The sequence below is a fragment of the Manis javanica genome, chromosome 11 (genome assembly GCF_040802235.1).
Source record: "Manis javanica isolate MJ-LG chromosome 11, MJ_LKY, whole genome shotgun sequence".
In the NCBI taxonomy this organism is placed as follows: Eukaryota; Metazoa; Chordata; class Mammalia; order Pholidota; family Manidae; genus Manis; species Manis javanica.
Window position 1 is genome coordinate 3,549,062 of NC_133166.1, and position 68,529 is coordinate 3,617,590.

At 39.3% G+C, this 68,529-nt stretch overlaps 6 protein-coding genes across 6 annotated transcripts; 5 read left to right on the forward strand and 1 right to left on the reverse strand.

Annotated features, from left to right (window-relative positions):
* Positions 1-6,461: 6,461 nt before the first annotated feature.
* On the forward strand, positions 6,462-7,409 carry LOC108385362 (olfactory receptor-like protein OLF2). Its single transcript, XM_037011067.2, has one exon. It carries the CDS (start codon positions 6,474-6,476, stop codon positions 7,407-7,409), a length of 936 nt encoding a protein of 311 aa, XP_036866962.2. The 5' UTR covers positions 6,462-6,473.
* Positions 7,410-19,688: 12,279 nt separating this feature from the next.
* Positions 19,689-20,639, forward strand: LOC108407780 (olfactory receptor 5W2-like). The gene has a single exon (XM_017677354.3). It carries the CDS (start codon positions 19,707-19,709, stop codon positions 20,637-20,639), a length of 933 nt encoding a protein of 310 aa, XP_017532843.3. The 5' UTR covers positions 19,689-19,706.
* Positions 20,640-27,750: 7,111 nt separating this feature from the next.
* LOC108407779 (olfactory receptor 5AP2-like) lies at positions 27,751-28,689 on the forward strand. Its single transcript, XM_017677353.3, has one exon. It carries the CDS (start codon positions 27,751-27,753, stop codon positions 28,687-28,689), a length of 939 nt encoding a protein of 312 aa, XP_017532842.3.
* An 8,867-nt stretch (positions 28,690-37,556) lies between these two features.
* Positions 37,557-42,708, forward strand: LOC108389190 (olfactory receptor-like protein OLF2). The gene is made up of 2 exons (XM_037011746.2): positions 37,557-37,576; positions 41,769-42,708. The coding sequence occupies exons 1-2, from the start codon at positions 37,557-37,559 to the stop codon at positions 42,706-42,708; spliced, it is 960 nt and encodes a 319-aa protein (XP_036867641.2).
* Positions 42,709-51,310: 8,602 nt separating this feature from the next.
* LOC118971157 (olfactory receptor-like protein OLF2) lies at positions 51,311-57,240 on the forward strand. Its single transcript, XM_073215649.1, has 2 exons — positions 51,311-52,226; positions 57,071-57,240. Exons 1-2 carry the CDS (start codon positions 51,311-51,313, stop codon positions 57,130-57,132), a joined length of 978 nt encoding a protein of 325 aa, XP_073071750.1. The 3' UTR covers positions 57,133-57,240.
* A 585-nt stretch (positions 57,241-57,825) lies between these two features.
* LOC108386028 (olfactory receptor 5L1-like) lies at positions 57,826-58,776 on the reverse strand. The gene has a single exon (XM_037011069.2). The coding sequence runs from the start codon at positions 58,774-58,776 to the stop codon at positions 57,826-57,828; it is 951 nt and encodes a 316-aa protein (XP_036866964.2).
* Between the last annotated feature and the right edge of the window lie 9,753 nt (positions 58,777-68,529).

Genomic DNA, 68,529 nt, shown 5'->3' on the forward strand with positions numbered 1-68,529 from the left:
TAATGCAGTAGGTGCTGGCAGCAGGATGTTGCTCTGTTGGCCATATCCTGGCTTCAATAACTCCTCTCTGGTTTGGATGTATAGGTGTATAGGAGAGGCAGCAATGTGTGTTAGCATGTCCACAGGGCTCAAGGCTCCTTAACGTGGCTTCTCATTCAAATGCTGCAGCACTGTCCATAGGCGAACTGACCAACCCCATAGACTATTGGTGTCTGACTTCAAGTCAGATTTCAACAAACCGTTGTACCTCTCAATCATGCCTGTCCCGGTAGGATTATGTGGTACATAAAATTTCCAATTTATTTCTAACTGCTGCAACCATTCTTATAATGCATGTCCAGTAATGTGGGTGCCTTGATTGTTCTCAATCACCTGCGGTCAGCAACAGGCTGCAGTGAGATGCTTTAGGCCCCTCTTGGTGGTTTGCTGATCTGCACAGTGTGCAGGAAAAGCAACCAATAGTCCAGTAGCTGTGTCCACACAAGTCATGGCATACCAGTATCTTTCTGATAGGGGCAGAGGCAGAGGCCCAATATAGTCTATTTGCCACCTGACAAGGGGTATCAGCCCCCTTACTATTGTCCCATGTTGCTGTGGGACTCTGTGCAAGTCCCTTTTAGAGCACACAAGACAATCCTTCCAGGCTCTGCTGTCTTCTTCAAAGGAAAATGGCAAACCCCACCAATGGGCTACAGCCCACGTTGTCTTTTGCCCAGTGTACAACAAACGCTGGTGTAGCCATTGATATACAGTAACAGTCTTAGTCTGACCAGAGGCCCATAGGTCTTGCCACAACTCTTGCCCCCAAAGGGGCCAGTGACCAACCATTCAGTTGGCATGGTACCATGTCAGTAGCCACAGGGTCAAGCTCCAATAGACAGCCCAGCTGTCAGTGCAGACAACTATAGGGGAGGGCTCCTGGGTGATCATGAGCTATACTACCCACAACTCAGCCCATGGACTGCTCTTCCCCTCCCCATCCTCCATCCATATTGTCTCAGTCTTAAGATGGGAAGCCACAGCCCTCCACTTTGGGTACTTCCCACAATTGGAGCCATCTGTGTACTAAGCATCTTCAGGTATAAGGGCTTTTCCCTCCTGATAAGGACTCTTAGTTTCCAATGACTCAAAAGCAAGTTCTTCCTGCTTTCCACTGGTATAGGTCACTGGCCCCAATAAGCATTGGAGTTCTCCACTTAAGGGGCTAGTAGAAAGGTGCTGCGCTGCTGTAAATATGTGCCCCATTTGACCAGTATAGGTGTCTGTGCCATGCCACTCCACGGCTTTTGGGCCCAGTCTTGCACCCACCCCATGACAGGATAAGTGATTATTACCTTGGTCAGAGCTGTTTCAGTGATGGGCTCCATAGCCAGCAAGGCATGGTACCCAGCATCCAGTTGTTTTTCTTTCAAGGTGTGCCAGACCTCTCTTCCTTTCCATAGTTCTGACCAGAATCCAAGAGGTTGGCATGTCCATTCAAGACAATGCCAAAGACGCCTCCATAACCATCTTTGGTTTCATGAACACCTAGTTCACAGGGCCTTGATGAGTCCATTATATTCAAGGCCTGCACAGCCTTGACTGCCCTCTTGACAGCAGTAAAAGCAGCTGCATATGTCTCATCCCAGTCCCACTTGATGCCCTTTCATACCAGCTGGTTTAAAGACTTCAGAATTTGTACCAAGTGTGGGATAAACACTCTCCAGTAGCCCAAAACACCCAAAAACTCTTGTAATACTTCCACAGTGGTAGGGGTGGGGAAAGTCTGGACCTTGTCTATGACTACTTCAGGAACATCTTTAGTTTTACTCTACCAGAGAACCCCAAGAATTTTCCATACAAACCAGGTCCCTGAACCTTGGTGCTGTTCACAGCCCATCCTTTTTCCTGTAGATGTTGCAGCAGTCTAGGAACTGCCCCTTCTAAATCTGCAAGAGAATCAGGTGTGAGCATATCATCAATGTAGTGATACAACTGCACCGTTTGCAGTTTCTTCCACGTGGCCAAGTCTTGGGTTACAAGTCCATGACAAACGGTGGAACTGTGGAGGTATCCCTGTGGAAGGACAGTGAATGTCCGCTGCTGGCCTTCCCACATGAAGGCAAACTGTTCCTGGCTTTCTTGTGCTATGCCAATAGAGAAGAAAGCATTAGCATTAGACACCTTGTCTACTACTTGTTTACTACATAATGATACGTTTCCAGCTCATGGCTGAGGGTGTCCAGAATGTCTGCTATAGAGGGGACAGCAGTATGCAAAGAAGGTGTGACTTTATGCAATTCGCTGTAGTCCACAGTCATACACCAGGAGCCATCTGGTTTTCTCAGTGGCCACACTGGGGAAATAAAAGGACTATGAGTGGGCTTTATGATGCCTACTTTTTCCAACTCCTGTAGAGTTTCTCCTTTTCCTTGTGCCCCCACAGGCAATTTAAACTGCTTAGTATTTGTCACCCGCTGAGGTACAGGCAGAGCTACAGGTGGGTGCTTATTGTGTCCTCTCAGAACTGCCTTTACTGCACGTGCCCTCAGTCTGAACTCACCTGCAGTGGTCTGTAACCACAGGCCCTGCAGGATATCTACCCTCAAAATATATTCAGGGATGGGAGAAATGTACATAGTATACTCCTTTGTATACGCCCTAGCCCCAGTGAGATTTTGGCTTTCTCCATTCTAACTGTCTTATCCCCACAGCCATCTATCACAGCAGGGGTCCCTGGAAAATGCTCAGGGTTGCCATGAATCAGAGAACACTCAGCTCCTGTGTCCACCAGCACCAGGACACATTGGACATTCACAGGGGACCAATGAATTACTAATTCTACATGTGGCCTCTGGTCCCACCATGTCCCCCAAGGTGGGGACTTTGACCCCCCCTCAGTTGAACCACAATACCCAATCACCCTCCTGTGGGGGTGAGGGCTCAGGCAAATCCTGAGTACTGTCACTCATAAAGTTTTGCAGGGACACAGGCTGGGCATGAGGCCTTGACTCTGGTTTCTGTGTCCCGGACCTCAGCGGCTGCAACTGCTGCTCTGGCTTAAATTGGTGCCACAGTTCTAACAATATTCTATTGAGCTGCCCATCGAGTTTTTCTTTCACTAACCCAGCCTTTATGAAATCAACCCACATCTGGGTCCTTGAGACCATCACAGGGCCTTTTGCACCTTTCCTTTCAGTTGTAGCCTGTACTTTCTTCTGCGTCCTTATTATTTCAACTTCCCCCAGATCTGCTAAAGTATGAGTAGCCCCACTTATGGGTTGCCCTAAGTGGGGGGCAAGAGTATTCACTAAGGACCCAAAGAGAGATGGGGAAGTTGTATGAGGCACCAGATTTCTCATTTCTACAGTGAACACCTCCTCATCAGGGCCCTGGAGGTCCATACTATAGATGATATTTTTCATACCCAATTCCCACACTACCTGTTGGAGCTCTGCATATGTTTTCCAACTGCTGGATAAATATGGTAAATCACCCTGATTAGGCCAGACTACCCTGACGGCAGCTGTCAGCCATTCCAGGGTCTGATTCCCTGAGGCGTGATGGGCATTTTGCCACTGCTGCTGGAGTGAAGGGAGAGTCATCAAGGAAGCCATTCTACACATCTCAGTACCCGACATAACAATGTTTTCCACCCTCATATCCCAGAGATGTAAAAGCCATATAAGCAGAGATTCCGATGGCCTCTGCCTATACCTGATGCCCATGCCCACCAGCTCATCCTGGGTATACGGGCAGAGCATGGCGTGCTCCACAACCTGGGGAGGGGGTGGCTCCTCCCCCTGGGGAGCCCACAGTTGTTTCATTTTTGTTTTCTTAATTACAGCTGGGTAGGCCTTTAAAACAGGAGAAGATGGTACCTCTGGCCATGTCCTGGGTAGCAGATCGGCCCATGGCCCCGCCTCCTCCCCTTCTGCCTCCTGATCCTCCACCAATGGCTCCTCCATCATCCTGGGACTGAAGGCACCACTCTTTCCTCCTCCGCCTCCACAGCCTCTGGCAATGTGGCTTTTCCTGCCGCCTCCCCAGTCGTGGCTGCTAAGGAATGGTCTAGGAGCATGACCTGCCTTTTCAGTAACTGTCTCTCTTCTTTAACAGCATCCCATAGGTTATCACCCCGCTCCTCCAAGTGATGCTCAAGGGTGTCTCTCTCCCGCCCAAGTCCCTAGATAATCTTCTCTTTCTCCTGTTTAACATTTTCCACTATCTCAATGAAAAGAGACCCTACAACGCCAGCCGCTACCCAGCCCCCTAAGGTCTCCAAGCAGTCTTCCAACTCACGGAGGGCTAATTCTGCAGCTTCCAGTGTTTCCACCCTTCCCCAGTGGGGAAGGCCCCACCCCTCTAAGAGGTATTTCACCCTAAACAAATTCCCCACTAGGTGCTCCCAAATTGGAAGCCCCAGAGCTGGGGGGATAATAACAACAGGTGAAGCTGCATCCCCTGCTGCTGCATCCACTGGGGCCTCCCCACCATCCACAGGGGGCCTTTCGGCATCTCCCCATCATTTCTAGGGGCAGCCATCCCAAAGGTTGCACCATTTATGACAAATTTCGAGTTCAGAGGAATCCTGTCGACTACCGCCAGATCTAAGTCTGGGGAGAGGAAATCCCAGGGCAAAATACCCCTAAAACCAAAATCATCAAAGGGAAAAATAAAGTTTGATACCCATTTATTGCTTACAAACTGCAGTCCTGAGCCATCTCTCTCTCCTGCTCCAGCAAAAAGCAAGCAAGCAAGGACCCCCCACCCCCACCCCTGCCCCAACCTCTCAGGTTCAGATAAGCCCTCTGTTGCCCAGGTAATTATCCACTGATATGAAGATGAACTTGGCTCCACCCCTGAGGATTTGCAAATGCACTAAAGCCAGGAGAAACAGTCTGAAAATATTATAATTTTACCCACACATTAGATCTCTGATTTGACAGGAGGAAGATGGTATAGACTCAGGGTAGCAATGAATCATACTATAAAAATCATTTTACCTTCCTGGCAATAATCAATTGGCGCAAGTATGAGAATTTAAAGTTCAGCCTTTCCTGAAACTGATGCAACACTCATGGGGAAAAAAAAACAGTACTAGATATCTGATTAATCACATGCTTGCACAATACAGAAGTGTGAGGGCAGAGGCTTTAGAGGCTTAAGTCCCAAATGACACTAAGTCTCTATTGTCAGCTACCAGAGGCAAGCACTTGCTCATCACAGGTAGGTTTCTGAGTCTCTAAATTTAAAGAATGAAGAAAAAAACCTTATGTTTGGAAAAAGGAAGAATCGAATATTTAGAAAACTGTAAATGATCATATTTTCACTCATTTCCTTTGGTTAAGAGTCTGCGATTGAATGGCAGGTAAAGTGATATTTCTTATTAAAGCTGGGTGAGTCAGATTCACCTTGATTAGCTAATGAACAGTTTTATTTGCTTATATCTTAATCACAATTAAGAAAAACACTGTTTTTTTAAATCACTGTGAAAGGGTATGTGCAAATTTAGGAGTTTTTTTCCATTTCATTTACCAGTAATTGAATTATCATAGTACACATAGTAGTCTGTGTAAATCAACCCCATATGAAGCACACACTGTATTTCCTCAAGCTTTTGAAAAAGCAGGCCAGCAATCATGTTCCAACTCTCATAATTAACAGAAAGATATAGGTGTATGCATAACCCACCAAGAAGCTTACATATCTAATATATATTTATTATCCTTCCCATCTCTATTTTTAGTGAACAGGTCCGGTTTCAAATCCACCAAGATCAAAATGTATGTGTTAAATTCTATTTTTTCACTGTTTTTAGCATTTTATTTTGCCGATAAAGAGACACACCCTTTGACACCAGACCACACGTTCATGTAAGTAATAATAATGTGGCAAAGCAGTAAAATGTTTTTACAGAAAAGTTTATTCAAATATGTCTAGTATCTCAATAAATACTAAAAACAATAGAAACCAAGAACAGTAACATCATACTGTTTATTATTTTAAAAATCAGAGATATATTCATTGTGTCTGAATTTAATGCACAGTCTTAAAAGAACCATGATTTTTTAACTCAGCAAATCTAATCAATTTAATGTTCAACTGGATATTTATTTTTCAAACATAATGCTGTATATTCCAGCTGCTCTTATTTACATGTTACTTTCATAGTATATTTGATATAATGAGATTTTGGTTTATGATTGATAGCTGAGATGAAGCAGTGAAGGTGCACACAGTCATATACGTGATAGGTGGTATCTAAATTGAGAATAAAACTTTCTCTAAATCCTATCCCACACCCTTTAAATTTTATCAACAATGTAACAATAAAAGTTATCTGAGCTATTTACTGTGGATAAAGAATATAATGTACTGAAATAAATCCTTTCTGACATACAGATTGTATTTTTCTGAGTGTCATGAAAAGTTAAAATTTTGGTCTACTGTTTCTTGATCATTTCTGCAGCATTTTAGAAGAATAAAAAAGAATGGAGGGGGGAAATTGTTCCTCCTTGAATGAATTCCTTCTCTTGGGAATTAGCAATAACCCTGGAATCCAAGTGACCCTGTTTACCACGTTTCTAATTGTTTACCTCATTATCCTTGCGGCAAACCTTGGGATGATCATCTTAATTAGAATGGATTCCCAGCTGCACACGCCAATGTATTTTTTCCTGAGTCATCTTTCCTTCAGTGACCTCTGCTATTCTACTGCAGTTGGACCCAGGATGCTAGTAGGGTTCATTGTCAAGAACAAGTCAATTCCCTTCTATGGCTGTGCTCTGCAATTCTTAATTGTCTGTATGTTTGTGGACTGTGAGTATCTGCTGCTGGCGGTGATGGCCTTTGATCGGTACAAGGCCATTAGCAACCCCTTGCTCTATACAGTCAACATGTCCAGCACAGTGTGCTCCCTGCTCGTGGCTGGGGTTTACACGGTGGGGATGGCCGATGCTCTCATCCACATGACACTAACATTCCACTTATGTTTCTGTGGGTCAAATGAGATTAACCATTTCTTCTGCGATGCCCCACCTCTCTTATTGCTCTCTTGCTCAGATACAAAGGTTAATGAGCTACTGATATTCATCATTTTTGGTTTCATTGAACTGATTACTCTTTCTGAACTTTTTGTGTCTTATTGTTACATCATCCTAGCAGTGATAAAGATCCACTCTGCTGAGGGGAGGCTCAAAGCTTTCTCCACCTGCACCTCCCACTTAACTGCTGTCGCAATTTTCCAGGGAACCCTGCTCTTCATGTATTTCCGGCCGAGTTCTTCCTACTCCCTAGATCAAGACAAAATGATCTCATTGTTTTACACGCTTGTGATTCCCATGCTTAACCCGCTGATTTACAGCCTGCGGAACGAGGATGTGAAAGAAGCTCTGAAAAAACTTAAAAACAAAAAGTTGGCCGATTGAAAAATTATATGTAAATATTTTCTTCCTGATCTTACACTGGAATTCATGAGAATCAAAATTGTTTTGAGTGATGTGGTGTGATCCAGTAAGTATTCACACGATGTCCCAGCTATACCAAAATATGTCCTTCTCTGAATGCTCCGTGCTTCATTTATATCTTGAGTTACTGTTTGGTACTCCCTACTTGTGGAAATTTGGGGAAGTTTTAGACTCTTAGTTTACCAAATTCATCTGAGTATTAATTTAGTTTCCTAAGCATTATTGATTGTTTTCTAACTACCTGGTTCATTTCAATGTGATTTTCATTTCATGGTAAATCCAGCAGTTTTTAATAGCAATGCGTCTTATCATTTAATGAAACCATTTTAATTCAATAATATCCAAACTATTTGTAATAAACTATGATATATTTATACACTTTGCTATTTCATTCAGTTTTCTAGTCTTCAGTGCAGGCCTTTTCCCTGTGCTGTTGTGTTTCAGACAGGTGAGGAAGTGGCTGCAGAAACCCTTGAGTAGGAGCAGCCAGCTTGCACATTCCCCTTGCCTGGGAGACCTGGAGGGGGCTGCGGCTGTATTATAACATCCTTGAGCAGCCTACCCCAATGTCACTGACTCCATCCGGTGCCCCTCAGCTCCCGCAGTCCTGGGGTGGTAGGGACATTGTTCCCAAGATGTGCAGATCCAACTGGACACTGGATGCCAGGGAACCCTAGCTTTGAAGATGGCAAGGGATTTGCCCTATGCTGAGCAGTAGTTCAATGAACTTCCCTTTTCTGCCTCTGTTCTTCCTTGCTCTCCACCTGCATGGCTGCACAAACAAAAGAGCCGCTCTTCCTGGCACTATGCATTATGGACCCTCAGTATTACTTTCACTTTAATGAATTATTTTCGTGCCTGCACTTATTCGACCTGTTTGTAACAACAGGGAGGGGGAATCCTGGGGCAAAATACCTTTGAAACCTCAATCATTTAAAAGGAGAAATAAAGTTTAAAACCTGTGTATTGCTTACAAGCAGTCTTCCAGTCTCTCACTCTTCCTGCTGCAGCAGAAGCCAGCGAATCCTGCCCCCAGCCTCTCAGGTCCAGATGAGCTTTCACTAGCCCATGTAATCACCCATTGATATGGAGATGGCCTACTTCTCTCCACCCCTTGGAAAGACCTGTTGATATGGAGATGCGCTAAAGCCAGAAGAGAGATTCTGGAAATATTGCAATTTTACCCACACTGCTCCAGCATTCTTTCTCAGTCAGAGTCAAGAGCCCTCTCTCCCCAGTCCAGGTTGAGGTTTCACTTAGCGTGCAGGGAAGGACACCCCCTTACCAAACAGGACTGCACAAAAATGAAATTGTGTGTTAGAGTAAAACTGTTTTGATGTAAGAATGAAGGACCTTATGTTGGGGTGTCATCCTGTCATCTGTTCTTACTGAAAAGGGCTCAGTAGCTCAGCTTCTGAGGGACATCACTGGCGCCTTGTGGGTAACATTACAATATTTCCAGAATCTCTCTCCTGGCTTTAGTGCATCTCCACACAGTGGATGTTTCCAGGGAGTGGAGGGAAGTAGTCCATCTCCATATCAATAGGTAATTACAAGGGTGAGCAAGGGCTTATCTGGACCCTAGAGGTTGAATGGGGGGCTCTTCTTCTACAGCCTGGTCACGAGAAATATGGGGGAGCAGAAGTGGGTGACTACTTGTAAGAAATAAACTTTATTTCTCCTTTTGACTGATTTTGGTTTCAAAGGTATTTTGCTCCAGAATTTTCCCCTGGAGTTACACACCTTATCAATAAAAACACAGGAATAAGCAACTATGCAAGGGACCTTTGATTATAAATACTGAGAATTTGAGATCTGGAATTGTTTGGTCTGGGCAAGAATACACTTTGCTGATCTGAACTAACTCTGCATGGTAAAAGTGATTCTCTTATTGGAGCAGCTGCAAAAGCCACACAAAGCCCACAAAGATCATTTTGTCTGTGAACACTGATGCCTAGCAAGGGGTTCTAGTAACAGGGGACTTTTTCTTTTGCTCTGACACCTAGGTTGGGTGAGTCATCTCTCCCAAGTGCCAACCCATACAAAAGTATACTTCAACTAAATGTGGATTTTATTCCTTGCCCAGAAAAATAATGTGATTAAATCAGTCATAGATTGGGCTATGTTATTTCTTTATTGGTTAATAAGAGTCATTTTTCTGTAAGCTACTGGTTTGTGAAATTCCCACAGTGAACCTGTGTTAAATAAATAGCCAGCAAAAATAAACTCTTCCTCTGGGCATTAATTTGCCTCCCAAAAGAAAACAGAAGTTAAAAAGTGCTTCCTGAAGATGGAAACAATCTAGTATCACAAAATAGTTAAGAATTAACTTAGAGATGCAAGTGGGTAGAGAAAGCATTCTATGCAGATGAATCAGCAATCAGAGAGGCCCCCAGGTGGATAGGACCCTGCATTACCATCCAGTTTAAAGAAAACGAGTGTGGCTATGACACAGTGCCACAGTTCACACTGTCATTTCCTCCAGGGGCCTTTTCTCCCCTCGGGTGCTCTCTAAACCTGGTTCACACACGCCCAACCTCAGAACACTGCTGAATCTGTGATGGTATCCTAAATCATGACCTTCAATGTAGGGTAGCTAACTGCAATGAGCTTAAGGACTATGTAGTCGTACACTCTTTGCCCAAGTGCAGGATAGCATCTTGGTAAAGAAAGAAGGATATTCCCCCAAAAGTAATTTTTATTTAGTGTTTATTCATGGGAAACAACATATATAGGGGGTCTAGTATGTGCCTTAAATGTAGTTTTTGATATCTTCTGTAAGTATACATAAAGTGGCTATGGATGCTAAAGATAATAGAAACTTAAAGACATACAAATAAATTATTTGGAAAATAATTTAATCAAAGAGCTTTAATCTGGGTGTTTAGAAGATATTTAACATATTGGTTCTGCTCTAGTTTACCGATGATCAAATCAGTGAAGTGGCTTGTTTAGCAAATAGGTACAAGGACATGTATTTGAAGGACAACACAAAATTCAGTCCTTAAATGTTTGCTACAATAACACCAGCTAAAAGTCACTCAATATCTAAGGCTATCTAGGTGCCACTGTAAAATGCGTTTGAGTGAAAACATTTCAGATTGACAGCAGAGCCCAAGTAGGACAACAAGACTCCTCTGCTGTCAAGGGAGATATTCTCTGTGGAATTCTGAGAAGTGATGGGGGGAAGCGTAGAGGTGGGGAAAAAAAGCAACAGGGGATGCTTCCTTTAGTCATAATATCTCCTCAATTAACCCATGCTTTTTTGGGAATTTTACAAATGAATTAGCCACTATCTTGAACACCAGTGTGGCAGGATTGGGACTGAATCAGACTAAAGTCCAAGCGAAATGAATGCCAGTCTCAGAGGTATAAAATATACCATGTAGCTGGCACATTGCTCTCTCATGAGACGACTGTAACGCATGGAAAATCACACTGATCTGCAGCCCAGCTGCGATGGCAAATCAAATTCTAAAGTGGGAGCTAAAGAGAAGGAAATGTTAAGTCTATGACATGAAGTATTTTTAAACTCAGTGAAAGGATGTCCGAAAAATGCAATCAACTGATTTATAAAATTTGTGAGATTCCATTGCCTAAATTTGTGAAAATGAAGGAGGAATTAATGGGAACACTGGGGAATTTATGATCAGCTAGGGGCTTGGGCCAATGACATGCAAGGTATTACTGTCCATAGCAAGTCAGGGACAGCTAATATCAAAATATGTTACCCTTTGTAACTCAATCCTAATCATTTCCTTCACTCTTTATATCCATGACTCACATGTGTCTCATCGTATACCCACCACCAATAGGTGGCAAACATTACTGCCCAAGTAAGACATTCTCAGTGTCTGTGTGATGAGTCAATGTGATGGGTCAGCTCATTCATCTCAGTTCCTTATTTCTTCCCAGGCACTGGCATCCCGAAACATAAGTTAGCCAATGACACCATATGCATAATGACACAAGCAATTAACTCCAAACTGCTGGAACAAACAGTACTGATTTTCACTGCTTCCATGTGTGTGTGGCTCTTTCTTAAGGGGCAGCAAATTAAACCTAACTGGATAATCCTCTCTAGAAACGTGCCATGAATTGGAAAAGCAACAACAAAATTGGGTCTGAATCTACTTCCAACTCACTGTAACTCTCACCTTCTATAAGTCACTTTTCCTCTTAGGGTCTATTTCCACTGTGTCAAAAGAGGGGTTTGAACTGGGAAATCTCTATTGCACATTCCAGCTACCGCATTCTGTATCCATTTTGATTTAATTCAAAGAATCATGCACAAACCTCTTTCTATCTATACAGAGATTTCAAAAGAATAACAGGTAGGCAGAGATGTATATATTCATATCAAAGGACTACATGATAACACTGAGCCAATCTGACCCAAAGTGGGGGTGGTAATGGTGACAGGTAAATGACAGATAGCATGGAATGCAGGAGCCCCAACACCATTACACTGGATCCACTTAGCTTTCCTTCTGCTCTGCATATAGGTGCATATCTAGTTTAGTTATCAAGGAAATCACATACTCTAAATAATGACTAAAATTAAAGTGACACTTAACATTAAGTATTGGTAAGGAAGTGAAACAGCCGGAACACCCACACACTGAAAATATCATGGTAGCAGTGTGGCTCGACAAAATTCTTGGAAAACTGCGTGATGATATTTACTAAATCTACATTTTATATACACCTGCATGCCCACACATTTTCAATGCCTGGTTTTATATGCAAGATAAATGATTTATGTCTCTACCAAAAGATGTACAAGAATATTCACACTAACATTACTGGTAATAGAAAAAGGGAAAATTCAACTGCCTATCAAGATTAAAATACATAAATAATGATATGCCTTTACGCAGAGTATTCAGCAATAAGAATGTACTGAAACTGTGCGAAAGCATGGATGGGCTGTGCACATATGTCACTGAATAAGGCACTATTTCCTCTAGGCTTCCACTTGTGTATGGTTCAAAACGAAAGCTAAACCAAGCTAATCTATCATGATAAAAGTCAAGACAGTATTTACCCTTTGGGGATAAGAGATGAGTGATTTAAGATTTATACAATAAAATCCAGTATGTTTTTGTATGATAAGTGGTGTAACTTGTATATAATATTTCAGTGAATAATTATCAGTAAATACTTCCAGTGAATAATAATTGTTTGTAAAGTAAAGATGTCTTTTCCATGCAATGAACACTCTTATTATTGTTTCCAGCAGCCAGGAGACCTGGTGAACCTGCTGTTCCTTGACACCATTATCATGTACTGAACTTACTCAGAATGGCCCATGTTCAGGGTCATACAACTTTCCAGAAGAAGGAGTTTATCAGTAGACAGTTGCCTAGATAGTACTATGTATAGAATCATAGTGTCACCAGAGAAATCATGTAGACAGATTTTTTTTCTCACATACTTGTCTCTGATGTCTTAAATTCCTCTTAAGTCATTTTCTTCCATGATGTAAGAAAGCCAAGTTCAATTAAATAGAAATCCCTTAAGGAGGTTAATTATCCAATTTTTAATAATAACTTGGCCACTAAGGTTCAGGTTTCAAGGGAGAGTGTTGGAGAAAAGTTATACTAAATGCTCTGCAGAGGCAATCCTGCTTAGAAAGCCCACCCCGAAGAGCTTTGTCACCCCTGAAGACAGAGAAGCGCCTGGCAGGAAAATCAGATTGGAAAGGAATCAGAACGAAGTGACTGAGGACAAATCCCATTCCTTCAAATATGTACCGGAGAAGTAAAGAATGGGAGTAAAGCCTGGGTAACACAAATACCTCAGCATCTTCTGTTTGATCGGTGGTAAATTAGTACAATTACTTAGAATTTGACCTCAACATAGCAAAACATTAAGTATTTGTATTGACATCATCACATAAATAATTGCAATAAAAAGGGGAAGCCATTGAAATGCATCACCAAGGTGCCCTTTACCCCAAGTCAAATACTTTATTTTAATGGCGTTAGCCTAAGGTGTGGTCTAGTTTTACAGGACCCTGAAAGAAGGCTCTGTCTTTGCCTCATTCCCACTTAGACTTCAGAAAAAATAAATTACCTGGAGCACACCTATACATGCACTGGCTGATGCTTATCATCACATAAATTATTTTGTGTACACACAAATTTTGCATTTAATGCTTTTATGATAAAGAAATGAGTTGACTGCAATAAGGTAGAAAGTACAGCAGGAATACATTTTTGTGTGCTACGATCAGGAGTAGAATTTAATGAACATATAGAAATGCTTGCTCGTCAGTGTCCTGAAATGATTCACATGTGAAAAATCTCCAAATACATCCAACACAGAGAGTATCTCTCAGGGCTGCCACATTGCTCATCTTCAGGGGCACCATTTTACTTATTCTCTGTGCTCCCTGGCACTGTGTGACTCAGTATTTGTGTGGTATATATATATCTACTGGAATATGACTACCACCGTATCACCTTCATCACATCACATAATTATTATTCCTTTTTTGTGGTGAGAACATTTAAGATCTAGTCACTTGGCAACTTTAAAATGTATAATACACTATTTAATTATAATTGCAACATTGTGCATTAAATCTCCAGAACTTACCTTATAATTGCACGTTTGTGCCCTTTGGCCAACCCCTCCCCAGTTGCCCCACCCTCTAGCCCCTGCTAACCACCGTTCTACCCTCTGTTGCTCTGAGTTTGGCCCTTTTAGGTTAGACACGTGAGCCACATCACACAGTATTTGTCTTTCTCTGTTTGACTTTTCTCACTTCGCATAATGCTCTGAAGTTCATTACACTGTAGTCAGGAAACTATTAAAAAAAAGCTCTCTGAGTCATGCAAAACTGAATGCACATGAAACTCCAGAAGTTTACTGATTATTTCTGGATCTCAAGTGCAGTATCTGTACAATATGGGTGTTAAAAACCCAAAGTAATATTTGTAATACATGACAATATGTATGGACATAGTTGAATGACGTAAGAAACATACCAGCTGTTTGGCAAGGGCTCCACAATGGCCAATATTTAATTCCATACTTCGGCATCACAATTCTAGTGCTGAGTGAAGAGGTGTTTAAACAACGTATTTGTAGAAGGGGGCGTAGAGATGTTTTATGAGGCAGAATAATGGGGACAGGTTTTAGCTTTCTGCCCCAATGAAGATGCCCAGTGAAGTCACAGACCAATGTTATTGAGCAAGATACAAGAGGGAGGTTATTGGAGGAGAGACACAATTCACACTTCCACTACCTCCCAATTGTCAAAGTACTACCAAAAACAATAGCACACAAAACTTATTTTGGAAATAAACAGAATTTGCCTTTTTTTAAAAATCATTATCCCAACACATTTTTAAAAACAAGGTTGCCCTTGTAAATGTGAAATACATTAGTAGAAACAAATAAACCTTGTTTATTTCTACTCTTTGTTGAACACCCACCAGTCTAACAACAGGAACATAACATATTTACTGAGTCATTATTCATACAAATCCTATGTTAAGGATTGCAGGAATGTAGAAAGACACATATATAAATAGATAAAATACCTAATTTGATAAAGAGAGTACAAGGTGAAGTGGACATTGAAAGAGGGCAGAATATACCATCCCAAAATGTGCCACTTTGGCATAATGAGTATTTTGAATTAAAGTTACTTAAGAAACAGAAGGACAGAAGGACAGCCTGACCCTCCCTGACCCCACTTTGTCTAACTGAACATAGGAAATAAATCTCCCATGTGAAAGGTGCCCTCCCTGCACCAGGAGCGTATAAGGCACACTCATCACCAGAAACAGGGAATCGAGGGCCCAGATGGCTGTATGAAATGTCGAAGAAAAGAAAATCCTAGAGTATAACTCCAGAGAAGAGTTATTAGGGTTTTATTTGAGCTCCAGGTTTAGGACAGCCGTCCAGGAAACACAGTCCTGTGGAAGAAGGAAGTCCTCAGGAGAAGAGAGCTTTCTTACAAGGTTATGTATGCTTCCTAACAAAGGATACAAGTCAGGATGTGAATCATTACATAGTACAGATTAATACATTCAGAAATTGACATACTGAGTATTTTTTGGATCATTATTAAGGCACAAGGTAATTTTGAGAAACGATTCAGATGCAGAGCAAATGCACAATGCTTGCCCTACAGACTACAAACTATGTCTTGCTTTAGATAACCCAAGCTTTAAGTCCAGGAATGAGTATTCTTAGCATTTTAGGTTCTTTTCTCTGACAAAGTAAACCTTGTTACTTTACAAGTTTACTACCCCAAGTCCAAATCCCTTTGCCTTTTCAATTTGTCCTAAATGAATTGTTCCCTTGTCTAAAAGGTTTAAAAGCTGCCTGCTTCATTCACTTGTTTGAGTCTCATGTTTTTTATGGTGCTTCCATGTGTACACTATTACATTTGTTTTTCTCCTGTTACTCTGTCATATGAATTTAATCATTAGGCCAAGCAAAGAATTTAGAAGGGAAAAAGGAAAAAGTTATCCACCCTTACACAGTCAAAAAACATGAAGGTGGTTGACGTATACTTCAGGGAAATGAATCAGGCGAGGACTAAGGGGGAGATGAAGGAGGTGGTTCAGAAATGGAAGAAACAGTGTTTTGGAACCAAGTAGGGTCCATTTGTCCACATGCATCTGAGAAGCAATTGTAAGGTTGCTGGAAAAGGAGATAATAGCATGGCTCCAATCTGTCTCCTTGACCTTAGGTGTAGTACAGAATCTTCATAGAAGGTTTGTGCATATTCAGCAGGGGCTTATGCATATTTATCAGGGACTGGTGAGATTTACAGAGTTGGGGCAGGACTTTTCTTTTGCACCTGGGGAGCATGTGAACAGGTTATTACTCACACTGGGTGTTCAAAAAACGGCAGCTAAACCACCCAGAGGTTAAGATTTTAGTAGGGTAATGAGTGTAGTGCATTAAGGTCACTTCAGATTGTTTCTGTGCAGGCTCAGGGGAGGGTCAGTGGGCTGGACCATCTGGGTCCATCTGCTCTGAGTAAAACTGGCTATAAGGGTGAAAGAGCTGTGAACTCAACAGTCCAAGCAGGTTTATTGAGAGGGACCCCTCTATTCTGGCCAGCAGAACAAAGAAGGTGTCTCTTACAGGCCAAGAGGCTTTTTATGACCAAGTCTTTTGGGTTTTTTGGCAGGTTCTTTGAGGGGAGGGGTCAGGGGGAAAGTGGGCTTGTGGCTTGCTGACATGTCCTCTGGAGAATGCTTGTAGCCTAAGTAAGATGAAACCTAGGTCTCTCTGAGATTGGGTGGGCTTATTTGAAAGGTGGTAATCAGGTCCGGATTCTGTCAAAGTGAGACAGGGACCATGGGTTTAGACAGAGTAGGGTGAGGGCCCCTGGAATAAACAGAGCAAGATAATCCACTGTGGGATTTGCTTTGGCCTGCTGGGGTGCCCAGCTTGTTTTTCTGACTTTCCCCAGGTTTGCTTTTCTTCCTCCAGCCCTAATCAAGTGATTTGCCACCTGGGCAGTTTAACAAGCAAGTCCAAAACAAACAGGAAGGATTCCATTGAAAATAAGATTGTATTTTAACACCCTATTTGTTAAAATGTAACTTTCTTAACATACTCTTTAACAAACAAACAATAACTCAGCCCACTTTGGGAGCAAAGCAGGCAGTCTTGATTGATATGCTCCCAGACCAGGAAGCTACTGTCCTGGAAGGAAATCAGAGCAGTAAAGTTCTTGTAAATAACCAGGAAGACTAATTAGAAACTTAATGTCTCTTCAAAGCTAAACATTTTGGGACCACTTAACATGAGTACATCCCTAGCCCTTTGTCTCTAAACAGCCTATAATACCCCTAGACAACGCTCTCCTGTCCCCCTGGCAAGAGCTGGGAGCTCTGTCCTCTAACTTTATCTCTGAATAAAAGTCCCTCACTTGCTCTCCTACCTTGAGTGTTTGGGAACTCCTCGAACAAGAACCCAGGCATCAAAAGGGTCCTGCAAAACAACCTGTGGTTTCTTTGTCTTAAAAAAGATAGCAGGAGTGTGGTAATGAATTTTAACAACACAGTGAGTAACAGGGGCAGGAAATGACTGCTTTGCCTTTTATTTAGAAAGCCCCAATTTCAATGTTACCCAAACCCAGTCCTTGTCACCAAAGTCAAATCACAAAACACAGTGACATGATTGTGAGGAAAGAAAAGAAATAGTTTATTAATTGGCCAGCAAATGAAGGAGTGGTAGGTTCACGTCTGAAAGAGCCACCACCCTCCCAAACACAAGCAGTTCTGAGCTTTTAAATGGGGAATTGTGGGAGAGCCTCTGTGTTATTTGTGATCACAGACACTGAGGAGCAGCTTGCAAGGATCTAAGATCAGACATTCTTACACCAATTCAATTTCCTTTCTGTTTCTCCAGTTAGTTCCTCCTCAGTATTCAGGGAAAGGATGGCTTGGGTTCTGCAAAATCCTATGTTATCTCTGACCCTGAGACTCAGAAAACAGGGAGAAGGAAGAGCAATTGCCACCTGTTAGTGGTTACAAAGTTTTGGGGGCTACCTGGGTTCATTTTCAAGTTAATGTTATTGTTAAATTTTAAATCCCAGAGATTTAATTTCAGTTTTCCTCTGTTACAAACAGGATGAACAATAAAAAGGGTATAAAAGTCATTAAGGAGAGGATTTATTTGAATTTCATCAGGTATCTGGTTTTACTGGAGGGGGTGTAGATTCGTGGTAGTCCTAAAGCAATGCACGAAAATAAATTCTGGTCAAGTTCTGACATTGATCAAATTGGTGAAAAGAGTGAAGAGTTAGAAGTTCAGCCTTTGCTAAAGTTGTAACATTCACAGGGGAGAAATACAGAGCCAGAAATGGAATTAATCATGTTCTCATAACAGAAAACTAAAGGCAGAGTCTTTAGAGACTCAAGTCCCAGCAGTCACGAGGTAGGAATAAAATGCAACCTGCCTGCTTTTCATGCACCAGAGATAAAAACAAAGACTTGCTCATTTCAGGTAAGTTTCTAACTGGCTAAACTTAAAGATTATAGGGAAGAAAAAACCCTTAGATTTTTGGAAAAATGAAGAATCGAGTATTGAGAATTTTCTAAGTGAATCATTTTACACCTGCTTATTGTGTTAAATAAATTATGCAATTTAATGGCCAAACAATGATATTTTTGGTTAGACTTGTATGAATTTGGCTGACCTCATTTGTCAGTTGTGTTAGGATATTAAATGTTTTACTTACTTTTATTATCAAGATTGATATATAAACCACCGATTTTTTTATCACTCTGCAAGTGATATTATAGTACATGTAAATTTAAGATTTGTTCTAGTTTTATCAAGTAATAATAATGATAACACATTGAAAATAACAACATGTTAATCTAAGTGCATATGGACCACATATCATAATATTTAATTCTAGAAAAAGAAAAAGCAGACCCATCACCCACATTCAAATATATTAACACATGTGTACACACACACATACACACACACGTATCTGGTGGTTACATAAATACCAGCTGAAAGTCATATTATCTCAGGTACATTTATTTATCCTCTTCCTATTTTCAGTCTAATGGAAAAGACAATATCCAAATATATGCAAATTTATGCTTTATAATCTGTTGTTTCCACTTATTTTTATCACTTCTCTTTGACTTTCAAAGGATTTGTCCTTTGGCAAAGGTCAGTCATACAAATAAGCTCTAATTCTGTGGCAAACTAGTTAAAATGAGTAATAGAACAGTTCTACAAGTCCTGTGTCATGTTTCAGTAAACACTAAAGCCACTATATACCAAAAACGGTACCATAATAATTTTCACTAATTAACTTATATGCAGTATCACTGCCAGTGACACACTCAACGTCTTTTCTTTTATAAAGCAATAAATGTGATCCTTTTTTTATCTAACATATATTGTCCGGTGTTTTCTGGCTTTTTCTCCGTAACTGTTGTTTTGGATCTAGAATGAACTTCCAGTTTATTCAAATCTCCCGTCTGGAATTGGGCCACAGAAGCCAAGACCAGTAACGTATCTTAGGAAGGACATACAGATTTAAATCAAAGTTTACCAATTTCCTATCCCAGGCATTTTTTAGTTTTTTTTCATATACAACAATACCTCTTTAATGCTTAGACTATTTGCAGAGAGTAAAGAAGACAACTTAAGAAATCACATCTTGTCTTGCAGGTATCTTCTGGGTATCCAGAGGAATCAAAACCTGATCTATCATCTTCTTGATCATTTTTGAAACATTTAGAATGCAAAGAAATGGACAAGGGAAACTGCTCTTCCTTGACTGAATTCTTTTTCTTGGGAATTACTAGTAGCACTGAGGTCAAGGTGACTCTATTCATCATGCTTTTAGTTGTTTATATCATTGATCTTCTGGCAAATCTTGGAATGATCATTATAATTAGAATGGATTCCCAGCTGCACACGCCAATGTACTTTTTCCTCAGCCACCTCTCCGTCTGTGACCTCTGCTATTCCACGGCAGTTGGGCCCAAGATGCTGGTGGACATATTTGCCAAAAACAAATCAATTTCTTTCTATGGCTGTGCTGTGCAATTCTTGATCTTCTGTACCTTTGCAGATTCTGAGTGTCTGCTGCTGGCAGTGATGGCCTTTGATCGGTACAAGGCCATTAGCAACCCCTTGCTCTACACGGTGAACATGTCCAGCACAGTGTGCTCCCTGCTCATGGCTGGGGTTTACACGGTGGCGATGGCCGATGCTCTGATACACACGACACTAGCATTCCGCTTATGTTTCTGTGGGTCAAATGAGATTAACCATTTCTTCTGTGACTTACCTCCCCTTTACCTCCTTTCCTGCTCAGATACACACGTCAATGAGTTGGCAGTGTTCGCCTTTTTTGGCTTCATTGAAGTGAGCTCCATTTCAGGAGTTCTTGTCTCTTACTGTTACATAATCCTATCCGTCTTGAAGATCCACTCTGCTGAGGGGAGGCTCAAAGCTTTCTCCACCTGCACCTCCCACTTAACTGCTGTTGCAATTTTCCAGGGAACTATGCTCTTCATGTATTTCCGGCCAAGCTCTTCCTACTCCCTAGATCAAGACAAAATGACCTCACTGTTTTACACGCTTGTGATTCCCATGCTTAACCCTCTGATTTACAGCCTGCGGAACAAGGATGTGAAGGAGACCCTGGAAAAACTAAAAAAAAAATTTTTGATTTAAGGAAATGGGTATATACTATTTAAAAATGCATTTTGAGGGGAGGAAGAATTTTCCTCTACTCTTCAAAGTTCTTCTAGCTGGTCAAAGAATCAGATTAAAATGAGATTAACAGAAGAAAAAAAGAGCAAAGTTTAATTACGTGTGTATAGAGTCCCAGTAATGAAACTGAGCTCCAAAGAGCGGGTGGATGCAGACAGCTTTTATGCATCAGAGACGAGGAAGCATAAATCTGTGAGGATTTAACAGGACATAGAAAACAGCTTTGGGAGCTTCATTTAGTAAAAAATACTCAACAACATTTAAACTAGAGTAGTGAATTAGTAAAAAGAAACAATGTTTGTTTATATCAGCTTCTTTGGCTTTGAAGACCCCTCTCTGATAGGAGTAGCTCCCTATGTCCTGGTGCAGGCAGGGCGCCTTTCCCATGGGAGATTTATTTCCCAGGGGTCCAGAGCAGGGTCAGCAAATCCCTTCTACTTGTGCTTTCTTAGTCATTTTAATTCCACAAACATACACTTTTGTTTCTCAAATCATTTATTATGCTACAAAGTTGGCTCAAATACCTCAGTGAATACAATACATAGTATCCTAAGCCCAAGTGATACCAATATTTAGGAGTTTCTTAAATATACTATAATTTGTTGTATGTCTTCAATTTAAATAAGGTGTTCTCTATCTTGGGAATGCTTTCCAATCTCTATTTTAGTATGTCAATTTTCATTGTTTAATGTTCACTTTATACACTAATTTAATTGTTCTAAGACTTATTAATGTTTTATGCACTTGTAATTCTAGGTGCTGCATTTCATAGTGAATCCAGTAGTTCCTATACTAATGGATCCTATACTGAAATGAGAGTCATTTCACTAATCTTACAGATAATTCATAATAAACTACATATCACTTAGAAGTAAATAGGAATGGTATTCTAAGGTCAGGCAAAATGTCTAAATCTAAAATAAAGAGAAGTAAAGATTCTTTGAGTATCGGGTTCATGTCTGAATGATGAATGGAGATACAGTGGAGTGAGGAGAGAAGAAAGGCACCTAGATAGCGAGGCTGGAACTGAGGTCCTAGATGGGCAGGACATGCTTCTGGGAGGATATGAAGCCCAAAGTGGGAAGGACAAAAGAACCCAGTGGGGCGTCCTAGAAAAGTGTACCCTTGTGCTGAAATGCTCAACCCAGTCACTTCCACTCAGTGGTTCTCCCCTTCTTACCCTCCTAAGTCCTGGTTAAATGTCTCTCATTGTGGTTTATGAATAATACAACTCCTCCCTTTATCTCTCTTTACTCTATTGATTAAACCATTGCCTCCGATAGGAGACTGTGAACACTCTTTGCTCTAGAACTTGGTGTTTCAATCCTGCTTCCACCAACTCACAATGGAAAAACAAGTTAATAAGATTCAAGATACCCAAATGTTTATTAGATATTGGTCAAAACAATTTAAATGAGGATATGATATGTGCCTTGTATATATATTTAATCACTCTTAAAATGGTTGTGGATACTAAGCAATGAATCTATAAAGACATTCATGTTGATTTCTTAGAAAGTACAAAGCATTCATCTGTGTGCTACATGGATACACTGCCTCATCAGGCTCTGCTTAAGTTCTATGAAACCAAAGCACTGGAAGCAGCGTGCGGAGAAAACACGGATATGGCAACATATTTAAAGGACCATACAAATTCAATGACATTCTTCATGACCCATTAGAATTCCATGTCCTGTAAAGAATTGTAAACATCCTTGTGTGAAGGCATTTCAGAATGGAAATAAACCTCAAGAGGTTCCTCTGCTTCTCCAGGTGGAATTTGTGGAACATGGTGACAGATAAGGGCAAAAATGGTGGTAGAAAAAAACCTATTGTGAGTGATGCTTTAGAAAAAAAAAAGTTTGAAGGATTTCTGTCTGTGCCATGTTTTATCACTATACCCATATTCTTGTGTTAATCTTTCTCATGAACAGAAACATGTCAGAAAAAATTGTTTGAAATGTACTGAAGTCCAAACATTCAGAGGATCAGTAGGTGGACAAAATTCAGAAGTGTAAACATGCCCTCTTCTTTCCACAGGGAAAGACAGTGATATCATGTAATGATATAAATCATAGCAATATCATATAAACATTGATTTGAGCTGATACTGGCCCCTTTAATCAGATCTAATGAAATGCAAACTATGAGAAGGAAATTTCAGCTCAAATGAGATATTTAAGCTCAGTAAATGTATGTCTAACAGTGGTGATGGGAGTGTGTTTGTGGAAACCAAATATTTTTAAATACAGCACCCCCCATTCACTCTTCAGACTTTAATAGACTGTTCACAGAAATAATTACACAGCTTTATTACTGCACAGGTAATTTAAAATTACAACATCAGTGCTACACTGTAACTCACCTAAAGAGTAGATAAAATAAAGAATATGCACAATGCTAATATCATGTACTGTGTGGATGTGAAACAGCTATAGTTTTCGATCATTGAAGAAGTCAGAATCAACATTCATCTCTCAAAAACCATGTCACCGTGCCTTTGAGAGCTGGAATAAATTTCTATTCCTAGTTTTATACCCCAAAGAAATGAGTATATATGTACACTCAAAGCTTCTACAAGTGATCACAGTAGCATTCCTGGAATCTAACTCTAACGTGTGGTGTGTTTGTTCATTGTGCTGCACACAGCAGAGAATGAAGGAGCCATCTCCACATAGAACAGCCCGGAGGAATCTCACACACGTGCTGCTGAGTGACAGAATCCAGACTAAAGGGTACAAACTGAATGATTTCACCACTATAAAGTTTTTTAAAAGCACACAAAACTATCCCACTCGATGTTTATTCCCGTTTGAGCTTACAGACCTCTCTGAGATGCTTGCTGTGCTCTGTGGTCAGGGAACTAGGTGAAGAGAAATTTGTGCTTCCAAACATTCACTTGCTTTTTTTAAATCATACATATATGTATACTACATCCAAGGATTTTCTAAAAACTAAAAGACTATTTACCATCAGACTATAGACAATTGCAGGATTACATTATTCATTTTTAAAGCTTTTGCAGACTCTTATATTAATATGTTTTCAAGATGTTTTGTAAAATTAATAAGCCATATACTTTTTAAAGAATATTTCATTAAAGGATTATACTTTATGTTACTAAAAGTGCTTCCTTGCCTATACAACAGAGATGTTTTAGCCCCAAGACACTGTTGTTCTTGTGTTCTGAAGCAGACTTAGGAACCCTGGCTTCCCTTGGTATCAGTATAGTGTGTTGAATTTAAGTGATAAAAAGCCCACCCCTCAGGGCCAGACAACCATGGTCTGAAGGCAGGAGTTTATAAGTAGACAGTTGCCTGTGTAGTATTATGTTTAGGGGCACCAGTGACACCAGGAAGGCCATGCAGATACAGATTTTTTTTCCTCACTTTCTCCCCTAGATAAAGAAACTCATCCCCTATGACCACACAAACCCTTGGGTAGGTAATATAGATTATCTAATTTTCAGAACATGTTGCCACACATGTTTGGATTTAATGGGCAGTGGGATTTGAGTCCATGCTCTAGAGGGGCAGCCCATGCTTAGGAAGGTAAAATTGGCTCCTGCCTAAACAGGGTGCAGCCTGAGGAGATGTGGTGCCCGTGGAGGCAGGGAGGCACCTGAGGGAAATGAGGTGAGCAAGGGTGACTCTGCCTCCTCCAAATGTGCACCAGGGAAAAGAGAGGTGTCCTGAAGCCCTTAGGTACACAAAGATCATGTACCTGAGATGACATGATGGGCAATCCTGGGCCATTTCTTAGGTGATTGGAGATTGGCCTCAAGAGTCTCCCTCACAGTTAGATACTTTATACATTAGTGTAGAGGTCATCACACAAAGTAGAGAAATGCATTATGAAAAAGCATTCACAATTGTGACTAGAATCTCTTTTCCAAAAATAAAAAAGTATATTCATTTCATTGAATTTTGGGTAAAGGCATTCTAGCTTTGTAAGTAAGGAGGAACTCCATAAAAACAAAAAAGTTAAAGTAAAAATTGTAAAAAGCTGCAAAATTTATGTTTCTGTTTAATCCAGGTGAGGTTTCAGAAGAAATAAGAACCTACCTGCATATGCCTGATGTAAATAAAACAAATTATCTCCCAGTGCGGTAATCTTTCCGCCCTCAGTTAGTAGGGGATCCTGCCTGGGTTTAGAAGGTGGACGTGAATGGTCTCAGTTCTCAAAGAAATCTGGAGTCTCTGGATCATTACACTTGTCTATTTTCAAATGCCACTTTAACACAAACACGTTTTAACATTCTAATGGAGCATTTAAGTGAGTTATCTTTTCAGACAAATTTAATTCCTTTCACTGTTATTAGAGGAATCTATTATAAGCAATTTCTTTAGATTCATTTAAACAATGTCAATAAGATTTTAACATTCTGAGTATCAAATTCACTCTGAGTATCACTCTGAGTGTCAAATTCTGTTTCATAATCAGAGACAACTCAGGACATGTGATAATATATTAAAAATATGAAAATGCATAGTGAAATTCGATAATATAAAGTATTTGGCTATGGTAACAGGGCCAAAATTACCTTTATTTAAACTTAACTTTCCTTAATTTTAAAGGCCATTTCAGAATTTATTTTAAAGAAATATCTGGCTATGATGAATGAATATTTCACTGATATCAGAATATTTATGACATTAAAAATTATATATGAACCAAGACCCATTTACAGAGGAAAGACTGAATAAATTAATGTACATTAAATAGGACTGCATTGCCTGGATTCATTATATATATATAATATATACACACAGATGTACACACACGTATATGTGTGTGTGTGTGTGTGTGTGTGTGTGTATTCTGACATCATTATTGTTTAGAAATTAAAAATCCAAGTACATGGACAGCAAAATTATATCATCCACAGGGAGTGCTAGTTTGGTCACTTTTTACTGGCTTTATAAAACCATTCTTTTGTGAATGTGTATAGTGGGAGAGAGTGAGTGTACGTATGTCTGTGTAGCATGTGAGAGTGAACTCTTGTGTGATTGTTCGGTAAATCATGAAATTAAAACCAAATGCCTGTACAGGGATCCAAGGCCTGAAGCAAGGAAGGCTCATTGACTGGGGTGATTTCTCTATTGCTAAACAGCTATAATGTGAGGCAGTAGTTACAGACAGAAGAAAAACATTTTTTAAAAGGTTTGTATTTCTTTCTCAATCACCCTACCTGCCTGAAATAGCAGATGATAAACAACATGACATCTCTGTGGCTTATTCCTGAGAGACCCAGTGTTCAACTCCCAGGCATCAGATACAGACAGTTATATAACACAGGTCCGTCAAGAGCAGGGCTGAGCCCTCTGCAGACAGAGCTGCGCACAGCAAAGAAGGCAGTAGTGCTGGGTCAGGTACTTATATATTTTTTGTTTTTCTCATTTATATTTTAGATTTTCTTCATTCTTTTATTATTCTTTGAAAGCATGTTATAAAAAGAAAGGAAGTTATGAAATAATATATATATACTCTTACTTGAATTATTTTATTAGTCTTTTTAATAGATATATAGAAAGATTGATGATAGATTATTAGATAGATAGATAGATAGATAGATAGATAGATAGATAGATAGATAGATAGATAGATATGGATAGATAGATGATAGAAGACAGAAGGGTTTATAATAATTTTCAAACATGAATAGTGGAGATGTTCGAACATATTTTCAATATGTTACCTGTACTTTTATATATTCTTAAAAATATTTCAATTTTTAAAGGGAAGCTTTTTTTTATCAAGATGTGTCTACAGGGACAGTTTCTTAAATGAGTTTCAGCCAAGAGTTTATAGACTTACACATTGATGACTAGATCATTATTTACATATTTGTTCTTTTCTTCAACTACTTTCTGCTCCTTGTTCCCCTATATTCCCACAGAACAAAGAAGGTCTTGGACAGTATTATACACAGCATATTGAATTGAATAAAATATAACAATGGGACATAGAATTCAATCAGTTATCCAGGGACCACCAACTCTTTCACAGCTGAAGGTCACAGAATTCAGACATTGAAGAGACACCATGTTAAAACTATGAAACAATATTACAAATTCTACAGAACTGGGTGGGGACACAGTTCATACATAAATCTCTCTGAGGTTATGGGACTCAGGATATATGTGTCTTCATCTCATGTGTCTTATGTGTCGATCTGTTGGTGAATAGAGCACATAGATTCTTGGAGATTAGAGCAGAAGGACTCACACACTCATCCGTAGTCCCTGTGTTGCCTGTCATCTCTGTTACCAGCATCTCTGTGATGAGACCCTAAACACCCTTCATATACTCCCTGAAGAACAGCAACTGTCAGAGGGAAGCAGGGTTAGAGTACCACTCCTGGAGGCACTTCACCCACATTTCAAGCAACCACCACGGTATAATCCAGTGGGTCCTGAATCACAAATGACCTCTATTCCTTGTTTCTTGAGGCCAGATAGGACCTGAGAGGAATGAGGACATGGAGGCAGGTTAGATCCAGGAAGCTGCCATCACTGTGCCTCCTCCACTGTTTTGGATGATAAAGGAAAATAAAGGAATATATTCATTATCTGCATGTCTCAGAGAATTATGCTTCTCTCTTACAGAACAATTTTCCTAGTAAATTTAAAAGAAAAGCTATCTTGTCCAAAGAGATGGTTATTTGTGGAACAACTAACTGAGAAAATATTGCCTCAGACACTGAGGACAATTTCTTAATATAAGTTGAAATTACAAGAACTATCATCAATACTGCCTAAAATGGTGTGGAAATAGCATGATTTAATTTGGATGAGAGTGTGCTACAAACTCTATACAGTGCTAGTCAAATATTAGCTATATGATTATCATGTCATCAATTTATATTCATCTGGATATATTTCCAGAAGAGCTCCATCTACATCTGCAATATTCATATTTCCAGAAGAGTCAGTTTACCTAAACAGTCCTGGCATTATTTGGTACAATCTCTAATTTCTAAATATAGAACAGGCCAGCAGTTTAACTAGATGATGTTAATCCTGTCCTTCCACCTCTATCTTTCACAACCAGGGATTTCCGGACCCGAGTGATGGCTGCTGACAACTGCACTGGGGTCACTGACTTCATATTCCGGGGTCTCTCTGGCAGGCAGGACGTGCAGCAGGGGCTCTTTGTGCTCTTCCTGCTGGTTTATGGCATAACCGTGGTTGCCAACCTGGGGATGATCCTGCTGGTCAAGGTGGACCCCAGACTCCACTCGCCCATGTACTATTTCCTGAGCAATCTGTCCTTCTGTGATGTCAGCTACTCCTCCACTGTCTCTCCCAAGATGCTGGCTGATTTCTTATCTGAGCAGAAGAGGATTCCATATAACTTATGTGCCATTCAGATGTATTTTTGGGGGATCTTTGCAGATGTGGAATGTCTCCTGTTGGCAGTCATGGCTTATGACCGTTATGTAGCCATTTGCAACCCACTTCTTTATACAGTGGCCATGCCCAGGAGACTCTGTATCCAGCTCGTGGCCATTGTGTACATGGAAGGGTTGGTCGACTCGGCAATTCACACCTGTTGTACATTCCGATTGTCATTCTGCAACTCCAACATCATCAACCACTTTTTCTGTGACATCCCACCCTTGCTGGCCCTCTCTTCCTCAGACACCTCCATCAATGAGATTCTTTTGTTCGTTTTCAGTACCTGTGTTGTGGGGCTCAGCATCATGACTGTCCTCCTCTCTTACATCTACATCATAACTGCCATCCTGAGAATGAAGTCAGCAGCGGGCAGACACAAAGCCTTCTCTACGTGTGCCTCCCACTTAACGGCTGTGGCCATATTCCACGGCACACTGCTGTTCATGTATTTCCGACCCAGCTCCAGTTACTCCATGGACACGGACAAAGTGGCCTCTGTTTTCTACACAGTTGTCATCCCTATGTTGAACCCTCTGATCTACAGCTTGAGGAATAAGGATGTGAAAGGTGCCCTGAAAAAAATAGTCAGCACTAAATCATGTTCTGTGTGAAACAAGTTATTCCACTCAGAAGTGTTACTTAAAGGTTCTGAGATCTGAAGTTCAGGTCCTTTGATACAGGTTCCTGTAGTCTCACCAATACATCTTCTAGATACTTTCCATTACTTATCACTGTGCCTAAATTGAGTGTAGGGAGTAGTCATTATTGATCTTTATCTCCTCCCAATATATGAAAAGTGCTAATATAGCCACTTTCTGTTTTCGAAGAGAGTCTTTTTATACCTGCTTTGCTTATTCATGTGTAAGTCCCAGCGAGCTTTCATGGCCAAAACTCCCCACATCTGCAACATGCTAATTCAACTTATTCTCTTAAGGTACAATATTGTTTTCATAAACAGTGGGTTTATTAAACTTATTAAATGGCTTTATTAAACCAGAAGGGTTTGAGTGCCTTAAATTATGTTTGTGTATATCCTTCCTATGCACTAGTATCCCTACATAAATGATCCATCATAACACCTAGAAATATACCCATAATAAATAAATAAATAAGCACAAATAAAAACACTGTTTCCCTAACTCACATTTCAGTGGCATTTTCACTACACATTAGAAATGCACCCTTTAAGTAATTGCAAATGTCCTTTTGTGAAGGCATTTCAGAATGATAGTAAACCGCAAAAGGCTGCTCTGCTTTTTAAGGGGGCATTTGTATGACCTTATGACAGACAACAACATAATAAGGAGTTGTTCAGAAAGAAAGAAATCAAATTGTCTTATTTTCAGATGACATGACATCATAGGTACAAGATCCTAAGGACTCCACCAGAAAAATCATAATTAATAAATTCAGTAAGGTTGCTGGGTATGAAGTTTATATGTAAAAATCAGTTGCTTTTCTATGCACTAACAAAGATCTATCAGAAAGAGAAATTAAGGAAACAATTCCATTTATGATAACATAAAAAAGAATAAAATACTGAGGAATAAAGTTAACCCATGAAGTAAAAGATTTGTACACTGAAAAGTATAAGATGATGAAAGAAATTGAAAAAAACATGAATAAATGGAAAGATATTCCATAAGGATGCACTGAAAAAATTTACTAGTTCAAAATCAGAAGGTCTGATGCTGTAACAACTGCATTGAAATTTTGATAGGGATTGCAATAGGTAGTTTGTTTTGGGTAGTAGGAACATTTTAATATATGGAGAGCACACGAAGTTACTCTTCAAAACTTCTCAACAGTAAAAATTGAAATAAATAAAAGCAAACTAAATTTTTTAGAAACAAATAGAACCTTGTTTATTGCTTTTTTAAAATTAATTTATTTTTTATTTTGGTATTATTAATGTACAGTTACATGAGCAACATTATGGTTACTAGACTCCCCCTATTATCAAGTCCCCACCACATACCACATTACAGTCAATGTTCATCAGCGTAGTAAGATGCTATAGAATCACTACTTGTCTTCTCTGTATTATACTGCCTTGCCCATGTCCCCCACTGCTACATTATGTGTGCTAATCATAATGCTCCTTTTTCTCTCTTATCCCTCCCTTCCCACCCATCCTCCCCAGTCCCTCTCCCTTTGGTAACTGTTAGTCCATTCTTGGGTTCTGTGAGTCTGCTGCTGTTTGGTACCTTCAGTTTTTTTCTTTGTTCTTATACTCCACAGATGAGTGAAATCATTTGATACATGTATTTCTCGGCCTGGCTTATTTCACTGAGGATAATACCCTCTAGCTCCATTCATGTTGTTGCAAATGGTAGAATTTATTTTCTTCTAATGGCTCAATAATATTTCATTGTGTATATTTACCACCTCTTCTTTATCCATTCATCTACTGATGGACACAGGTTGCTTCCATTTCTTTGCTATTGTAAATAGTGCTGCAATAAACATAGGAGTGCATGTGTCTTTTTCAAACTGGGAGCCCTCATTCTTAGGGTAAATTCCTAGCACTGGAATTTCTGGGTCAAATGGTATTTCTATTTTTAGTTTTTTGAGGAACCTCAATACTGATTTCCACAATGGTTGAACTAATTTACATTCCCACCAGCAGTGTAGGAGGGTTCCCCTTTCTCTGCATGCTTGCTAACATTTGTTATTGTTTGTCTTTCGGATGGTGGCCATCCTAACTGGTGTGAGGTGATGTATCATTGTGGTTTTAATTTGCATTTCTCTGATGATTAGCAATGTGGACCATCTTTTCATGTGCCTGTTGGCCATATGAATTTCTTCTTTGGAGAACTGTCTGTTCAGCTCCTCTGCCCATTTTTTAATTGGCTTATTTGCTTTTTGTTTGTTGAGTTACGTGAGTTCTTTATATAATTTAGATGTCAAGCCCTTATTGGATATGGTATTTATGAATAAATTCTCCAATACTGTAGGATGTCTTTTTTTTCTACTGATGGTGTCCTTTGTTGAACAGAAGCTTTTCAGCTTGATATAGTCCCACCTGTTCATTTTTGCTTTTGTTTCCCTTGCCCAGGGAGATATGTTCATGAAGAAGCTGCTCATGTTTATGTCCAAGAGATTTTTGCCTATGTTGTCTTCTAAGAGTTTTATGGTTTCGTGACTTACATTCAAGCCTTTGATCTATTTTGAGTTTACTTTTGTGTATGGGGTTAGACAATAATCCAGTGTAATTCTCTTACATGTAGCTGTCCAGTTTTGCCAACACCAGTTGTTGAAGAGGCTGTCATTTCCCCACTGTACATCCATGACTCCTTTATCATGTATTAATTGAGCATATATGCTTGCATTTATATCTGGGCTCTCTAGTCTGTTCCATTGGTCTATGGGTCTGCTCTTGTGCAAGTACCAAATTATCTTGATTACTGTAGCTTTGTAGTAGAGCTTGAAGTTGGGGAGTGAGATTCCCCCCCACTTTATTCTGCCTTCTCAGAATTGCTTTCTATTCAGGGTCTTTGGTGTTTCCATATGAATTTTTGAACTATTTGTTCCAGTTCATTGAAGAATGCTGTTGGTATTTTGATAGGGATTGCATTGAATCTGTAGATTGCTTTAGGCAGGATGGCCATTTTGACAATATTAATTCTTCCTATCCATGAGCATGGGATGTGTTTCCATTTATTGGTTTCTTCTTTAATTTCTTTCATGAGTGTCTTGTAGTTTTCAGAGTATAAGTCATTCACTTCCTTGGATAGGTTTATACCTAGGTCTTTTATTCTTTTTGATGCAATTGTGAATGCAATTGTTTTCCTGATTTCTCTTTCTGCTAGTTCATCGTTAGTGTATAGGAATGCAACAGATTTATGTGTGCTAATTTTGTATCCCGCAACATTGCTGAATTCAGATATTATATCTATTAGTTTAGGAGTGAATTCCTTAGGGTTTTTTATGTACAATATCATGTCATCTTCAAAGAGGGACAGTTTGACTTCATCCTTGTCAACCTGGATGCCTTTTATTTCCTTGTGTTGCCTGATTGCCATGGCTAGGACCTCCAGAACTATGTTGAATAAAAGTGGGGAAAGTGGGCATCCTTTTCTTGTTGCCAATCTTAAAGGATAAGCTTTCAGCTTCTTGCTGTTAAGCATAATGTTGGCTGTAGATTTGTCATATATGACCTTTATTATGTTGAGGTATTTGCACTCTATATGCATTTTGTTGAGAGTTTTTATCATGAATGGATGTTGAATTTTGTCAAATGCTTTTTCAGCATCTATGGAGATGATCATGTGGTTTTGGTCCTTCTTTTTGTTGATGTGATGGATGACTCGATGGATTTTTGAATGTTGTACCATCCTTGCATCCCTGGGATGAACCCCACTTGATCATGATGGATGATCATTTTGATGTGTTTTTGAATTTGGTTTGCTAATATTTTGTTGAGCATTTTTGCATCCATGTTCATCGGGGACATTATTCTGTAATTTTCATTTTATGTGGTGTCTTTGCCTGGTTTTTGTATTAGAGTGATGCTGGCCTCGTAGAATGAGTTTGGGAGTTTTCTCTCCTCTTCTACTTTTTAGAAAACTTTAAGGAGGATGGGTATTAGGTCTTCACTAAATGTTTGATAAAATTCAGCAGTGAAAGCATCTGGTCCAGGGGTTCTGTTCTTCAGTTTTTTTTATTACCAATTCAATTTCTTTGCTGGTAATCATTCTGTTCAGATTTTCCATTTCTTCCTGGGTCAGCCTTGGAAGGTTGTATTTTTCTAGAAAGTTGTCTATTTCTTCTAGGTTACTGTTTGTTATATATAATTTTTCATTGTGTTCTCTCATAACTCTTTGTATTTCTGTGCTGTCCATAGTGATTTTTTCTTTCTCATTTCTCATTCTGTTTATGTGTGTAGACTCTTCTTTCTTGATAAGTCTGGCTAGGGGGGTATCTATTTTATGTATTTTCTTAAAGAACCAGCTCTTGCTTTCTTTGATTCTTTCAATTGTTTTATTCTTTTCAATTTTATTTATTTCTGCTTTAATCTTTATTATGTCCCTCCTTATACTGACTTTGGGTTTCATTTATTCTTCCTTTTCTAGTTTCATTAATTGTGAGTTAGGCTGTTCATTTGGGATTGTTATTCTTTCCTGAGGTAGGCCTGTATTACAATATATATATTTCCCTCTTAGCACAACCTTCGCTGCATCCCACACATTTTGTGGTGTTGAATGATTGTTATAATTTGTCTCCATATATTGCTTGATCTCTGTTTTTATTTGGTCACTGGTCCATTGATTATTTAGGAGCATATTATTAAACCTACATATGTTTGTGGACTTTTTCATTTTCTTTGTGTAATTTATTTCTAGTTTGATACCCTTGTGATCTGAGAAGCTGGTTGGTACAATTTCAATCTTTTTGAATTTACTGGGGTTCTTTTTGGGGCCTAGTATGTGATCTATTCTTGAAAATGTTCCATGTGCACTTGAGAAGAATGTGTATCCTGTTGCTCTTGGATGCAGTGCTCTGTAGATGTCCTTTAGGTCAATCTGTTCTAATACATTGTTCAGTGCCTCTGTCTCCTTACTTATTTTCTGTCCAGTTGACCTCTCCTTTGGAATGAGTGGTGAGTTGAAGTCTCCTAGAATGAATGCATTTCATTCTATTCCCCCTTTTAATTCTGTCAGTATTTGTTTCACATATGTAGGTGATCTTGTGTTGGGTGCATAGATATTTATAATAGTTATATCCTCTTGTTGGACCAACCCCTTTATCGTTATGTAATGACCTTCTTTGTCTCTTGTGACTTTCTTTGTTTTAAAGTCTATTTTGTCTGATACAAGTACTGCAACTCCTGCTTTTTTCTCCCTATTATTTACATGAAATATCTTTTTCCATCCCTTGACTTTCAGTCTGTGTATGTCTTTTAGTTTGAAGGGAGTATCTTGTAGGCAGCATATAGATGGGTCTTGTATTTTATCCATTCAGTGACTCTGTGTCTTTTGATTGGTACATTCAGACCATTTACATCTAGGGTGATTATTGATAGGTATGTACTTGTTGCCATTGCAGGCTCTAGATTTGTGGTTACCAAAGATTCAAGGGTAATTCCCTTACTATCTAACTGTCTAATTTAACTCAGTTCGTGTGCTATTACAAACACAACCTAAAGGTTCTTTTTTTTTTCCTCCTTTTTCTTCCTCCTCCATTCTTTGTATGTTATGAATCATATTCTGTACTCTTTGTCTGTCCCTTGGGTGACATCTGTTTAGACTTAGGAATACTTCCATCTATAGGAGTCCCCCCACAATACACTGTAGAGTTGGTTTGTAGGAGGTAAATTCTCTCAGCTTTTTCTTATCTGAAATTGTTTAATCCCTCCTTCAAATTTAAATGATAACCTTGCCAGGTATAGTATTCTTCGTTCAAGGCCCTTCTGCTTCATTTCATTAAATATATCTTGCCACTCCCTTCTGGCCTGTAAGGTTTCTGTTGAGAAATCTGATGATAGCCTGATGGGTTTTCCTTTGTATGTGATCTTTTTCCACTCTCTAGCTGCTTTTAAAAGTCTGACTTTATCTGTGGTCTTTGCCATTTTAATTATTATAGGTCTTGATGTTGTCTTCCTTTGGTCCCTTGTGTTGGGAGATCTGTGTACCTCCATGGCTTGAGAGAATATCTCCTTCCCCAGATTGGGTAAGTTTTCAGCAATTACCTCCTCAACGACACTTTCTATCCCTTTTTCTCTCTTCTTCTTCTTCTGGTACTGCTATAATGCAAATATTTTTCCGTTTGGATTGGTCCTACAGTTCTCTCAATATTTCTTTCATTCTTAAAGATTCTTTTTTCTCTATGTGCTTCTGCCTCTTTGTATTCCTCTTCTCTAATTTCTATTCCATTTACCATGTCTTCTACCACATCTAATCTGCTTTTAAATCCCTCCATTGTATGTTTCATTTCAGATATGGAACTTCTTAATGATTCAATATCCATCTTAAATTTGTTCCTGAGTTCTTGAATATTTTTCTGTTTCTCCATAAACATGTTTATGATTTTTATTTTAAACTCTCTTTCAGGCAGATTGGTGAGTTCAGTTTCATTTGGCCCTTTTTCAGGGGTTTGTGAGATTTTGGTCTGAACCATGTTCTTTTGACATTTCATATTTCTACCTAGTGCTCTCTAGTGCCCAGAAGCACCAGTCTCTGGAGCTGCTCAGCCCCTAGAGTGAGGTTGGGGGTCGTAGGTGAGTGGAACTTGTGCCTGGAGGAAGGAAAGATCTGTTTTCAGATTTCCATCTGGGCCTATCTCTGGTGTCAGAGCCAGTGGGCCGAGCGCACAGGTGTCAGTCTCTGTGCTTTGCATCTCTAGCTGTTGTAGGCGGGGCCTCCCTCTGGCTGGCCTGATGTCAGCACAGGAACTGCAGCTTTGTGAACCATTGCTGGCAGGCTAGGAGGAAGGCTCGGTGTCACACTGAGAGGCCTCAGAGCTGAGTAGTCTGCCAGAGGGATAGAGAGCCTGAAGCTCCTCAAAGTTCCCAATCTGCTGGGCAGAGCATGCCTAGACAACCTTGTCCACCTCTCACCTCCCCCTCACAACAAGCTCCATGCAAACCCCACTCCTTCAGCAGCCCTTTCGCTGCTAGGAAGTGTCTCAGACCACCTGCCTTTCCTTTGCCCCTGAGCTGCCCAGTGTGGATCCCCTCCTCCACAAATGGCCAGAATCTGTCTCTCAAGCACTCCTCTTATCTGAGCTCCCCAATGTCCAGAGCACCACACAGTGTAGGTTTCTGCTCACCAAGTAGACCTCCAGGGCTTGGTGTTCAGCAGTCCCAGGCCTCCACTCCCTCCACTGTTCCATTTCTTTTCCTCCTGCTGGTGAGCTGGGGTGGAGGAAGGGTCTGGGTCTGTGTGATTAAGGCTTTCGGATGTTACCCTGTTTCGTGAGTTCTGCTCTGTTCATGAGGTCTGTATGCAGTCTGGTTCAGCCTTCTTTCTTTTTGCTGTTTTAGGATTAGTTGTATCAATTAACTATATTTTCACACTATTTGTGGTTTCGGGATGAATTCTCCATCTTATCTCTCATGCCACCATCTTGAATCTCTAGAACCTTGTTTTTCTTTCCTCCATTTACACATGCATGTATGATCTATATTAGTTGAAACAGTTTCCAAAACTTATTTATTCAATGTGTCAATCACCCACCAGTCTAACAACTGAAAATATTTAAGATTGTATATAAAATTAAATATTACCTGTGCAAGTCCTGGTGTTAGGGTTACAGGATATAAAGAAATTAGCCAAACACTCCTATTACTTCTAAGGAACTTACAGTGTAGTAAAAAACACACATATAAATGAAATAAAGATAATTCAAGAAAAAATGTTTTAAGTATAGTGGATGATATGTAGTCATAAAATAATTGAAATCTGGTTGGAGGAATGAAACCACATAGGCTTAATGAAGAAAAGAGTATTCAATATAACCATAGAAGAATTGTCACATGTGTAAGTGAGAAGGTGAAGGAGATTGTCTCAGAAGTGAAAGAAACAGAATAAAAATAATTAAGCATAACTAATAAATTAAATAAAATCATATATTTTATTAAGCAAATTTATTAAAACAGAATAAATAAAAATTGAGATAAAAATAATTAAATGCAGAGCAGATTAAAGATGGCGGCATGAGGGGAGAGACAGGGGCTTCCTCCTGAAACTGGACACAGTTGGACGATTAAATTGGCGCAACTAGTCCTGAGACAGCAGCAGGAGAGAGGACAGCGTCAGACTGCACACACCTGGAGAAAAGAGCAGACCTCACCAAATGGGGTAACATACCGGAGCTGTGGCTCCATGGGACCAAAGCGACTTCCCCACCCCAGCTCACCAGCGGGAGGAAGAGAAACGGAAGAGGGAGGGAGTGGAAGGCCTGAGACTGCTGAATACTTAGCTCCGGAGATCTGCTCTGGGAGCACAAATCTACACTTCACAGTGCATTCATGAGACTCGCATGACTACCGGGTTGGAAAGTTAATACAGGCAAGTTCCTGGGGAGACTGGGATTCCAGCTGCTTGTGGAAAGCAGGGATCCATATCTGGCTGCTCTGGGACAAAAACATACCTGTGTGCTCAGCCCACTGGCTCAGGCAGTGGAGACAGGCACAGCAGCCGGGAGGCGGGGAACAGCTATTTCCTCCCCCCAGGCACCTGTACCACTCCCCTGAGACCCCCGAAATTGCTTCAGGGGCTGAGCAGCTCCAGAGACTACAGCTTCTGGACACTAGAGAGTGCAATATACAAACATGAAACGCCAAAGGAACCTTGTCCAGAGTAAAATTGTTAATACAATTCCCAAGAAAGATTTAAATGATACGGACCTCATGACTCTTCCTGAAAGGGAGTTCAAAATAAAAATCATCAACATTCTAATGGAGGTATGGAAAGACATCCAAGAACTCAGGAATGAATTCAGGTCGGAGATCCAATCATTGAAGAGCAAGAGCACGATGGAGGGTATTAAAAGCAGGTTGGATACGGTGGAGGGGACAATAAATGAAATAGAAACTAGAGAAGAGGAATACAAAGAAGCTGAGGCACAAAGAGAAAGAAGGATCTCTAAAAATGAAAGAATATTGAGAGAACTGTGTGATGACCAACCCAAGCGGAACAATATTCGCATTATAGGGATACCAGAAGAAGAAGAGAGAGAGAAAGGGATAGAAAGTGTCTTTGAGGAGGTAGTTGCTGAAAACTTTCCCAATCTGGGGAAGGAGATAGTCTCTCAGGCCATGGAGATCCACAGATCCCCCAACACAAGTGACCCAAGGAAGACAACAGCAAGACACATAGTAATTAAAATGGGAAAGCTCAAGGATAAGGACAGACTGTTAAAAGCAGCCAGAGGCAGAAATAAGATCACATACAAAGGAAAGCCCATCAGACTAACATCAGACTTCTCAGAAGAAACCTTACAGGCCAGAAGGGAGTGGCATGATGTATTTAATGCCATGAAGCAGAAGGACCTGGAACCAAGATTGCTTTATCCAGTGAGATTATCATTTAAATTTGAAAGAAGGATTAAACAATTTGCAGATAAGCAAAAGCTGAGAGAGTTTACCTCCCACAAACCATCTCTGCAGTCTATTTTGGAGGGACTGCTATAGAGGGAAGTGTTCCTAGGGTTGGATAGCTGTCACCAGAGGTAGTATAATCACAGTAGGGAGGGTGGAGCAGCTGATTGCAAGGCAAATGCAAAATTAAATTGACTATCCCCAAAGCCAATCAAGGGATAGAGAAAAAATATAGAATCTGATACCTAATATATAAAGAATGAAGGAGGAAGAAAAAGGAGGAGAAATAGAAAAGAACCTTTAGATTGTGTTTATAACAGCATACTAAGTGAGTTAAGGAAAACAAAACCAAAAATGAACAAGTGGGACTATATCAAGCTGAAAAGCTTCTGTACAGCAAAGGACACGATCAATAGAACAAAAAGGTACCCTACAGTACGGTAGAATATTTTCGTAAATGACAGATCCGATAAAGGCTTGACATACAAAATATATAAAGAGCTCAAGTAACTCAACAAACAAAAAGCAAATAAGCCAATTAAAAAATGGGCAGAGGAGCTGAACAGACAGTTCTCCAAAGAAGAAATTCAGATGGCCAACAGACACATGAAAAGATGCTCCACATTGCTAGTTATCAGAGAAATGCAAATTAAAACCACAATGAGATATCACCACACCACTAAGGATGGCCACCATCCAAAAGACAAACAACAACAAATGTTGGTGAGGTTGCAAAGAAAGGGGAACCCTCCTACACTGCTGGTGGGAATGTAAATTAGTTCAACCATTGTGGAAAGCAATATGGAGGTTCCTCAAAATGCTCAAAATAGACTTACCATTTGACCCAAGAAATCCACTCCTAGGAATTTACCCTAAGAATATAGGTTCCAAGTTTGAAAAAGACATATGCACCCCTATGTTTATCACAGCACTATTTCCAATAGCCAAGAAATGGAACCAACCTAAGTGTCCATCAGTAGATGAATGGATAAAGAAGATGTGGTACATATATACAATGGAATATTATTCAGCCATAAGAAGAACACAAATCCTACCATTTGCAACAACATGGATGGAGCTAGAGGGTATTATGCTCAGTGAAATAAGCCAAGTGGAGAAAAACAAATACCAAATGATTTTACTCATCTGTGGAGTATAAGAACAAAAGAAAAACTGAAGGAACAAAACAGCAGCAGAATCACAGAACCCAAGAAGGGACTAACAGTTACCAAAGGGAAAAAGACTGGGGAGAATGGGAGGGTAGGGAGGGATAAGGATGGGGAAGAAGAAAGGGGGTATTATGATTAGCATGTATAATGTGGGGGATGGGGGAAAGGAGAGGGCTGTGCAGCACAGAGAAGACAAGTGGTGATTCTACAGCATCTTACTATGCTGATGGAAGGTGACTGTAGTGGGGTTTAAGGGGGGACTTGGGGTAGGGGAGATCCTAGTAAACATAATGTTCTTCATGTAACTGTAGATTAATGATAACAAAATAAATTTTTAAAAGCATAATTAAATGCAGGGTCTATCTGAGTTTCATCAGATAGTTTCCAGTCTGATTTGACTGGAAGAAGATAGTATAGACTCATGGTAGCAATGAACCACAGTGTAAAAATCATTTTACCTTCTAATATTGATCAATTTTGGTGTAGGTATGAAAAGCTAAGCTTGACCTTTGTTAAAGTTTTTGTAATGTTCACTGGGGAAAATGCAGAACTCGATATCTAATCAATCACGTTTGCATAATACATAAGTGTGAGAGCAGAGACTTTAGAGATTTAAGTCCCAAATGTCACTAAGTAAAAATAAAACGTGGTCTATCTGCATTGTTCAGCTACCGGAGACAAGCAAAGAAAGACTTTCTCATCACAGGTAGGTTTCTGAGTTGCCAAATATAAAGAGTGAAGAATAAAAGAACTAACATTTGGAAAAATGAGCTATCAAATATTTAAAAATTTTTTAATGAATATTACTTAACTTCCTTTAATTAGTATTCTGCAATTTAATGGCAAAATATTATATGACTTATAAAGTAGCATGAATTAGATTCATTGTGATTCTCTGGTAAGTAGTTTTACTGATATCTTAACCAAAATTAAGAAGAAAAATGCTCTTCTTTAAATCATTATGAAAGGGTATGTGCAAATTTAAGATTTTCTTCCAGTTTTTTAAACCAGTAATGGTTGAGTGTTGCTTCAGGAGGAGGGGGTTCCACACTCCAGACTAGTTCACTATGAATTCAGACAGACTAAAAACAACAGAATACTGGGGGTAGAAAGGAGCTCATATCAAGCTTTATTCTCAAGAAAGTAGGTTGAGCGCTATACTCCCATCTGCCCATCTCAGTCTCTGGCCCTGGCTCTAGTCTCTGCTCCCCAGCCACTGCCTCCACTGTTGGCCCCCTCTCCACTCCCTCTGCTCCCCAGCAGGGGCTGTGGGCCTTCCCTCTCTGCTTCCTAGCACTGGGTGGAACTCTGTGGGTGTGTCTCTCTGGTGACTGGAAGATGCCTGACCAATTACATCCAGGAGATTGTGAGTTTCCTCTCCACCCCTCCCCCAGCAAATACTGACAGCTCACTGGTATCTCTATCAGCCATAAAGTTTTCTGCCAAGGTGTATGCCAGCAAGCTCCTGTATATACACAGTGGGTGATATTAAAATCAGGTGAGAACCCTAGTCATAAAATTTCCATTTTTCCTACATTAAGATATCACAACACAAATGCTAATTTGTGTAACTTAAATCCCATATTTACTGAATTCTAAAACAAAGTCAGAACATCACCCATATTCCAATTCTCACATATTAACACAGAGACACAGATACATGTGCACACCTAACACACACACACACACAGACATATACATACAAACACAAATTTATATTTCAAAGATATATTTATTGTTCTTGCTCACATTTCTATTTTTAATGAGTAATCCAGGTTTAAACTACAAAGGTTTAAAAATAGGAATGTATGTGTTAAATTCTGTTGTTTTCACTTGTTTTTAGCATTTCTTTGGCACCAGACCACTCCATCAGGTAAGTAATAATAATGTGCTAAGGCAGTAATATATTTATAGAGAAAAGTTTATTAAAATATATCTAGTGTCTTGATAAATACTAAAAAAATAAATCCAAAAACAATACCATTATATCAAGCATTATTTTTAAATTAGAGATATGTTCATTGTGTCTGAATTTATGCACAGTCTTAAAAGAACCATGATTTTGAACTCAGCAAATCTAATCAATTTTATGCTCTACTAGATATTTATTTTTCAAACATCACGTATATTCCAGCTGTCCTTAATTTACATGTTACTTTCATAGTATGTTTGATATAATGAGATTTCGGTTTATGATTGATAGGTGAGATGAAGCAGTGAAGGTGCACACAGTCACATACAAGATGCGTGGTATCTAAATTGAGAATTAAACTTTCTCTAAATCCTATCCCAGACTACTTTAAATTTTGTCAACAACATTACAGTAAACTTATCTGGGCTATTTTCTGTGGATAAAGATATAATGTACTGAAATAAATCCTTTCTGACTTACAGATTGTATTTTTCTGAGTGTCATGAAAAGTTAAAATTTTGGTCTACTGTTTCTTGATCATTTCTGAAGCATTTTAGAAGAATAAAGAAGAATGGAGGGGGGAAATTGTTCCTCCTTGAATGAATTCCTTCTCTTGGGAATTAGTAATAACCCTGGAATCCAAGTGACCCTGTTTACCACGTTTCTAATTGTTTATTTCATTATTCTTGTGGCAAACCTTGGGATGATCATCTTAATTAGAATGGATTCCAGGCTGCACATGCCAATGTATTTTTTCCTGAGTCATCTTTCCTTCAGTGACCTCTGCTATTCTACTGCAGTTGGACCCAGGATGCTAGTAGGCTTCATTGCCAAGAACAAGTCAATTCCCTTCTATGGCTGTGCTCTGCAATTCTTGATTGTCTGTATGTTTGTGGACTGTGAGTATCTGCTGCTGGCGGTGATGGCCTTTGATCGGTACAAGGCCATTAGCAACCCCTTGCTCTATACAGTCAACATGTCCAGCACAGTGTGCTCCCTGCTCATGGCTGGGGTTTACACGGTGGGGATGGCCGATGCTCTGATACACACGACACTAACATTCCGCTTATGTTTCTGTGGGTCAAATGAGATTAACCATTTCTTCTGCGATGTCCCACCTCTCCTATTGCTCTCTTGCTCAGATACAAAGGTTAATGAGCTAGTGATATTCATCATTTTTAGTTTCATTGAACTGATTACTCTTTCTGGACTTTTTGTGTCTTATTGTTATATCATCCTAGCAGTGATAAAGATCCACTCTGCTGAGGGGAGGCTCAAAGCTTTCTCCACCTGCACCTCCCACTTAACTGCTGTTGCAATTTTCCAGGGAACCCTGCTCTTCATGTATTTCCGGCCGAGTTCTTCCTACTCCCTAGATCAAGACAAAATGACCTCAGTGTTTTACACTCTTGTGATTCCCATGCTTAACCCGCTGATTTACAGCCTACGGAACAAGGATGTGAAAGAGGCACTGACAAAACTTAAAAACAAAAAGTGGTTCCATTGAAAAGATTGAAAAGTTATGTGATTTGTCTCCCAATCTTACACATAGTTCATGAAAATCAAAATTGTTTTAACTAATGTGGTATGATCCAGTAAGTATTTACTCTATATTCCAGCCATATCAAAATGTGTTATTTCCTAAATATTCCATGCTTCATTTTATGTCTAGAATTAATATTTGGTACTCCCTATTTGTGGAAAGTTTCTTAGCTTAGTTTGCCAAATTTGTTTCATCTATTTTTCATTTTTGCATTAAATCAATTTTCTAAATGTTAGTTTTCTAAATAGCTATTATGTGTTTTGTATTTCATAGTGAATCCAGTAGTTTTTATACTAATGAGTCTTATCTAATGGAAGTGACAAATATTAATTAAATAATAACTCAAATTATTTATAATAAACTATAATGTCATAATGTAAAAAGGCTGAGCATTACAAACCTAAAGCAAATTGTCCAAATATAGTGAAGGAAGTTAAAAGCTCTTCCTGAAAATGGAGACAAATCTGGTATCTAAAAGATACATAGGAATTAACTGAGAGATGCAAGTAGGTAAAGAAAGCATTCTATGCAGATCAATAGGTGGGTAGGACCATGCCATTGTCATGGAGCTTAAAGAAAACCCATGTGGCTATGTTATAGTTGCTGCAATTCACACTGTCACTTCCTTCAAAGAGATTTTTTATCCCTCCATCACTCTCTAAATTTGGTTCACACCCCACTCTGACCTCAGAACATTGTTGAATCTATAATTATTTCCTAAATCATTAAATAACTTTAATATGGCCTAATGAACTCTCTGCTAAAGGATTATCTCTTTACCCAAGTACCAGCATAGCATCTGAGTAAACAAGTAAACCAAAAAAAGTTAATTTTAACTGAATGCTTTCTCCCGAGGCAAAGAAAAAAAAAAAAACACCGAGAGTTGAGTATGTGCCTTAAATACATTCTTCGTATCCCAAATGTAGGTACATAAAGTGGGGGGGTTAGATGTTAGAGGTAATGGAAACTTAAATGCAACAACATAAATTACTTGAAAAAGAATTAAACTGAAGAGCTCTTACCTAGATGTTTACAAGATATTTGACAATTCACCTTGGTTGTGGTCTCATTTGCTGATGATCAAAGAAGTGGCTTGTTCAGATACAGGGACATGGATGTGCATTTGCAGGACAATATAAGAATCAAGGGCATTTTTGAATGTTTCCTACAATAACATAAACTAAAAGTCATTCAATATCTGAAGCTATCTAAGTACCATTGTAAAATGCCTTTGAGTGAAAACATTTCATATTGACAGCAAACCTAAGTAGTAGTAAAATACATTCATCTCTGTACTTTCTTGATGTACTTGTCTTAAGTAAACACGGATATGGCTATATAATTGGAGGACTACATAAGACTCCTTAATTATATCAGTTAAGGTAAGATATTATGATATTTTTAATTATCTATTAGAACTATACCTTTTAAGTGATTATAAATCTCCTTAGTAAGAGAATTTTCATAAACCCCACAGAGAGTCCTATGCTTTTGAAGGTGGTATTTTGGGGACATTGTGATGGATAACAGGAAAACATGGTGATGGGGAAAAAATTCATTGAAAAGGAGTCTGAAGGGTTTCCAGCTGTACCATATTTTCTCAATTCGCCCATACTCTTTTCTTGTTACTCTTCTTTCTTATGAGTAGCAACATGACAAGGAACATTGAAATAATTTACAGTTCAAGCAAATCAGAGAGTCAGTGGCTTGCTATTAATTTAGAAATTATAAACATGCCATCTTCCTTTCACATGACATATGACAGTAATATAACAGAAAAATTAATTTGGTCTGCATATTGACCCCTGTCGCCATGTCTAATGAGCATGAACTAATGAGAATGAAATTATAAACTCAATAAATGACATATCTTAGACTGAATAAGTGTATGTTTAAAAATGAAAGAAAGCAATTTGACTAATTGTATAGGTTTTATTTTTCTGGATTTATACAATTGGATGTTGTGGTACCAGAAACAGGTCCTTGGTCTCATTGTGAGAAAGAATTCAAGAATGGATGCAGAAAAAAGCATTAAGAGTTTACCTGGAGAGTTGGAGTTTAAAGAAAGGAGAAAGTACATGAAGGAGTGTTGGGGCACAGGCAGGCCTGAGGCAGTCGCCCCAAGGGAATGATAGGGAGCCATTTTTACATGAAGGCAGATGAATATTCACTTAGTGAGATTGGGTTTCAAAGGTAACAGGCGGGGTCTCCCTGGAGTTTAGGCTTCCTGCACCCTCACATTGGGCAGAGGGATTTTTTACTATATTTGGTTCCCAATGGAGCTTTCATGGTGCAGGGAGGTGTGACTTTTCACTATGCTAATGATGAAGGGGCATGATTTTTACTCTGTGAGTGGATTCCGGGATGAAGTTTGGGTCAGTTTCTCCTCCATGTTGTAACTACCCAGTTTTGGTTGGTCTGCTGTCTATATTCCCATGCCATATCCCATGCCATATGCCATGCAATAGCTTGCACAGGTGTGTAGAATGTAAGCAAACATCAGACCATTAGACCAAAGGCTCCCTCTCCCTGCTTATGTGGAGCTATCTACCTACTCTAACAGCTGAACTATCCCTTACTGGGAGTATCTTGTAGTAGATTTTTTACTTAAATAGGAATGTAGGCGAATGGTCTGAACTGACCATTGTCCACACTGGGATTCTGCAGAACTAGAGAAAACATCAAAAGATTTTGGTCAGTTCAGTTCATTTAATTTAATACCCCTGCTGTTTACAATTCCTTACTAACTGAAGCTCCCAAACCTGTTTTCTTTGTCATGTCAATTCCTCACAGATTTGTCTAAAAGGTATAAAAACTGCCTGTAGTGGTCATTGCATTGGGTCTAAATTGCATTACTGGGCCTCTGTACATATGTAATAAAAAACTTTTTTTTCTATTAATCTGTCTCATGTCAATTTGATCTTTAGAACAGCTGGAAGAGCCTTGAGAGGTAGACGAAAATTCTTCCTCTCCAACAACATATAATGGCTTCATCTTCATTCAGAAGACCTGTGTTGTCTCTAGGCTGACATGAGCTTAATGGCAGTGATGATGTCAGCTAGAGAGTGTGGGCTCTGGAGGACCAAGTGCCTTTCAACACAGCACTTTGCCTGGCCTCCCATTCTGCATTCAGACTTTAATAGACACTTCGTGTAAGTGATTATACAACTTTATTAGTATTCAGACAAAGAAAAATTAAAACCTGAATGCAGTATCCTAACTCATCTAAGAAATAGCCAAAATGGAAACTATTCACAATATTCAAATCAAGTACTTATGTGGGTGTGGGACAGCTACAGCTCTCGCACACAGACAGTAGGAATCAGAGTTGATGTCTGACTATGGAAAACTGTGTGGTATCTAGTATAGCTGGCCCCCAAATCCCATTCCTAGTTTTATATCCTATAGAACCAAGTGAATATGTACACCCAAAGTTTTTACAAAGATGATCACAGTAGTATTACTGGAATCTGACAATAACCTGACCTGTGTTTGTTCACTCGGTTGCTACACAGCAGAGAGAAGGAATGAACTATCGCCCCGTGCAACAGCACAGAGGAATCTCACATACATGACCCTGAGAGACAGAATCCAGACTTAAGGATACAAACTGAATGGTTTCACTTCTACACAGTGCTTGAAAAATATAAAACAAAATTTATTTGATTATGGACCATACCTCAGGGCCAGAAAAGTTTTCTGAATGACAAAATTTAGAAGTAGACAGATGCCTACTTGTGTTACGTTGAGGGACTTCAGTGATACCAGGAAAGCCATGTAGATACAGATTTTTTTTCACTTTTCTATGATATTTCACATTCTACCTTCTCTTTCCCTTACCCACCATGATTAATAAAGCCATTCCCTACTAACACACAAATTACTTTGGGAATTAATACAGATTATGCAATTTTCAGCAATATTTTGTCACCCATGCTCAGATTTAATGGGCAGTGGGATTTGATCCATGCTCTAGAGGGGCAGCCATGCTTAGGAAGGTACAATTGGCTTCTGCCTAGACAGAGTGCATCCTGAGGAGATTTGGCCTCCCTGGAGGCAGGGAGGCACCTGAGGGGAAAAGGACCTGAATGAGGTGAGCAAGGATGATTCTGCCTCCTCCAACTGTGCACCAGAGAGAAAAGAATGATAACATGAATACATAATTTTCTTGAGTTTACCTGTTGGAAACTTACTGCCAATCACTTAGATGTTTCAAGATTATTTCCCACAGGAAGAATTTGGTGTATTAGTACTGGGATCATCACACAGAAAAAAACTACATTAAGACATAAAGCATTGTCACTAAAATCACTTTTCAAAAAGTTAAAAAAATTTTTAATTTCATTGAATTTTTCCTGGAGAGTCTTTTAGGTTTATAGAAGGTAAGAAAAAACTGCATAAAAACAAACAAGTAAACAAAAAAACCTGCAAAACTTATGTTTCTGTTACTCCAAGTGAGGTTTGGAAGAAATGCAGACCTGAAATCCTGGAATGCATGAACTGGTATACACCTTGTACATCTAAATTTTTAATTTTTTGTTTATACTAATTTGGCATTTGCAGGTTTTCTGGCCATTAAACTGTACACCTTGAGACTCAAGATATACAGCTAATGTGCATATTATTGTACATTTTCTTGGGACATTCATCCGCATAGCAGCTTAAGCTTGTAAGTCTATACCAATAATTCACACACACAATCAAATATTGCTCATAAATGAACAATACTAAGATCATCCCCCAAAGCTGCAAGGTCGTCCAACATCAAAGGACACTAATTTCCATATTTTCTATTGGCTTCCTGGAGCTGTGCACTGTAGCCACCCTCTCATTGCTTCTCTTCACTCCAGTATTAAATTGTCCAAGTGTCCCACTGATATACGTAAAACCAATTCCCTCCCAATGTGGTAACCTTTGTGCCCTCAGTCATGGTGGGATTCCTGCCTGGGTTGAGAAGTGGGGCTTGAATGATTTCCCAGTTCTCTCATGATTGCAAGAGTCTATGGGTCATTAATTTGTGAATTTCAAATATCACTTTAGCATAAACCCACCACAACATTCTTAAGAGTATTAAGAGAGTTATCTTTTAAGACAGTCAGTTACATTTCAATATATTCAAGAATCTATTATGATCAATTTCTAGGGATTCAATGAAATTTAATGTCAATGAGACTCTAGAATCTACATCTCCAGGTTTTGATTTCTGTATTATACAATGACGTTGTTAGAGACAGCTCAGGGCATGTAATATATGAAGCATATGATAATATGTGCTGATAATGAGATGTTCTAAAACATCTGCCTATAGTAAAAGGACAAAATTACCTTTATTTAAAGAAAAATCTCCTGCACTTAAAGGCCCATTCTTAACAAAATTTTAAAGAAACACCTGGTTGTGATAAATTATGTCTGTATAATGTTACTCCTGCCAGAAATTTTATGGTGTATAGGATTTAAGTCAGGTGGCCATTATCAGAGGATAAATTAAATATTTTAATGTAAAGATATAGAAGATAATGCTTCTTTTTATTTATAATATTTACCTTTATATACACACACATAGCTTACAATTATTGTAATGTCATTTTTGTTGAAACATTAAGAACTTAATAATACAGACAATAAAATAGTTTTCCCAAGGCAGTGTGACTGTGGTCAGTATTTTACTGTTTTTACAAAAATCTTAACTTTATGAATGTGGCTACTGTGATATTGTGTCTATGTATATGTCTAAGTGTGCATGAGTGTGCATGGGTATGTATTTGTGTGCAAATTATGGAATTAAAATGCAATGCCTGTATAGGGATAAGGGAACTGGAAATGAGGAAAGATCATTGACTGGAGTCATTTACTATTGCTAAAAATGCACAGGATTTTTAGGACTTTTCCACTCTATCTTGGTGTGAAAGCAATATTCATTAGTAAAGCCATACTTCCCATTATGAATGTAGAACTTTTCCCAGGCTCGCAATACAGTATGATGTCCTCTTCGATGCAGGGCAGCAGTCCCGGGCTCAGCTCCCAGGCAGCTGTGTGGCCACGAGGTTTAAAAGCCAATGCACTTACTCCCCTTCTGCACCCACACACCATTCTGTTTTTCACTTCCACTGAAGTATTAAGTAAACCACATGAGATAGCCAGTGCTTGATTATAACATAGGCTTTGTATTAGCTGATTTTACCCAACCATAGGATCCTGTGCGTGCTCCAACGTGGTTAAGTTAGGCTACATTAGACTAGGTTGAGCCATGCCAGTCGGTAGGACAGGTGGATTTAATGAATTTTCAACTTAGGACATTTTCAACTTACAATGGGTTTATCCAGACCTAACACCATTACAAGTAGAGGACAATCTATGTAATATTGGCAAAGAGGGACAAAGACAAAAGGAACGTTTTTAAGAAGGGTGTGTCTTTCTCTGTCCATCACCCTACCTGCATGAAATTTGTGGATAAACATCATTAGAGCTGTTGCTTATTCCTGAGAGAACATGTGTTCAACACCAGGGGCCAGGCACAGAGATGGTTATATAACACAGGGCAGCCAGGAGCAGAGTATCTCCTGCAGACAGAACTGCACGCAGAAAACAAGTCAAAAGTTGGGATTCAGGTACTATGATTTTTGTTGTTTTCCTGATTTATATTTTAGGCTTTCTTATCTTTTAACCTGTTTTGACTGAAAGCATAAAACCAAAGGATGGCATGAAAAATTACACAAAATTTTATTTTAATCACTTTTTTCGATCTCTTTTTTAAAAATACAATCACAAGTAATGACTGCATAGCATTTTATTACACAGATAAACAGTGACTGCAATGAGGCAGAGAGGACTTGATTAGTATGAGTGAATGTTGAAACCACAATGTGGTTCATGTGAAACCTTCATAAGATTATGTATCAATGATACTTTAATAAAAAAGATACCTACAATCAAGATAGCAGGGAATAGAACAAGTATGGACTGTGAAGGTGGTCTGATATTTTTTAATCATTTTAAAAAATACTTTCATTTCTTTAAAGAAGTATCTACAAAGACATATATTCAACTTAGTTCAAGTCAAGGGTTTGGAGAGATGAAAAATTTTCACTACATCATTACTCAGATTTTATTTTTTTCATCTACCTTCTAACATACTTACATCTCAGAGAAGAGGTCATATGGAGTATTATGTACTACATAATTGGTCTGAATGGAATACAATGGGACACAGAATTCAATTGTCCCCTCAAGAACAACTCTTTTAAACCAAAAGGAGACATAATTCAGAGAGATTCAAGCGAAGTTGGGATCAAAGAAATCTGTGAGACAATATTAGATATAATTAACTGAGTTCAAGTCAAGAGTTTGGAGACAGGAAAATTAATCACTAGATTATTATTCAGGTGTTCTTTTTTCATTTATGTTCTAATCCACTTATATTCTCAAAGAACAGCAGAGAGCAGATATATTATATACAGTATAATTGGGTAAAATACAATAGTGGGAAATAGAATTCAATTGGCCACACAAGCACTCCAACTCTTAAAACAAAGGGAGGCATAATTCAGAGATATTCAAAGGAAGTCAGGATCAAAGAAATCTATGAGACAATATTATAATTCCTAGGTAATTGGTGGGGGGGGGGGCCAGCTGAGTCGTGACTGTCCCTGGGGTGTGCGACTGTGGGTGCATGTGTGCTTTCATCATGTGTCTTACACACCTGGTCTGTGGACTCTAGTAGATTAGGGCATAAGGACTTGTACAATGAACCATACTGCCATTCGTGCCTGTCTGTCTCCTGTGTTGCCAGTATCCTTAAAGTTAGGTCCGAGTTGTTTCTCCTAATCTCTTCTAAGTAACAGTAACTGTCATAGGGGAGCATGATCAATATATGGTTCACAGAGACCCATCCACCCTATTATCCAGCAGCCGCCACCTCCATGCTGCACTGGGTCTTGAATCACAGACTATCGCCCTGCCTTCTTCAACAGGACTGGATAGGACCTGAGGGTTTATGGGAAGTGGGGTCAGAATAGAGGCCAAAGACTGCCATCACTCTGCCTGTTCCACTATTTTGATTGATGAGGTAAAAACAAAGGAAAATCTTCATCACCTGCATTTCTCACTTATGTGTGCTTCTCTTAAGTATATAAGACAGAACACATTTCTGCAAAGTTAAAAAAAAATCCTGTCAGAAATCATGTATTAAATGAACAAATTAATTATCAGAACAATTGTATCAACTCTGTGAACATCAATTTTTTAATCAATAATACAGAAGTAGCATAGATTCTACATAGGCGGTAGGGAAATAGCATGATTTCATTTGGATAAATATTTACTAGAAACTCGGTACATTACCTTACAAATGTAAGCAGTATTATTATCATTATCACTTGATCAATTTACATAAAATGGCATATATTTCCAGGAGAGTCAGTTTACTTCAAATAATACAGAATTATCTCTTCTTATACTTAATTAAAAATAGAGAGTTCCAGCAGTTTGACTATTAAGATAGTAAGATGATATAAATCCAGCCCTTCCTTTTCCATCTTTCACAACCAGGGATTTCCGGACCCGAGCGATGGCTGCTGACAACTGCACTGGGGTCACTGACTTCATATTCCGGGGTCTCTCTGGCAGACAGGACGTGCAGCAGGGGCTCTTTGTGCTCTTCCTGCTGGTTTATGGCATAACCGTGGTTGCCAACCTAGGGATGATCCTGCTGGTCAAGGTGGACCCCAGACTCCACTCGCCCATGTACTATTTCCTGAGCAATCTGTCTTTCTGTGATGTCTGCTACTCCTCCACTGTCTCTCCCAAGATGCTGGCTGATTTCTTATCTGAGCAGAAGAGGATTCCATATAACTTATGTGCCATTCAAATGTATTTCTTTTGTGCCTTTGCAGATGTGGAATGTCTCCTGTTGGCAGTCATGGCTTATGACCGTTATGTAGCCATTTGCAACCCACTTCTTTATACAGTGGCCATGCCCAGGAGACTCTGTATCCAGCTCGTGGCCATTGTGTACATGGAAGGGTTGGTCGACTCGGCAATCCACACCTGTTATACATTTCGATTGTTATTCTGTAACTCCAACATCATCAACCACTTTTTCTGTGACGTCCCACCGTTGCTAGCCCTCTCTTCCTCAGACACCTCCATCAATGAGATTCTTTTGTTCATTTTCAGTAGCTGTGTTGTGGGGCTCAGCATCATGACTGTCCTCCTGTCCTACAGCTACATCCTAACTACCATCCTGAGAATGACCTCAGCTGAGGGGAGACGCAAAGCCTTCTCTACATGTGCCTCCCACTTAACCGCTGTGGCCATATTCCACGGCACACTGCTGTTCATGTATTTCCGACCCAGCTCCAGTTACTCCATGGACACGGACAAAGTGGCCTCTGTTTTCTACACAGTTGTCATCCCTATGCTGAACCCTCTGATCTACAGCTTGAGGAATAAGGATGTGAAAGGTGCCCTAAAAAAAGCAATGAGCATTAAATTAAGTTCTGGGTGAAACAGTGTCCTTACCCAAAAGCGTTTATGTCAAGATTCTGAGAGCTCACGTTCAGGTCCTGTTACATGGTCTCACCAGTATAACTTTCTGGATATTTCTCATTTCTTATATATGTGTCTGAATGGAGTGTAGGGAGTAATGTTGACCTTGATCTTCTATCTAAGCTAAGAAAGGGAAATGATTGTTTTGCATTGCTGTTTTTTAAGTTCATACGTGCATCACCCTGTTCACAGGTATGCCCGAAGGAGATGTCATGAGCAGAACACCCCTCCCGATGTCAGTTCAACTTAACTGTCATAATGGCTCCAGCCTTTTTTAACTACTGAATTTCATAATCTTGCACAATAAACGAGTGTTAGTGGGTTTAATTAGGCTGTGTACCTATACTTCCTGTGTACTAATATCACCCTGTAAATGTTCCATCATAAAGTTAGAAGTATACAAGCAGAAATAAGAGAAAAAATAAAAATCTCCTGCTTTAACTCAAGGTTTCATACACGCAAGGCAATTTCCTATCCTATGAAAATTTCTACTCTCCTACTTGAAATGCTCAGCTCCACAGTGCCATTCAAAGTGGCTGGTTGAATCAAGAATGAGTGTCTTTGCAAAACCGTTGCAAAACTGAACTTTTGTAAGTGCACCAAAAAGGAGAACTTTATATTATTCTAGTATGCTCCTCTTGGATGAAATCCTCCTGGGCCCCTCTCTTTGGCATACCTAAGTAAGTCTCAGGCCAGGGATCATTTCATACAGAACTTCTCCCATCTTCGGTTCCTCAACATCCTGCCCCAATACATCAGTGGGCGTCCCTACGATCAGCGCCTCTCAATTTATCCACATCGGCCCTTCCTGCCGTCACTGTGGGGAACAGATACGGTGCTAGTAACTGCACAGAAACCGCACCCTGGGGTGTTGGCAATAAGGATGTAGATGTTCACCAAAGGCCAGTGGAAAAGAGGATTCCTTCTCCCTTCCTGTGTTCATGCCATACTAGTTAAAATGAAAAGAAGACAAAACTAACATGTTCAATTTTTTACTACTTACAAAAATATATGTTCAAAGGGGAAAAAATAAAAAAGCAAAGTAATATTTACATTAGTATTCCATTTGTAACAATTTAGATTGTTTTCTGTATCTGAAATAAACTGGAATCATATTTAGAACTTGATATCATCATAGAAAGTCTGGATGTTAGGTAATGCTAAAATTTATTTCAATAACACAGTGGAGATATATGTTCTTAACTCTAAACAATTAGTATTTAACCAGTTATAAAAAACAACATAATTTCAGGTTCTCAAGGTTTTCATTTTGCTTTAATTGTTTACAAGAAAGGAAGCTTATTTTGGCCAGAAGTAGAGTATTTGGTTATGTAAGTTTTTTGTTCAGTTCCTCTTCCCTAATTTCAAAATCTCTTTAAAGTGTAAAATGTGCTAAGTATTATGTACTTCACAAATCATAAGAATGAAAAAAATACATTAAGCACATGCAATTTTCAACAAGCTATTTGTTTTATACTGCTTAGTGAACAGAATTTTAAGAAAAATATTTTACTTTCTGTAAAAAAGTATTTTCTTTATAATCTCAAATTAGTTTATGCATCATTCATAGAATATGTCACCTATCAGGATCTCTCAATGAATATCCAATCCTCATCCAACTCAATGTAACTTATTAAAAATATATTAAATATTTTCAGACTATGAAAATTAAACACATTCATGCTATGTAGAATTGGCTTCCTGGCCAGTTTTCACATCTTTGTGAAACGAAAAAAAAAGTTCCTTTTTTTTTCCTTTACCTTTTCTTTTGCAGACTAATTTCATAGCCTTTACAGATGGTCAGGACACCAGGGATTTTTGTTTTTGTTCTTATTTTCTATTTATTTTGAGGAAATGATTAAAGATAAGAGAGTTTAAGATAAGAACTAGGCTATGTAGTGAGACAGACCTGAGTTCGAGTCTTTATAATATCATTACTCCATAGCTCTGTGATTTTAGCCAACTATCTCCCTCCCAGGGACAGAACCCCTGCACCTCAAAGAAGGCATTTTATTGTTTACAGCATCATGGCATGGAATGGCATCTTCAGGATCCATCTGCATCCACTTCAGAGCCCGCTCACCCAGGCTGCCTGGTTCCAGTGGCAGCTCTAAGCCTCAGCTCATGTGTGTAGCTTTCTGCCCAGCCACGTTGGGATTTGTTTTTTACTGCCCTGCTGGTAAGGGAAGAGTGGTGGAAGTATTGGTTATCCCATCCTCTCTGTCAATAAGTAGGAAGAATGACTGTTAAAAAGTAGGCATCAGAAAGAGATGTTCATCTTTATGGCTAAAGTTCAAATAAAATTGGTCTCAGCCATAGGGAACAACCACATCTTAGCTGCAGTTGTTCTCTTCTAAACCCCTTATTTCCAATCACAGAAATAAAGGTAGTGAAGAAATCAATTTATATACAGAAAATTTACTTGTAATAATCTTTCAAGGATGTTACATGTTTTAAGGCTGAATGAAATTTGCAGGATTCAAAAATGAAATATGAGGCCAAATGGAATGGTAGAAGGAGAAATATATACAAGCAACAAAACATAAAGAAGTTTCCAAAGAGGAGCCAAAATTCTGTTCTTCTATACAATGGACAGGTGAGAAGGAAAACGGATGTTTCTAAAATGGTTCATCAAAATATATATTCCTGCAGGAAGTTCTCTGTATTGAGCCTTATAAACTTCTCTCTAGTCCCTGAAAGCCAATCCCTTAACCCCATCCCAATACTGTACTTGCCTATTAATAACTGTTGCTATTAATGCACTACCATACAATAGAATATATATAACGGCATGCATTTGATCTCAATTTACATTTAAGTGTGCTCAACTTTTAAAAAGAAACAATACCTTTCGAGAACTGTGTTTCTATTTAGATTCCTAATCAGAGTCCGATAGCACCGAGGATTGTCTTAAGAGTATCATGTATTAAATGTGCTTCTTTGTTGCTGTTATGATTTTTTGTTGGTAAGGCCTTCAAGATTTAAAACCTGTATTATTCTAGGCATATTTATTCTCAAAATGTCAGCTTCCTGTGTGTAACATAAGTGGCTGTAAGAAGATGAGCCCTTAAAATCCTATCCACCTCTAACATCCTAGGATTATGGTAAGAACACTCACCAGATCTTCTTTCGTTTGTCTTCTTACTACACTGCTATCAGCATCAATTCGTATGTCACTGGAAAATAAGTTGTGACAGTTAAAGATGAAAAACTTGTCCCATGGTCCATAAGCCATTTGGACAGGCCTTCTGTGTCCATACAAGAAAACCTCAGGAAGGCTGTGGATCCTCAGCAAACGCAAACCCTTTGATATTTCGTTTTGAGGCTTCTGAGACTGGCTTGCTGATCTACATCAGATCCAAGAACACACACTCAGACACCACATCCCAGAGGGAAAAGATCTGGGAGCAATTAAACAGTTCTACTTAGACGTTGATTAAGCGCAAAAGAAAATGGTGTAATGTGTTCTTCTACATCGTGAGGATGTCACAAAAATAAATATATTTGGAACCAAAATAGTACATTTTGATATATGAAATTGGATTATGATATTCGTTCTCTAATTGATTTAGTTTTCTAATTGATTCAACTCAAAGGAATTTATCAAAAAACGCTCAGAATATTGTATGTGATAGGATGGTGGAAAAACCTGGAAAGAAGCAATAATATCAAACTGCCAAGAAATAGACCTTGAAAGTCAACAGGTAAGAGGAAAACCAATTAAAAATGAAGTTCATAATTCTGGTACATGATATATGTATATCCGTGTTCAAATGGAATTCTGGCCATAAAAGTCTAGAATAAATCAGAGAGCCTTTATTCAATAAATACATTTACTCTGTGAATACGTGTATCAGTTCTAGGTACAAAACAGAGGAAATGGGGTCAACTTTAACTGGGCATTAAGAATTTTATCAAGTACTCAAGTAATGAGTAGCTAGCTGTCTTGGCCAGGGATGCTGGGGTATTTCTATATGACCCCTGCCCTCGAAGATTTATTTTCAAGAAACATTAAGGAGAGTACATTTCATGGGCCAGGTTCTTGCAGTTTCATTATTATCGTTAAGTCCAATGATAACTTCGAGGCTGACAGCCTATCCCCAGTTTATATTTAAGAGACCTGAGGTTAAGAAAGTTTAAGCATCCTCCTCAAAGTCACTCATTAAGGTCTGAACCTGGACCCAGGTATTTAATCTCAAGTCAAGGGTTCTTCCTACATCACTAAAGCAACGAGTACCTAAATACATTGCATATAAATGGGAGAATCCAGTAAACATATAGGCAGTAATAAACATGAAATGTAATCTTAAGAAAGTGGGAAGTGTTCACACTGTGGGAACATAGGAAAGGTAAATTATGATCTGACTCTCAAAAGGTGGATGTACTAAGCTTTAAAATGATTCTAAATATAGAACACACTCTAATCCTTGGAATCTATAAATGCCACCTTATTTAGAAAGAGATTGCTTAAAAGTGTGATTAAGTTCTGATCATCTACAATTACTCTCTTACAACACTAAACTATGTTTTCTACCTTTATCTTGCATCTACCTACCACTTCAGCATTTTATTAAAAATAAAAATAGTAATAATAATAAAGGGAGAAATGTGGGATCCACATATAAATCAAGTATAAAAATCAAACTAATATTCATATTTGACCTGATTGTTTACAATTCATAATGCGTGGTCAAAACCGAAAGTTTCTGTGATGACTGCCCTTGTACTGTTCACCATGTAAGAACTTATTCACTATGTAAGAATTCGTTCACCATGTAAGAACTTATTCGTTATGCTTCAGAAGATTGGAGACTGACGAGAATTAGGCTTGAGATGGATTAATGATTGTACATTGAGCATTGACCCCCCTATACTGAATTTTATTGTTGTTAACAACCATTTGATCAATAAATATGAGAGATGCCCTCTCAAAAAAAAAAAAAAAAAAAAAAAAAAATTATTTACAAACATTAAAAAACAGGAAATTACAAATTTAAAAAAAAAAAAAAAAATTATTTACAAACATTAAAAAACAGGAAATTACAAATTTAAAAAAAAAAAAAAAAAAAAAATGGAAATGACCAAAATGATTAAGAATCAATGCATAGTTTGAAACATGAGTAAATTCACTCTAAATTTTCATGAAAAACACAGAATATAAACAAATGTGTACTTATTCCATGTAAAGAAAAGGAAGTCTATTTAATACAAGTGGCTGCATACTGAGAAAATGACAAAAATATATGGCTTTCTGTGTGCACTGTTAGAAATATGTTGATGTATCTACACCAAGAATCAAGTCTAACACCACAGCTCTCAAAACTGATTCAAAGCAATTAAAGATTGGAGAAGGGCAGCAAAGAAAGCAGACACATTTTCACTGTCATTGAAAGGGATAACATATGACTTAATAAGATAGGTAAGTGGAAAATAAAAAAGCATCCATAGTCCCCAAGCTCATAAAATCGTTCCTTAATTAACTTTTCATTCACATCTAACCAAAACAAACCTCTCATTGAGGGTCTCTGAGTCGACCTAAGAAAATAATTTGTCTAAAGCTAATTTTGATCTCAACACTTTCTTGAGGGCTCCTTTCACATCCTTGTTCCTCAGGCTGTAGATCAGGGGGTTCAGCATGGGAATCATGATTGTGTAGAACACAGTGGTCACTTTGTCAGTATCCATACTGTTGCCAGAACTGGGCCGGCAATACATGAAAAGGATTGTTCCATGGAAGACAGCGATGGCTGTGAAGTGGGAGGCACAGGTGGAGAAGGCTTTGCGCCTTCCCTGGGCAGAGCGCATCCTCAGGATGGTGATGAGAATAAACAAGTAGGACGTGAAGATGATCGTGATGGTGATGATCTCATTGCTAGTGGTAACAATGTATATGACCAGTTCATTCAGAGACACATCAGAGCAAGCAAGAGACAAGAGGGGGAGTAGATCGCAAAAGAAGTGGTTAATCACATTTGATCTATAGGAGGTGATCTGGAGGCCTAAGCACAAGTGAATCAGAGAACACACCATCCCACACAGGTAACAACCAAACACCAGCCCCACACAGAGATGCCGGGACATGGTGACCATGTACAGCAGTGGGTTACAGATGGCCACAAAGCGGTCATAGGCCATCACAGCCAGCAGGAACACCTCAGCCACAATATAGGTACAAAATAAGTAGAATTGCACCATGCATTCCAGAAAGGAGATGGCTTTGTCTTTAGTGAAGATATTGGACAACATCTTTGGCACGATGATTGTGGAGTAGCAAAAATCCACAAAGGACAAATGGCTGAGGAAAAAGTACATGGGAGTGTGAAGTCCGGAGCTGACCTGAATCAGTGCAATCATGCCCAGGTTGCCCAAAACTGTGACTCCATAGATCAGAAGGAACAACACAAAGAGAGAGGCTCTCAGCTCAGGGGCATCAGTTAGTCCAAGAAGAAGGAACTCTGCCCCAGAAGAGCAGTTCTCCGTGCCCATTTCTGCTGTATGTCAGGCTTAGGAAAATAAATGGTAAGTATTCTATTTCTTCTAAAAAGAGAAAAAATGGAGGAAAATAACAGCTTAATATGAACTTAAGAAAAATGTAAAATTGGTATCAGTGTATTTATGAGCTATAACAAAAATTGTCAAAAATGAGATAGAACAATATTGTCAAATAAATATCTCAGTGTATCCTACAGATCAAAACTGACTGAAACATCAGCAGAAACCTTAAATGACTACAACCCTTATCTCTTTTAACACACTGAGGTGATCAACTAAGTTTTGTGGTTTGATGGTCTTTATAAATAGGTTCAAAAATATACTTCACAGCAAACATAAATTAACTCCTGTTTCTGAAAAAAGGTAAGAACATCTGTCAACCAGGGTAACACCTACTGTGATTCTACAAAATAAATACTTTTATTTCAGTTGAGTTAATCAGGAACAAAAATATGAAGTGAAGTTCTCTGCAATTCCGCTTTTGGAGAGTGTAACAGAACTTTTTGCAGTTTGTGACTCACATAAACCCTTTAATATTGAAAGTGCGAAAAATGAGATACAAAATACACCTTGAAAATGATAATTTTACATATCACACTCACAAAGTGGCTTAATCAATAATAATAATAATAATGATTTATGCTAATAAAGGCTCAGAAAATGGTATTGTAAAAATTTTTCTGGAAAGCATTAGCAGCATATATCCAAAGTGTTCACCCTGACAATAAAGAAAACTGTATGACATTCTTTATGAGATAATTTATTCTTAATAAGCTGTTATAAGAAATATTCAATTACATTGATAAAATTCTGAAAACAATTTCCACAGTTCCCCCTGAAACATTGTTTATAATATTAACTAAAGAAAAATGTGTTTGTCAAAAATAGAGCAATTGTTAAAAATGCTGCATCACATATGAGACAAAAAATTACCATGCTATTTGATATCATGTGTTGTAGATGGTAAAAATATTTTTCAAAATGATACCAAATAGTATACTGGGTGTATATATATAATTGCAAATGATTATGTACATGCAGAGGTATGAATATATATGATATATATATATCTTATGTAATCAATTTTATTTCACTATAAGTGAAAGCTTAATCCTTTACCTACATTAGAAAAGAGACAAGTGAAAATTTTCACAAGACCCTTCAAGTAGTTGGTGGGGAAACTGGTTTGTATTCTATATGGGATCTACCGCTGGGACTCTTCCTTAAAGAAAAGGCTTATGGAAGTTGAGAAATTAGATTCTCTATTCTCCTGTCCAGACATCAAGGCTGCATATCCATGACTCACACACATATATGCAGTGAGAATTGAGTGAAGAGATTATGGACTAGAAAGGTAACCTGCTATTTCTCCATACCTCAGCCTAGTTCTAACAAAGTGGGAACAGGACACCAAGTGAAGTCATGGTTTTTTCTTACCTGACCAAAAATCACAAATAAAACACCTGAATGATTTGCCTATTTCAGATTTAAAACAGGAAAATCAACTTGGAAAAATGTTCTTCCCAGGGTTCCAGACTAACAATCAGGAACTAGTGTGTGGTAAACCCAAAACAAATTCAAAAGAATTCACTTCATTTACTGAGAAAGAGAGTTCACACGTCCTGACTCTCCATGACCAGCTGGATGGTTCATATATTCAACCCTCAGAAGTAGTGTGACAATTAGGGAGCTGTCCATGGTCATGAATTCTACCTTCTATGGCTGAAGTTGGTCTGAAAAAAAGCTGGTAAGAGAAGAGAGAGAGGGAGAGAGAAAAAGAAGGTCTTCATCTATTACCCTATACTTTCATACACATCAGTGTTTGATGTTATAGAGGAAATTGTTCTAATTACAGCATCCACAATCCTTGAATACTAACACAGAAAAGCACTGTAAACAGTAAATGCACAGGAATATGGGTTCTGTTAAAACATTATCTAAATTGGAAGAGAGAAGAGTTAAGTACATCTCTAAAATAATTGCTGGGAAAATAGAGTCATTTCCATCTTCAAACAACCAGAGCCTAGTTCTAGCTAACAAACCTGAGTGACAGACATTCCCTCCCAGGAGCTGATAATGTTAAGATGTGTATAGTAGACAGGCACTTATACTGAAATTTGAACTCCTGAGGAATGGGCCTTTAAGTCTCAGAACAATAATTAATCTCTGTGGTATAGTAAAACCTATAAAAATTAAATGACTATCTGTCATATAACACAAATAATAATTAATCTCTATGGAATATAATCTGAAGATTTTTTGTTTAAACTATCCCAATTTGGGAAATAACTATTTAAAGCCAAGCCCACCTCCCTCCAGATTTCATGGTACTTTATTATATCACATCCTGTTGTTATATATGTGGGTCATAGTTCATATTGCCATAATAAAATAACACAAATACTTCTTATGAAGACTCCCTTTATTGTGGTATTACCAAGTCCCCTAAATTCCTATAAGGCAGAGTGACTAAAACCGCTTCAGAATTCCTTTAAATACCAAAAATGTAATGAACTTGCTGGTCCAAAAACTACCAGATAGTCCACACTTATTGGGTGCTTGTTATGTCTCAGAAAACTGTGCGAGTATTAACTCATTTTATCTTTACAATAACCAGACAGAGAACAACTCGGTTTTTAGGCCAATCTTACAAAGGAGATGATGCAGGCACAGACAATTGTAACTTGAAGAAACTAAAGTAAATTGCATGTGAAGGCCTAGGAGACTCTGGTTTTTCCTACCATAAGCTCCAAAAGCCAGAGACTGCACCCTGGACTGAGAAACATGTAGTTCTTTATCTCTACGTCACCTTTCACAATTAAGAAATGAAAATTTCTCACCAACCTGTATATTTTTTAATTAACCCTATGTATAGAAATCTGTGGTCTAAAACAAAGGGATAAATATGAACATTCTTGTACTTAAGGCCATTTTTAATTTTTTAATTTCCTAATCAAGGCAACTTAAACTCATGGCCTGTCTGTCTTTTTCCATTTCATACATGTTCCTTTTAGATTGGATCTCTCTTGTGCAATGTCTATTCTAATATTTTACCTATTTGAAAATTGCTTTTGGTTTTCTAGATGTCAGTGGTAAGTATTTTGTATATACTATTGAGACAAATCCATCTATGGAAATGGTACTTTTTGTTTGGTCTATGATCCATTTTGAGTTATGATCTGTGTACGATTTAAGGTAAAGCTTGAAATTCATCTGTTTTGCATAGGAGTATCCAATCATTCCCCAGTGAATCTCCTTGGCAGGAAGATTATCATTCCCCAGTGAATCTCCTTGCAGGTCATCAAAAATCAACCAATTCTAAATACACTGACTTTGGAACACTCAATTCTATTACACTGATGTCTATGCCTGTCTTACACAGTACCAGTTATAATGTTTTGTAGTTTTCAGTTTTTAAGTATTGCTCTATTGTTAAATCTATTCTCAAATAGTTCAGTCTTTATGTTTTCATGACTCTACTTGTTTTCTTAGTTTTACTTTCAGGTTTTGTTTTGCTACTCTATAGACATAAAGTAATTTTTCTTATATTGATTCTTTTCTTGGGACTGTGATTAGCTCTATTTTTAATCCCATGAGTTGTAGGAGGCTGAGTGCGTGTGTGTGAGTTTATGTTTGGATCGTTTAGAATTTTCTTCTAAATGTGTCTGCTCCCTTTGCTGCTCTTCCTGGCCAAGCACTGCAAAAAGACCTCCAATCTCTCAAACTCCTAGCTGCCTGCTCCAACATGTCGATGACCTCTTGCTTTGAAGACCCTCAAAAAATGATTCTATATCCCACACTATTTCCCTTATTAGGTTCCAGAGGGTACCATGTCTCAGAACACAAAGCTCAATTAGTACAGCAAAAGGTCACTTACACTGGTCTTGACCTCACCCTTGCCACTCACTGCACACCCACCTTCCAAAAACTAGCTACTAATAATCTCCCTTTCTCCACCACAAAGCGAGATCTTCTTTCCTTCCTGGGGCTTCTTAGCTCTTTTAGACTCTGGATCACAAATTTCTCACTCATGGCAAAACCCCTTTATGAGGCCTCACGTGGGGATCCCCAAGAAAGGGTGCCAGAGACAGACTTAATTTCTGGTTCTTTCTGGGCCCTTAAATGAGCACTCCTCGAGACACCTGCTTTGACTCTACCTAATCCTAATAAACCTTTCTTTCTATTCTTAACCAGCAAAAAGGGACAAGCATTAGGGCTATTTGCACAATAAGCTGGGGACTCCCTCTAGACTATAGCCTATTTGTTCAAACGACTCAATCTTGTGATAAAAGGCTGGCCTTTCTGCTTACAGGTCCTAGTGTCAGCTGCACTCATTATTCCCAAAGCCCAAAAATTTGCCCTCCACCAGCCCCTGCAGGTGCACTCCTCACATAATATCTCTGACCATCTCAGCCACCAGCTCTAACCCTTCTCTCCCCGGCCCAAGTCCAGGTCTTAGACTCTCAGTTTCTACAAACTTCAGTTACCTTCTGTGGCTCTTCTGTCCCAAACCCTGCCACCCTCCAGTACCTAAATGCCCAGACTCCACCCCCAACATGAGCCCACCGAGCTCCTGGATTTCACTCTCACCCACTTTCATCACATAGCCTCAGACCATATTCTGATGTCTCCTTACTGGTTCATTGATGGAAGCGCTTCAAAGGCCATCCCCTCCCAGGCAGGGTCACCATCATTGAGGGAAATTATGATAGCCAGTCCTCCTCCCCTCCCCGAGAAGTAATCGAGGTGGCAGCTCTCCCCTCAGGGACAACCTCACAACATGCAAAACTTATCACATTCTCCAGAGCTGTTATTCTGGCAAAAGGTTAACTATCAACATTTATACAGACCCCAAATACGCATAAAATATCGTGCATTCAAAGGCTCAGATCTGGCACAAGAGAGGATTCCTAACAGCAAAAACACCCCTGTACAAAATGGACCCCTAATTCAAGATCTGCTAGAGGAAGCAATTTTATCCCGTAGAGCTACTGTCATTCATTGCAAAGGCCATTGGAGACCCAACTCAGAGGATAAAAATCTCAGACATGTCATTCATAGAAATAACAAGGTTGAAAGAGTAGCAAAACAAGCAGCTGCCAGCCCTCTCCCCATTCCCTGCTTCCTGTTCCCTCTTATATCCTCCTACTCACCCCAAGAATTAGCTCTCCTCAAAGCACAAAGGACACTCCAAGAAGGACAATGATGGTTCCTCTGTGGAAAACTTGTCCTCCTGAAGCCTTACAAAATAACTTCCTGTCACCTTTCCATGACCAGTGCCATGCCAGGTCATTCCCTCGGCTCCAGTTCCCACAGACCCACATACATCTCTCCTGGTCTTAGGACCTCCCTACAAAAGATTATCACCCAGTGCTCCATATGCCAAACCACCAACCCTCCAAGCAACCTCAGGCCTCCTCCCTTCCCTGCCCATCAGTTCTGGATTCCCTCCCTGGCACTGACTGGCAAACAGACTTTACGCATATGCCTCCAGTAAAGAAACAGAGATGCCTCCTTGTCTTGGTTGACACCTTGTATGGATGGGTAGAGGCCTTTCCTACATCAAAAAAAGATCCTCCACAGTAGCCCACATGCTACTCACTGAAACCACACCCCACTTCGGACTCCCAACCTCTGTCCAAACTGGTGATGGACCTGAATTCACCTCACAGATCACCCAACAGGTGGGCTCTTCCAGAAGTATAACCTGGAAGTTCCACATACCATATCAACCCCAATCCTCCAGTAAAGTAGAGAAGGCTTATCACCTTCTCAAACAGACCCTAACCAAATTTTCCTTACAGGGTCATTTGGATTGGACTAAGCTCCTACCTTTATTCCTTTTTAAACTCAGGTCTCTCCCCCACAAACCTCTGATGCTCAGCCACTTTGAGGTTCTATATGGAAGGCCCTTTACTACTTTCTCAACCTACCTCTCCTCTCGAATTCTTCATACACTTAGACATATCATCGGGAATGATGCTGACTCCACCCTCCCAATACCCTCTGACCACCTATGCACCCTCACTCCTCCATCCTACAACCTGGAGACCGGGTGTGTATGAAGCCCCTCAGCCCCTCCCAGGGGCTTGCACCAAAATGGACGGCACCCTTCCAAGTAATTCTAACTACCCCAACAGTGGCCAAATGAAAAGGTCATTCCCCCTGGGTCCACTTTTCCTCTCTAAAAAAGGGTCCCCTTTTCCAGTGCACACCAACCAGACCCACATCCCTGAAGATCACAAAGCTGTCTCCAGGGGCTGAAGAGGTCGAAGACATGGCTAAACAATCCCATGAGTCTCTCTCTTCATACCATTGCCCATTTCTTGACTGACCTAAAGGAAGAACTCTCCATTACTCACCTACCACATCCAGGACCTATGGCTACAGGGAACTTTCTCAGATTTCTCCCTGAGGCAAATCACCACCTTCACTGTCTGGATTCTCCTGCTCCAGTCCTTTCTTGCTTAATACTACTCATCTTCTAAACAACTAACACCACAACACAGACACTTCCTAAATACCTCAGTCAGACACCCTTCTACACAGCTCAAATCACCCAAACCTTTGATAGGACCGTCCAGCCACCCTGGGTGCTGGGTCTGTCTCCACTCTTCCCAGACAGCAGATTCAGCCCCTCTGCTCCCCTTGGGACATGGGTCAACACTCCTGCAGGGCTACATTCCACTGAGACTGCCAGTCCCAGGGGTACAGCCCTAGCTGAAGGATCTGACATCAGACTTCCAGGGGCACTAAAAGGTAACAGACAGGCTTTAAAGGCTCACCAACATCCCCAGTGGGCCATAACTAGTCCCTCCCAAAGTGGACTTCATCTCACCAATCCTGCTCCTTTGTGCATCTCTCGAGCCCAACAAGATCACTATACCCCAGTCGGCTCCTTAGATCCTTCCCTGTGCAAATCCGCCATTAAGCTCCCACCCTCTGATCACTGCAATACTTACCATCTGGGGACTCTCTTACAGGTGTCTGGGTACACTTCCTTCCAAGGCAGTCTAAACCCCACCACATCTAGATATTGCCAACACCGAGGAAAAGACCCCCTAAAAGACACTCCACTATGGGGACCTCAAGAGTACAAACAGCTTGATACACCTGATGGCAGAATCTTCCTAAGCCGAAAGTTCACTTCTTTTAGCGAAGCGAGTCTTACAATATTGCAAACAGCCTCACCCTTCTCCCCCTTGACGGCTGCAGCTTTTAGCTCCTCCTTCTATATGTGGCATATGAGGCGATCCTACATTAACTTCCTAACCCACCCCGAGACCTCCTCCTCTTATGTCAGTTAGATCTTATGGGATGCCTTATCCTGGAAACACATCTTTTGGGTGTGCAGAGACAAGGCATACATTTGCTTGCCAACCAACTTGACGGAGTCTGTACTCTGGGTCTCCTCACTCCCACCCTCTCCTTAGAAACAACTGATCCACCCATCTCCATCTTCCCTATAGCCCGTGTCAGGGCACAACGCGCCATACGCAAGTCCCCTTAACAGCTGCCTTGGGAATAATCACGGGCACTGGGACAGAGATCTGGGCCCTAGGTGTCTCTTTTTCAGAGTTCACCACGTTGTCCAAAGAACCCACTGAGGGACTCAAAAAGGTTTCTGATCAACTGGGACACTTTCAAGATCTAGTGGACTCCCTGGGTTCAGTCATCCTCCAAAACCACAGAGGCCTTGATCTCCTGACCGCTTCACAGGGCAGCCTATGTGCTCCGCTTAAAGGCCACCGCTGCTGTTACCCCAACAAAACGCCTTCATGAGCAAGCTTCCAAGCTTCTTGACGGCTCTACTAATAACCCATTTCCCCTTCCTCTTTATTGGATTCTACCTCTCCAGGCCCCATTAACCTTTATCACCCACCTCCTTCTTTTCCTTGCCTGCCTAATTAACCTACTTCAAAGATTTTTAAAGGATCAAATGGCGGCCATCTCCCAGGCAACTACTCGAGAACACCTACAAATGGCCTTCCTGCTTCACAATATCAGAAGACACCCTTCATCACCCCCTCTCAGCAGGAAGTAGCCAAGAAAAGAACGGTTACCCATCTTGATATACCCCTTTAGAGCCAGGAAAGATAGAGCTCAGAAAGGAGTAATCCCTTTTTGAAAAAGCCCACCCACTATCTCAGAGAGACCTAGTTTCATCTTACTTAGGCTGCACGCATTCCCTGGAGGACACGTCAGCAAGCCACAAGCCCATCATTTACCTGACCCCTCACCTCAAAAACTCCCCAAAAAACCTGGCCATAAAAACCTCTTAGCCTGTAAGAGACGCCTTCTCTGTTCTGCTCACCAGAACAGAGAGGTCCCTCTCAGGTTTAGCAATAAACCTGCTTCGACTGTGGAGTTTGTGTCCCTTCTTTTCCTTTTGGTACGTATGCTGTAATAAAATATCATAATTCTGATTATTTGGAAAATAATTAAACTTGCCTAGCATTTTTTAAAAGCTATTTCATGATATATATCATTCTGTGGTGACAGTTTTCTTGTTTCTCTTCATTAATAGTTGCACTTTTCATTCCACTTTTCTTTGATAGTTTCAGGCAAAAAATCTGCTCCATGTTTACGTTTCTTTAAGATCAGTTATTCTAAAGGGCAGGTGGCTTTGTCCCCACCCATATACACGTATATCAGAGACATTTAGCAGTTAATTCGCGGACTGTTTTGATCGTCATAGTTGAAAAGGGTGTTGCTGCATCTAGTTTGTAGAGGCCGTGGATGCAGCTCAGCATCGGACAACACAACTGGCAGTGCCCCAGAAGAACAACTGTCACCTAGGGCACAGTGCTCAGTGTGCTGGGGCAGAAAAGCCCTCCTCTGTATGTAGTGTTTCTTGCCTTCAATCCTTACTCCTTCACTTTCATTTTGCAGTCTGGAGCACGTGTGTGTGTTCATTCTGTTTGCTGTTCTCTGAGATTCTTGGATCTGTGGTTTGGTGTGTGATTTTTAATTTCAGGAAATTCTAAGCCATTATCTCTACACACACTCCCTCTAGCCTGACTTCATCCTTTTTACCTTCTGAAGTTAAATGTAAGATTCAAATATATTTATTTAAAATACATTCATTTTGAATAATATGGCTGAAATATCTTCCCATGTTTTCATCACTCTTTTTTTTTCTGTTTGTATGTCATTTTGAGTATTTCCTATTGATCTGTCTTTATGTTCACTAATTCTTTACTTGACTATGTTGAGGCCAAGGCCATGCCCAAGAACACATGCTTTTTCTATTTTCATTATTATTACTAACAAGTTTACTTATTCAGGATTAGTTTCCATGAATTTGTTAAAATTCCCCATTTATTAATGCATGTTGTCACCTTTTCCAATAGTACCCATGGGATTATAGTTATTAGCAACCTGTCTGATATTTCTAACATCTAAGCGATTATATGAATCGGAGTCTACTAATGTCTTTGTTTTGTTACAGTCAGTCATTTTCTCTTGCATATTTGTGTGACATCTATGTTTTTAACGTATAATGTTGGAAGACCATTAGAGATTGAGGTAATTTACAGTTTGCCTGAAAATGATCCACCCTTTGGCTTGACCTTAACTACAGGGAGTGAAGCTGGGCTTCAGTTTTCACTATAGTATGATTGCCTCAGTGTGCCACAGACTTCAAATTCGTCTATTGTTATCTATTTACAGCGGGGCTTGTTTGTCACACATTCTCAATATCTATCCGTCCTAAACTTCAGGTCTTCCTTTGCATACGTGCCAGAA

Bases quoted from the DNA above. Each gene is read 5' to 3' on its own strand.
- LOC108385362 (XM_037011067.2), top strand. From the start codon at position 6,474: ATGGAGGGGGGAAATTGTTCCTCCTTGAATGAATTCCTTCTCTTGGGA.
- LOC108407780 (XM_017677354.3), top strand. From the start codon at position 19,707: ATGGACAAGGGAAACTGCTCTTCCTTGACTGAATTCTTTTTCTTGGGA.
- LOC108407779 (XM_017677353.3), top strand. From the start codon at position 27,751: ATGGCTGCTGACAACTGCACTGGGGTCACTGACTTCATATTCCGGGGT.
- LOC108389190 (XM_037011746.2), top strand. From the start codon at position 37,557: ATGGAGGGTATTAAAAGCAG. The intron at 37,577-41,768 runs GTTGGATACGGT...AGAAGAATAAAG, and splicing joins ATGGAGGGTATTAAAAGCAG to AAGAATGGAGGGGGGAAATT.
- LOC118971157 (XM_073215649.1), top strand. From the start codon at position 51,311: ATGGCTGCTGACAACTGCACTGGGGTCACTGACTTCATATTCCGGGGT. The intron at 52,227-57,070 runs GCATTAAATTAA...TCACCATGTAAG, and splicing joins TGCCCTAAAAAAAGCAATGA to AACTTATTCGTTATGCTTCA.
- LOC108386028 (XM_037011069.2), bottom strand. From the start codon at position 58,776: ATGGGCACGGAGAACTGCTCTTCTGGGGCAGAGTTCCTTCTTCTTGGA.